This window comes from Sinocyclocheilus grahami, unplaced genomic scaffold (assembly GCF_001515645.1).
Source record: "Sinocyclocheilus grahami isolate Dianchi unplaced genomic scaffold, SAMN03320097.WGS_v1.1 scaffold257.1, whole genome shotgun sequence".
Classification (NCBI taxonomy): Eukaryota; Metazoa; Chordata; class Actinopteri; order Cypriniformes; family Cyprinidae; genus Sinocyclocheilus; species Sinocyclocheilus grahami.
The window spans coordinates 1,870,313-1,931,654 of record NW_015505436.1 but is presented as its reverse complement, the minus strand read 5'-3'; the positions used below and the strand labels follow the sequence as shown (position 1 = coordinate 1,931,654).

Here is a 61,342-nt window from a genome sequence, read left to right as displayed (position 1 = left end):
CCAACACACACACACACACCATCTGTGCTTCAGATAATACATCCACAGATAAGGTCCCTTAAATACAAGGCAAGACAGCTATCATCAGCAAGATTAAACATATGCTAACAGACCGACTCCAATCCATGGCTTGGATGAAATCGGCCTTGAATTTTTTACGCTGACTGTTCTTTTTGAAATGTAGAATCAAAGTCTAAGCTTTAAAGATGGACATGTTTTATGAATGTGCCTAGTTGCTGCACAGTGTTTTTCACTGCATAGTTTTATTCGCCTTTGATCCACCTCAGTATCTGATGAGTGCATTTTATCTGCAAGGACTGGATATCGGTACAAATTTCCAGTTTAAATAAGATTCTGATTTACAAGCTCTCGATTTTTAAATTGCTTTGATTTGATTCCAATTCATCTGAGTACATTTAATTTGTAATGTCTAGTTTGTTTGCTTATGAAAGAAGTCTACTCTCCGCTAATGCTGTAAATTATACAGCACAGTGTTTTTTAGACTGACGCAAACCAGTAACTCATCTTTTTGAACTATTCATTAAAAGAACTGCCTCAAAAAAAGAATTTGTTTTGGAACTGACCTTAGTCGGGGATGTGCCATATTTTACATTTTTGTCAGGAATGAAAATGAGGCTGTGAGAGATAGAAGTACAGTGTGTTCAGTGCTGTTTAACAATGTACTGATTGTTCAACTGATGAAACATCTTTCTGAAAAAAAAGAGAAATTTTCAGTAAACAAGAACTCCATAAAAAGTTGAAAGTTGTGAAAATACCTGTACACTTGTTGTATTTTGTTTTTGAGTCACCTAAGGGTAATTTGTTCATGAATTGGATTATACTGATCCTGCTGTTTGGATTCGATTCACTAAAAAGAACCATATCTTTAGAATTATTTCTCATTCGAAGTTATCCGGACAGTCCACACCTAACTTAAGTGTCTAATTCACTATAAAGAACTGCCTCACAAGAGTAATTTGTTCATGAATCACTTTAAATTTGTCACACTGTATGTTTATGATTCACTAAAATGAACCAGTTTGTATGAGTTATTTGTTCATGAATTGGACTATTTGTGTGTAAGGCTCTTTTTTTGTTGTTGTTTATTTATTTATTTTATTTTATTTTTTGCATGCAGCCTGTGAAGACAATGCAATAGAAAGTTTCTTGTCATTACTTGTCATTACTTGTAATTACTTTTGAAGTAAATAAAATGCAAACTCACATTTTTATCCAGTCCTTTCATTTGCAAAATTTTACTAAAAAGTACCAGTTAGTAAGATTAATTTGTTAATGAATTGGACTACACTTCTTGTGCTTTGTTTTTGATTAACTAAAAAGAATCGGATCATAATAGTCATTTGTTAATGAATTGGATTGTACTATATTCAATTCACTAAAAAGAACTGGTCCATAAGAATTATTTGTCATTCTGAGTTATTCTGACAGTCCACTTCTCACTAAAGTTTGTAATTCACTATAAAGAGCTGCCTCATAAGAGTCATTTGTTCATAAATTGCTTTACACTAGTCACACTATATGTTTATGATTCACTAAAAATGAACCAGTTCATATGAGTTTATGAATTGGACTAAATATGTGTATTATTTTAATTTTTTTCATGCAGCCCATGAGGACGATGCAATATAATGCATTGCAATCTTGTCATTATTTTGCAGTACACTGTCTTTTTATTGCATAACATTCAAAATAGGCTGCAAACGCACAATCATTAACATGAAATCTATATTTTTACCAGCTCTGTCATCTGCAAATACTACTAATATGTCAAACCAGATAAAGAGCAATATTGGCAACAGTGATATAGGATGACGGTTCAGTCCTCATCAGACTAGAGATCTTCTTCTGTGCATATTCAATTAATTTTTTTTCTTTGCATGTGCCTTGTTTCTTATCGTTTCATCTTAACTGTTGCTTGACGAGTCGATGCTGGTGCTCCAACGATAAACAACAATTGTCTTCAGTGTCTTCTCCACCCAAACGTTCTGTTAAGAACTAGATTGATAACGGAAGTTATCAGAAATATCCCTTTGGCATGATTTGAGAGATCTTGATATGCAGTTTCCAAAAGCTCTTTCACCCTGAGCTGAGAAAGAAACAACACAAAATAATGTGTTTAATCCAACCCTCTTGGATATAACATCTGGCTCTCGTGACTGCAGACGTTAGTTTGATACTAGAAGTTTACACAGCTTACTTGGAGATGAAAAGCCTGAGAGTTTTCTCCTCCCATTTCGGCAAGGCACGTCACCCTGAATTGAACCTTGGGAGTAGACTTAGTTAGCCTAAAATCTAACACCAAAGAGGCCACTGCTGAAAGAAAACAGAATGGCTTAATGCAGAGCTTCACACTGAGGAGAGAAGCCACTCCTTTTTCCATTAAATCGGACACAGTGCTGACAGGTGACAGGTCAGAGTTACTTCTAGGTTAATAGCCATTGGCACCTACACCTACATCTGACATTAGTTTTGTTTACTTAAATAGCTATTAGGGTCACAGAAGGTGCGTCCAGCTCCAAATTTAAGGGCTCCGACAACTCACTAGCCGTCAAATCTATCACAACTCCTCAATTCCAAGTTAGTGAGCAAGAGGAAGCCTCTTCAGAGGGATTTCCCCTCGCTCAGCCAAGTGTCCTGTTTGGGGCCATGACCTTTTGTCCAACTTTGTTCTCCGAGTAGAAAGGGATTGGAACATACAATTACACGGCTCACTAGGGTTCCCCTTCACCCTTTCCAAAACTCGAAGAGGGGGATTCATGGAATGAGGTAACCCACAGGGAGAATTTCTAAGAAGTGTTTACCCTAAACGTGAGCTCTGCACAGTACTGAAGGCGGAGAGAGAGCAAAAGAAAGGGAAGTAGGTTGGTCCTGCAGAGAAACATTGAGGTTGTTCCACCCATGAGGCCTCATGGCTTCAGGGGCAAATCCCCTCTTTCCCAAGACCCAGAGACAGACAGTGTGTTTGGCTGCTGTTACTCCTCCACCACCCCTCTGCTCTCGTGCCACCAGCCCCCAACCAATCTGGGGCAGGACGTGTAGATGGCTACACCTTAGGAGCAGAACAGAAAGGACACCACCTATTCCTATGTTTCTTGTCAATGCAGAACACCTGCTCGGTTTCGGTGGTTCAGCCCCCTCGGCAAGAGTTGGGAACAGAAGAGAGTCGTTAAAATACCTACATATCATCTAAAGAATATGTTTTTTTCTCCTTCTCAACTCATTAGAGGCGGTTGCTTAGGCATGAATTACTATTTCGATTGCTCATAGGGTTAAGGATTGGACAAAATTTAGCTTTTCTTGTAGCTACAAACATGAATTATACCTCAAATGTTGAGGTAAAGTGTGCTATTACTTTTCTAAGTGATTGGATTTGCGATTTCTACTTGGTAAGCTTACATTGAAGGAGGGATCAGGCCATATCTAAGAACTAGAATATCATGGAGACTTGGGGGTGGGGGTTCATCAGATATAAGGGACCAGGCCATATCTAAGGACTAGAATATCATGGAGACATGGGGGTTTTCATCAGAAAATGTAAAAATCCAGCATCTGAGAAGCTGATCAGGAAGTAAATGTTTTACTTGGCAGCATCATTGCAAGATTTTATAGGCTTTATAAAACTCTTCATCGCCAAATGATATAAATTAATAATTTGGATGGATAGCAATGGGCCATCTTTGTCATGAGTGTCTAAGCAGTGGCATCATCAAAAATCATATAGAACATCTTGAGTTTCATTGGAAAAGATACTGGAGTATGAAAATTCATCAACACGAAAGTCAAGAAAGTCTACTAATAAAAAGCAAGAAAACACCAGGATCAGCATGGAAACTGCACCATTCAAATGTTTACCCAAAACATCCTGTGTAATTACAGTAGGTCTCATGAGAGTGATATGACACCTCTCCCAGTCTGTCTCTTGTGTTCGCTCCCTCCCACTGATCCCAGCCCCCACAATTCCACACAGGAAACAAGCTGTAATCCTCATTACTGTTGTTTTTTACTGCTGTGTTAGGGCTTGCTGAGTTGTGCTCAGTCAACCCCACCACTTTTGTTGAACTTCTGACAATTAAAATGGGAGTCTTCGCATTAATAGTACATACATACAACTATGTGGAAAGACTGGTTTAATTTGAGTTAAATGAGTAATTATGAGACCCAGCAATAAAAAAGATTGCATCGGTGCTATAGAGATATCTAAACGTGTTAACACTTTTTCTTATAGGAAAAGGGGAAAAAGACATCTTGGTGGCTGTGGCCCACTTTATAAATCCCACAGTGCATCCAAAGCACTCTGGCATGTCATATATTTCACATTTTGTTGAAGTAGAAAGGCTTGTATTTCACATCTGTGTTCCAGTAGACAATGTTTTGTATCATTCAGCGCTAACCTTTGACAAAACGTTCCCATCACTCCATCCTTAAATTAATGAAATCCTCTCCGTCAGTAATGTTGTGTGTCCTGATGACATGACATGAAAACTGTGGTAAATTCTAATGTTTTCCACATGCCTTGAGAAATGTGAGCGAGTCTGAACCATAAACAACAGTATGACGCACTGCATGGCTGGTTAGCATGCAGAGCTAGCTGCTGCTCAGTGTTGCCAGATTGGATGGACGATTTCCAGCCCAAAACCTCACAAAACCCCGCCCAAAAACCGCCCAAAACTTTAACTTTATTCAACAATTTGTCTACTCCGCGTCACCCTGGCGCCATTTTAGAGAGTATCCACTAAACATAAACAACGTATGCTGTTCTTTGTCAGCCACAACACGCGGATATGTTGTTTTTGTTCAGATCAAAGCATAAACAACGTAGACAACATATCTGTGTGTTATTGCTGAATAAAGTCATTATTTTTGTTTTCTTTGCGCACAAAAAGTATTCTCATAGCTTTGTAAAATTACAGTTGAAACACTGATGTCACATGGACTATTTTAATGGTGTGTCCTGATGACATGACATGAAAACTGTGGTAAATTCTAATGTTTTCCACATGCCTTGAGAAATGTGAGCGAGTCTGAACCATAAACAACAGTATGACGCACTGCATGGCTGGTTAGCATGCAGAGCTAGCTGCTGCTCAGTGTTGCCAGATTGGATGGACGATTTCCAGCCCAAAAGCTCACAAAACCCCGCCCAAAAACCGCCCAAAACTTTAACGGTCAAAGTAATGTTATATAATATGTAAATCAAGGTTGATAAGGGCCATTTTCACTCCTTAAAACAAAATATTGACGACAAAATAGGCTAATATAAATTATAAATAAGATAAATTTAGCAAGTAAACGGATCAAATCGGGGCGAATAGCCTACATTAAAGAGAATTAGGCTACCGAACATGAATAAAACATGCAAGCAGACACTGTCAAAACGGCAATCATGAAATTAACCGATACCGATTCCCACTTTTTAACTTATATTTTGGCATTGTGATTACTTGAATATACAGTCATACTACATTCAAAATCAGATACGTTATAACTTATCACACTAATAACTTGTCACTCGTGAATCATAATGTCTGTCTGCTGAGCCCTTGTGATAAGTGCGGCTGTCTACGTTTACATCAGCACCAGCGCCTCTGCAGTGTGTGTGTGTGTGTGTGTGTGTGTGTGTAGTAACGTTATGATGACTGATTGGATGCAATATACAATATACTTGGGCTTGTTTTGTTAAACAATTAGCCTATGCAATTTATATGTTTGAAAACCGCCAAACTGACCCCAAACCAGCCCAAATTTTGTTCACCTGCCCAAGCCAATTGTTTACCCGCACAATCAAATTCAAAACAGCCCAATTGGGCGGGAACCCGACCAATCTGGCAACACTGCCGCTACTAATAGATAAGCCTTTAGCAAGCAGTCTTTCTCCATTTAAAGAGCATTCAGAATATTTTTGTATTTTCTAGCAACATATAAATGGCAAGTATTTCATTATAATACAGCAGATAGTTTACCAGTGCCTTGATTAATTTTAAAAGTCTCTTAAAACCGTTTAGAACTTGATTTCACATGCTCTGCTGAGCATCAATTGGTGAAACATTAAAAGAGTCAAATAGTAAATGCTTAGATCAAGTGTTTTTTTTTTTTTTGTATTTATTAAATTTTTTTTTTGGTGTTTGACAGCTCCTACCATTACTACACAATGCACATAAGCTTTTGTTTTTATGGGAAAATGTAGTATGGACATATTTCAAAATCTCCTTTATTGTTCCACTAAGGAAAAAGTATTTCAAAGTCATTCCAAACTGATCTCAGTAGTATTCATAGGTATTCATACGTTTACACATGCAATGTACGTTTGTACATTTTGTACGTTTTGATATGCGAAACATACACTATGGAAGTAGTGACCGTATCTAAAAGGTGAAAAAGTGTTTACATATGGACAGCTTTAGAAATGTCAATCATCTTTAGAAATTCTTTAGTATTGTAAATGTAATTTTATTTAAATATTCACTATAATATGCATATGTTTCACCCCTACCCTAAAACTAAACACTGTTCTATAATCTAAAAAACTCAATAGGTAGATAAATGTATGTGACAATAATTTAATTGATTAAATATTCCCAAAATATTCACTCATTTAAACTTTTCAAAGCATATCTTTGGTAAAATGAATCCTTTAAAGGGGTAGTTCACCCAAAAATGGTTCACCCATTAATTACTCACCCTCATGTCGTTCCAAACCTGCATACGAGGGTGAATGACAGAATTGTAATTTTTGGGTGAACTATCCCTTTAAAATGAGTTGAAAACAGTGGCAGAAATTAAAATGTTATAATGTCAAATGATGTAAATGCATTGAATATATGTGAAATATGGCGTAGAGTGTATCTAATGCCATTAATTTGCATAACACCAGCCTCTTAATTCCAAGTCTCAAGAAGGACAACTAAAGGTCACTGGCTTCAATTTCAGCAACTGTGAGTGATGTTTACCTGAAGGAGTAGGGTGATTAGGAGAGGCACGTGCCTGTGATGGTCTCACACTGAAAGCATGCAGTTATGTGGTAATCAACGGGTGCGTCCCTCACTGCATGTGATACTGTGACTTTGTTATGACTGTCAGTAAAAAGATCAATTGTATAAAAGCTCGCACAAAGAGTTTTTGGACTATGAGGAAATGAAAAGAAATAAAAAGAGTGTAATGCATTAGATTAGTGATTCTAAAGTCCACCTCTCCAGTGTCTGTTTTGACTTATCCAGTATGTTCTGCTGTACTTCATTCAAGATTGACTAGTTGAACTAGTAGAGCCACAGGTTCAAATCCTCCTGTCTCTAGAAGCTCTGCTGGGAGAAATTGACATGCCTCGGCATGCCTTGCTATCAGCTCTGTGTAAAGTTTTCCTTTCTCTCTGGTGCTTGTCCAGCCTATGTTTCCCTTTTCGCAGGATGGCATGAATTTTGAAAGACCCAAACATGAATGGTCCCACCTGTCCATCTCTTGTACCTTATTCTCTCAGAACATGAGACGTACGTGATCCAACATTCGTGCCCATCAAGTTCCCACCTTCCCCTCCTCCAAACACACGTGGGGAGAGTAAAGAGCAGAGACGCACACCTTTGTGCCTTCTGGGGCTGTTGTCTGTCACTATAGTAACCAGGTGGGGCCATCAGCTTCCAGGTAGGACTGACACCTGCTGCATTATTCATCTCTGCAATGCGTAGCTGCCTGTAATCTGACTACACGGGAACGAATATCCCTTGACGCCAGACTGTGAAGGTACTCTTCCACATTTTCTTTGAACCCACGTCCTTTATTCTCTAACTTTTGAGGAGGTTGAAATCTGCTAAACTTAACTTGTAATGCATTTCTATGAAGTGTTTTCCATAGATTAGCACATATGGGGGGAGGTTAACCAGCTGTTTACTATGTTTTCCCTCTTTTTGGAAACATGTCAGGGCAAAAATATTTGGAAATTAACAAGTAGAAAACAAAACAATGCATTCATGACAGCTGTTGGCCATCAACAACACGACACAATAAACTTGGTGTCTGCGCATGTTTGTTAAGTCGGCTTGGTGTCTGGTTGGATTGATTTTTTCCATGTGGACCAAGCAGTGATTCAGAAAGGTTAACAGACCTAAATGTGAGCTTTCTGAGTAGATCTGACGAGTCCATCAGACAGTTCCTAGAAACCTTGTATGTGACCCTCTGCAGTTGGCCTTGTCAATAGGTTATGTTGACTCATGGACGTGACCACCTGCAAGATGCTTGTAATAACTGGTTCAGGCAGTAAAGATACCTGATGTAGTTGCTTGAAAACATATGAGTCATTTTCATACTGTTGCCTAACACAAAAAGTGTCTGTTGACAAGACGTACAACAGGAGGAGACGTTCAAACAGGAAGCAAATTAGTATTGTCGGGAACCAGCACTGTTGACCTAAAACTGGTCTCTTATGCAAATCAGGCAGACAACGAGACCAGGAAGTGAAAGTTCATGCCAGCTCCTTCCAGTTAGAAAATGTAAGCTATGTGAGAAACAATGTTGTGTGAGTGCTATCTAGTGGTAAGAAATATATTACAACTCAAAAGTAATGAGTTTGGAAAATGATGACCACCTGTTAGCAGTAACAGTATCAATAGCATAAATAATATTGAAAAATGATACAAAATAAATATAATATTAAAATACCAAACCAAAATTATATGTTTAACATTTACAAAATATTTTATATTATTTAAATATTTATTGTATTTAACTATCTATCTATCTATCTATCTATCTATCTATCTATCTATCTATCTATCTGTCTATCTTTCTGTCTGTCTGTCTGTCTGTCTGTCTAATTGTCTGTCTGTCTGTCTCTATCCGTCTGTGTCTGTCTCTATCCGTCTGTCCATCCATCCATCCATCCATCCATCCATCCATCCATCCATCTATCTGTCTGTCTGTCTATCTGTAATAAACAACTAGCAAGAGAGGGACAGCAGTAACAGTAACAATAGCATAAATAATATTTTAAAAATTATAAAAAAATTTATATAATATTAAAATACCAAATCAAAATGGTTTAATATTTACAAAATATTTTATATTATTTGAATATTTTATTGTATTTAACAGTCTATCTATCTATCCAATTGTCTGTCTGTCAGTCCATCCATCCATCATCTCTCTGTTTGTCTATCTGTCTGTCAATTTATTGTTTTACCTGTCTGTCTATCTATCTGGCATGTTTTTTCCTAAAATAAGTAATCTTTTGCTAATCTTTATATAAAACAACTCATCAGTCTGCAGTCTTGAAATTGGATATGTCACTTGATATGATCCCCACCAGCGCAGATGAAATGATGTTCATGCTCATAATCCTGCATTGTCAATTAAGGTCTGCTGAGCTCTGTGGGTAATGTTAGTGTATGGAAATCCAGTTTAAGACGATGGATTGAGTTTCAGCACATTCCTGAGAGGGGAGATCATGTGCAAACCCTCGGCTGCCTCACTGATTTGTTTTCACATATCAAATATTCTCACTCAGACTCAGTCCTCTATATTTTTACATACACATCGGCAGTGTATTATACACTCAGGCTCATATGCATTCTGATATTTATTTGTTCAGGACAGCCATGACTGGTCAAAGGAAATAGACATTCATAGTGAAATAAATTCATAGTGCTTTTTATATTTGATTATGCTACAAAATAGTGCTGAAAAGCCGATACAGTTTGGTGTCAGCTGGGAGCCCTCAGGGTTTTGTGTAGCGCTCTGGTCACCACAACAGGCTCATGAGTTGTAGGGAATTAGAATGTGCGCCTGAGCCATCTGCGCCCATAAAGCTCATTTGTGTCTGCTTACGAGGAGAAATTATGCATTATCTGTTCTTAAAGCAGTGGAAACACTATTGTTTCCTGGAAGGCAAGCACTTCTATTTGAGGAGAACCTTCATTGTTTTGTTACTGTTGTGAAGTTCACAGAATTCGTCATAGGTAAGAGTGTGTTTATGTCTTGTGTTTATGCACGCTATAGACTCATCTGTAGGTACTTGAAATGTTATTGTTGTGAGTTTATTGTATGTCAGGGATTCAATTAGCAAATGTACTCATCTGTGGCATTTAATCAAAAGTGTTGGAGGAATTAGTAGATGTTTTCATTTTAGCCTGTAAACAAATCAGTGTTTGTCCTGGCTTGTTTTAAATCCCCTCGTGCATGAGGCCATTTTTTGGATTGATTTTTATGAATTATGATATTGTCATTTTAGAAAGCACAAAGCCTCATAAATAATACAAAATCGAGCGATCAGTGACAGGGTGCCAATCTGAACTCTACATGTGACAGAAGTCTATCTTTTTCTTCTTTGGATGAGCAGACACACAGTAGCTCTATTCACATCAGCTGTGGTGTTCTTGACTTGACATGGATTACTTTACTTTTCATCCTCTTATAATGAGATGAGGAGCTGTGCGTTTGTTCACCGATTTGACATGCCCTTGTTATATTGACGTCTTCAGCCAATGTATCAAATCAAATAGGAAATTAATGAATAACCACACACTGGTTTCCATTTTTTATGAGGATTTTCCATAGACATAATGGTTTTTATACTGTACAAACTGTATTTTCTATCCTGTTATCCTAAGCCTACCCATCATAGAAAGCTTTCTGCTATTTTAGATTTTTAAAAAATCATTCTGCATGATTTAAAAGCTGTTTTACTCATAGAGACCAAAAACAAAGACAAAAACACAGCAAAATTACAAAAATTTTAATTATTTTCATTTGAATTTAAAATCTAATTTAAATATAATGATAAAAAAAAGGTCAAGTTCCCCTCAAGGTCAGAATTTACTGATATAAACTTCCTTGTGTGTCCCCATAATGTAGGGAATACCATATATATGTGTGTGTGTGTGTTTGTGTGTGTGTGTGTGTGTGTGTGTGTGTGTAAACTGAAATTAAAACTAAAACCATTAAAAAAATAATTACCTGAAATAAAATAAACATTAACTGAATGAATAAATCTATAAAAAACTATATAGACATACATAATTAAAAAAAGAAATACAAAAATGCAGCAAAATTAATCAAACTTTAACTAAAATTTAAATTATTTTAATTTTAATGTAGCATATAATTTAAAATATAATCTCAATGATACTGAAATAACACAAGATGTTATAAATGTTATCATATATACACAGCATGACATATACACAGCATATATATATATATATATATATATATATATATATATATATATATATATATATATATATATATATATAAAAAAAATATTTTGTGATTGTTAGTAATTTACTAGTAATTTACTTTTTACTTAGTGCATGTTACTGTGTGATTTTAATTATATACATATACTTTATTGTATACAATAGTAATAATAATAATGTTAAAGCTATAGTAATTAATCTAGAAAATGTGTAATATGGAGATTGGTAGATATGGTATAGATATGGAGATATGGTATGAAGTGTTACTATGAACACATGCAATTACAACAATAATCACAAGAGGACAGTATTCTACTTTTCAGATGTTCACATCGCATTAATACAGAAAGGTTCCTCTCAGTGTAATTGATTTGGAAGGTGCGCATCTGTTACAGGTTTCATTTGATTGATTCTTTTATTTCTGCGTGCATTAAGAGAGAAATTCATTTAATTCATGTCCTCATTTAAAATAATCCTGTGCTAATCTCTGTGCGTTTGACTATTTAGATGGTTCACTTACCTTTAACAAAAAAGAATACCAGCATGTTTAGAATAAAATCACCATGAGGTAAATATTGTTATGGTTTGCAAAAGTCAGGCATATCATGGTTAGTGTGTAGGCCTAAACCTGTTTTCTTATTGTAACTCAAGTCTTCAAAGTCCAGGAGAAACATCCTCACAAAGTTTGCATGCTTTCAAAACCTTTTTGGCCCACAGTGTCCCAAAGTAGATTTACCTTCAATAACCATTTATTAAATCTCTGCCCCATTAAAGTCGCAAGCTTCCAAGAGCTGGCTGCATTAATCCTGATTACAGGCTGTCAAGCGGGGGAAACGGGGTCTATGTGTCAAGCGTGTCATCGAGAGATGTTTTATCCTCATCTGCGTCTTTCTATCTTCAGTTAAGGGCGGGAGAACCCAAAGAATGAACATCGGGAGATGAGTTTGAGCGCTGATAGTGCAGGGACCGCTTTAGAGACAGAGCAAAAGAGGGTCTTAGAGGGTCCGACACGGTCATGAGTCTCTGAGGTGCGGAGTGAACCGGACACATGGAGTGGGGCGGTAGAAGAGCCAGTGGCTCCATCAAACGGGCCTCCATCAAACGCTCAGCATCAATGTCTCAGAAGGTAAGAGTGTCCACCGCTTTAGGGAGGTTTAGGCTGTTACCTTGAGTTTGATTCAGTGATCTAGAGGTGATTGAAATTAGTGAAAATATGTTGTTCTTTATGAGTGAAGTCAGGTGTATGTGACATGATACTGAAACAACTAAACCCTATAACTAAAACAATAACTTAAACTAAAACCATTAAAAAACATTACCAAAAATAAAATAATTTACTGAAATAAAATAAAATGTAAACTACCGTATTTTAACTTTATTTTAAGTTTCAACTTCTTTTTGTTTAGTTTTGGTACTAAAATAACAAAAACTAAATAAACCACAGCTAAAACTTAATACAACTATATAGACATATTTAAAAAAGAAAAAAAGCACACAACAAAATTACTATTACAAATATTAAAATAAAATCTAACTCTAAATGTTAACAACGATATAATAGTGATACTAAAATGACATGGATTCACAGGTTTATGTCTCAGCTAAAGGGTTTAGTTTTCATCAGCTTTAAGAATGTGAAAGATTGGAGAAGACATGACCAATCAACTTGGGCTACGTATTCTTATAATTCTTTCCATAATGCACTTCTAATGCAAAATCAGTACTGCTTGTTATTATTTCTTTACATATTATGTGCTTTTTAACTTAAGCTTCAGCATTGTAAAATTTATATTATATTATATTATACAACTGTTAAGCATTTTCAAACAGTGTGTGTGTGTGTGTGTGTAAATATTCAGATGTAACCCCCTTTGTAATCATTAACATTTTCATAAGTAATTGTAATTTAATTACACTTTTTTTCTCAGTAACTGTAACAGATTACAGTTACATTTATTTGTAATTAAATTACGTACCACCATTACATGTAACTAGTTACTACCCAACACTAATTATATTTTAGAAATAATATAATATAATATGTGATCCTGGACCACAAAAGCAGTCTTAAGTCACTGGGGTATATTTGTAGCAATAGCCAAAAATATGTTGTATGGGTCAAAATTATCCATTTTTCTTTTATGCCAAAAATCATTAGGATATTAACCTCATGTTCCATGAAGATATTTTGTAAATTTCCTACTGTAAATATATCAAAACTTAATGTTTGATTAGTAATATGCATTGCTAACAACTTCATTTGGACAACTTTAAAAGCGATTTTAATTTTTTTGCACCCTCAGATTCCAGATTTTCAAATAGTTGTATCTCGGCCAAATATTGTTCTATCCTAACAAACCATACATCAATGAGAAGCTTATTTATTCAGATTTCATGTGATGTATAAATTTCAATTTAGAAAAAATGACACTTAGGGTTTTGTCGTCCAGGATCACATATATTTATATATATGTGATTATATATATGATCAAATATATGATTATATTTACACCTTTGTTGAAGTTTTTGGAAAGGGATAATGTAAAAAATTAATTTCTTCACTCTTTAAAACTTGCTGATTATCTTTACAGTTGTAGCTTTAACAACGGCCACTGCTACGAATTGGAAAAACAAATTTAACTTGTTATAATGTTGCAAAATATGAAGCTAGAGATGTATTATATAAAACAGATTTGCATCTTTGATTTAAATCTCTTACTAATCCAACTCCTAATCACAAGAGAAAGCAAAAGGGCAGTTCCAGCCCAATGCAACTTTCTCCGGCAGCAGCAGAATGAGCAGCACCTCTGTGGTTTGATGCTCCTCCGCTGCCTCTAATCCCCATAATGCCCAGTATGAGCACCAGCAGCTGGGCAAGATTATAAGCACTTTACCTCCCTACTTTCAAATGTATGCTTTCATGTGATTAAGACTGAAAATATAGCTTTCAATAAGGAATCAAATATATCTTTACATTGGTAGCCTCTCAACCCATGTCGAGTGACGCACTTTCTGATGTAATACATGTAGGAATTGTCAAAGTAAGCAAGTTTACTCAAAATCTTCCAGTAGTGGGTAAATAGGTCAGAATGCATAAATCCAATTCCTGTGAAGATTTACAAACCCTAGAAATTAGTGTTTAGTGAATAAATGCAATCATAAGTAATGCCTTTATTATTTTCTGTACAGTAAAAACAGGGGTTTTCTTGAAAAAGATGACAGCACATGCAAATAGACGTACAAACAAAATGTTGAGGGATGTGTGTCCAGTCTGAGTAAATGAGGAAAGAAGGATATGATTGTTACTAAAACACTTCCTTTGACATTTGCATGCATCCTCCAAAATTTACAGTCATTTCTCTTTCGGTCTCTGCCCCTTCCCCCTCTCTCAAAGACAGACAAAAACACTCTCACACAAACATAGTTGTCTAAAAAATGTGTCTTATGACTAAGAAATCTCAAGGCTAATCAGTGACATGTTGGTCTCATGTGATGATGGCTAACTGGATTTTCAAACCCACAGAGACAATGAGTCTTTTTAGAGGCAGAGTAAGAAGGGGAAAGCACTGTTTTAAAAAGGTTAAGTATGTTAAACTTAAACCCAGAAATCCACATGCCTATTGTCTCCAGACCTAGTATAACCTCTATAAAACTTAAAACTAACAATTTATTTGCAAGTATGATATTTCTCCCTCTCTTGCTAGTTGTTTATTACAGACAGACAGATAGATGGATGGATGGATAGACAGACAGACAGACAGACAATTGGATAGATAGATAGACAGACAGACAGATAGATAGATAGATAGTCAGACAATTGGATAGATAGATAGATAGATAGATAGATAGATAGATAGATAGATAGATAGATAGATAGATAGATAGATAGATAGATAGACAGAGAATTTAATAGATAGACAATTGGATAGATAGACAGACAGACAGACAGACCGGCAGACCGGACGGACAGATCGAATTTTAAATATACATTAAGTGTTTTTACAAGGTTGTGAGTTGAACTGTGAGCACAAATCAAATCCCACACTGCTCATTAGTTCTAAGGAATGGGTCACCGGACTGTTGCCCTCTCATGTGATCTTCAGTGTCTAGTTTTGGAAAGGCTCATCATACAATTTATGACGTGTGTGAACAGACAATGCCATATCTAAATTTCAGTAAGTATGTATTTACTGTAATTACTGCATCTTTGTGAGTTTTGCCTGTACAATGTGAAAATGCAGACTTGTACAAAAACTGTGGGAAAGATTTGCATAAACATTTAATCTGATTTCCCCCTTTCAGCTCTCACAAATCACAGCTGCAATCCTATTTATGAACAAATGCCTTTTTAGTTGAGCAACAACGTGCGAGATGTCTAACTATGTGGAAAGACTCAATAGTGTTGATTGTTGCCAGGTTTGCTTATAGGCCTTGTTAATTTAAGCAAGAAAATCTGATTTTTCCTTCTAGAGAGCTTTTGTGCATTTTCCGAACAAAGCTCTTTCAGCGGATTTGAGTTTTAATTGCTGTGGATAATGAGTTTAAACTAGCCGAAATAAGTGCGTCACACTGGCTGAACTACTGCAGTAGCAAGAGCCCTTTGTCTTGAGAGCTTTAATTACCAGTTGTCCACATGCATTTTGACGACAGCACTGAACTGCTGAAAGAGTGATGGTTGAGGAAAGAACCCATTGAAAAGCACTTTAAACCAATGATCTCACCATTTCTATTTGACCCATAAAGTGCAAAAATAGATATCTTAATTTAGGGTGGAATCTCCCCATGTTTTCAATGGTTGACCAAGCAGCCCTGCTGATTAATAGATTTTAAACCAGCCCAATGTGGTTATATAGGTTCCATGCCCAATTCCAAATTAGTCAGTCTGGTCTGTTTTGAGGGCATTTTAAAGCTGGTCATGCTAATAGACCCAAGCAAACACCAGCTTGGACTGATTTACTGAATATTTACTGTTTTACAACTACTGGTCACTCAAACCCTCTCAAAATAATTTGTGAATATCTTCACAAATGTAACTTCTCGAATCAACTGATGAAACACCCTCTATTGAGTAGAGTTCCTCACTTAAAGGCTTCTCTTCTTTTGTGTAAAAGACTGTTAGTCAGTAGCGTCATCAATGCTTAGACGTGATTGTTAGTCCGTCAGAACCGTTTCCCCCCCTCAACACGGTTGGTGAAATTAGAGATTAACAACAATTAGTATTGGATGACCTTGCCCCCAACTGGAGTCCTGTCATGTCTTAACTAGGCCTCTTTTCAAAAGAATGTCTGTTCCCAATTCTCTCAATTATGCAAATTGGGCTTGATATCAAAGTGGTCAGAGGAGGGTGACACTTTCGAATGAAAAGCTTTGATGAGTTCCCATTCCTGTCCATTTCTAGATACAAACCTGACTCTCTACATCAACTTCCGAGAAGTGTTTGTGGTAGAAAAGCCGTTTCTCAAGGTTTTCTGAGCTTAAGAAGTGTGTTTCACGGGGGTTGTGAAGCTATCAAAGTAGATTTGTTGTGCTTTGCTCCAGCGAGGGATGAAAATACCCTGTGGGCAAGGAGAGAGGGGTCATGGGACTCCCAAAAGGATTACCTTGAACTGGAGTCATGGGACGTGCCCCGAACAAAGAGCCTGCTCACATGCTCATCATATGAACAGCCCCTCATAAAGTGGTGAAGTTTCATGTCCTGTGGGATTCATTGGGCGCCGGCGCTCTGGGAAAGAGCACCCCTCGCCAGCGGAGCTCCAGGAGGGATCGCTGATGCCGAAAGTTTCTCTTTGGCACCTTCTTAATGTCGATTAGAGGCTCTACAGGTAGGACCCCGGCTAGCTAACTCTGGGTGACCAGAAGGAACTGTGGTCTACTGATGTGATGATGGGGTAGGAATGATCAGGATTGGGATTACGAGATTGTAGTATTGGGAATGATTTACAATAGTTTTTCTCGCTTCTCTTGACGCAACAACAAAAGTTTTTAAAAAATTAGGAGGTGACAAACTTTATAAACTATGAATTTATTGATTTATACTTAAAATTGTGCAATGGAAAGCCATGGTTTTGTGGGTTTCTAATGTGTTCTGTCTTTCTTATCTCTAATGTTCTGACTGATTTTTCGAGGGAGATTTGCCTCAAAAGCTTTTGTCTTAATTAGGGCTGAACCAACAAAAGCCCAGACAGATATTGCTTTGAACCAAAGGTTATTTTTGTCCAGTGCTGGAGCACAAAGCTGGCACGACAGAATCTTTTTCGAAAGCTAAAAATGTTGGTGGGTTTCCATGGAACTTTCTCAGAACAGAAAAAAAGAGATAAATGGTCTGGAGCAGAGTTTGCACTCTAATTTGCTATGCACCTAATAATTTCAGGCAAAACAGGCTACAGCCTGGATCTGGTCAATGACTCTGGATGTTCTTGCATTCAACTCATATCCACACATCTTGAAGCAACAGTCAGTTGTTTTGTGGTTTTAGTAGCTGACTGTAAAAGACCAGCATTATCTTTGTACTAGTAGATTCCTAAAAGCACACTTATCACTGGTAATGGTGAACAAATGCGTTTCACCAGAAGTCTCCATAGTTAATCACTTTAGACATTTGCCATCTACATATTTTCTCTTCCATGTGTTCTGTATATCTACGGCTTGTGCATACTGTACCACTCATACTTTAGTAAGGATTATCATTGCAAAGAGGATTTGCTCTATTTACTCTGGGCAAACTCAAGGGACTAAAAGCAGTTCTTGCTGTAATTGATGTTATACATATATTAATATGGTCGAATGGTACATTGAATATGTGTAATGTTGTAGGTTTGTGCTTGTATAACCAAACTACTATTTTATTTTATTTTATTTTAATCATTTGAATTTATCTTCATAATTATGTGAATTGTGAACTTTCTTCTGACTTATTTTTCCCTTTCTGCTTCTTTGGGGCGGAAACTTATTTATTTTATTTTAGTTTATTATTTGATTTACTGTCTTTTCTTGTCTGTTTCTTAGGGCCAGAAAGCTTGGATTGAAAAAACCTTTCACAAAAGAGAATGTATCCACATATTTCCAGCCAAGGACCCAACGCGGTGAGCTTTCCTATTTTGACCCATTTCAAAAGAACACGTAGCTACATATAATGACACCATTGTGCGAAACAAATTACCTCTATGACTCATTCTGTTTTGAGGCTTTTTAGACTCTTATGTAATGAGGGGTGATGTGTGACATCATAAGCCCTTTCACAGATCACTGTGTGGGCATGTTTCAAGGCTGGATGTGAGGGGGGCAGTGTAGTTCAGTCCACCACACTTCCTGTCTGTGGAGGGATGCCAGAGTGTGCACTGATGCATGTACCCATTGAACATTGACTGCAGTTTAGATACAGCCCTGATAGGTGGTCTACGTGCACAGAAAAACAGGCAATACTCTCAAACCAAATTATTTTCATGATGAAATGTCAGCTAATTGAGTTACGTAAGCAACATCCTGTTGCATGCAATAAAACAAACCTCCAGCATTACTTCTGCTGTGATTTTCCTCAGGTGCGCCTGTGGTTATCTAGTGACTCAACACACGGCCATTGCAGCAGGCGCCATCACCAACAAGCCCTCCGAAGGGAACCAGCTTGTGCAAGTGGACCCTCCTCAGGAGAAATGGTTGGTGGTCAAACATACCCAGACCATCCTCACAGATGCCTATGGTACCATTGAATTTCAAGGAGGAGGATTTATCAACAAAGCCATGGTATTTTGAACATTATGGGGTGAATTTACTAACTTGTTATATTATTATTGATCCTAGTATTTTGACCCAAAAGCTGAGTTTTATTTGATAACCACCTGTAAGCGAAGGACAATACAAATTTCTCAGTTAATTCCCTCTCGAGATTTGAAGTCTAAATAATCCAACAATTGTAAGTAAAGAACCATGTTAGCATAGTTCACGCAGTGAGGAAATAAACATATTTCATTCAAGAAAAACAGTTAAATCTGACATTAAGCGTATAATTCAATATCTCTTACAGTATATTCGGGTGTCATATGATACTAAGCCGGACAGCTTGCTGCATCTCATGGTGAAGGAATGGCAACTGGAGTTGCCCACGCTGCTTATATCAGTTCATGGTGGCCTCCAGAACTTTGACCTGCAGCCCAAACTCAAGCAAGTTTTTGGGAAAGGCCTGATCAAGGCTGCCGTGACCACCGGAGCATGGATCTTCACTGGTGGAGTCAGCACTGGTAGGTATTTTTTGAGTACAACAGGGATGGGCAACTCCGGTCCTGGAGGGCCACTGTCCTGCAAAGTTTAGCTCCATCTCCACTCAAACATACCTGGAAAAAAGGTGTGTTTAGTTGGGGATAGAGGTAAATTCTGCAAGACAGTGATCCTCCAGGACCAGAGTTGCTGATCCCTGGTCAACAGGTATGATTCCAATCCACATGGATCCCTTGGATCCAACATTTGCATCCATATTCAATTTGGTTTGGTATCAGATCTAGTTAAGAAGGTTTCCTAATCTGTTTTATATTACTTTCATAATGTAGGAGTGATCCGGCACGTTGGAGATGCTTTGAAGGATCACTCTTCTAAATCCAGAGGGAAGGTGTGTGCTATAGGCATCGCTCCATGGGGAATCCTGGAGAGCAAAGAGGATCTAATTGGAAAAGATGTAAGCACGAACTATCGGTGTATAATACAAAACATGATGGTGCTCATAAACTTATGAAAAGATTATTGAATAAGGCGTTATGCTACATCATCTAACAGTTGAAGCTTCATACTTGTCTACTGGCATCTGCATTATGTTCCTCTTCAGGTGAACAAACCATACCAGGCCATCTCCAATCCTCTGAGCAAACTTGCCGTTCTCAACAATAGCCATTCGCACTTCATACTATCTGATAACGGCACATGTGGGAAATACGGGGCGGAGGTCAAACTACGCAGGCAGTTGGAGAAACACATCTCCCTCCAGAAGATTAACACGCGTAAGTGCGGTAGCATCAGCAAATCTTATCTGATTTAGGTTTAATGTACCTCTGATCCTAAGAGGGCATATTTGAAAGCATGCTAAGGGTTTGAATGACGCGAGATATATCCTGATTATCCGTAATGGAGTTCATGGGGTCAGGGACCAGTGGAGATATGATCTAGGCATTCTAGATTTGATCAAGGCTTTGGTGTCTGTGACCTGTGGGTTTCCCTTTGTCATCCTATGCCTGGAGCTCGTGATAAGGCAGGGACAGCAAAGGGAGGCTCAGCTGTCACCACTCACATCGTCATCTGGGATCAGACCTGGGAGAGTCAAATTAAAATGATTGTACTCCCCCACTTCTCTGACTTTTAAATACCTCTCTTTTGTTAATCATAAAAGGGCTTTTTAAATTTTTAATGTGCATGCATTTTGAGTAATTGAAAATAAGATTTACAGCGCAAAACACCCAAAAGGCTCGAACATTCAGGCTAATGTTTTGTAATAGTATTATATTGATACGTGCACAATCCCTGTACCAAGAAATACAAAACATTTAGTTAAGTGAATTGCTTTTTTTTCTGTATATGCATGTTAGGACTGGGCCAGGGTGTACCGGTGGTATGTCTGATTGTGGAGGGGGGTCCCAATGTGATCTCGATTGTCCTGGAAAGCCTGCGTGAGGAACCACCTGTGCCTGTAGTGGTTTGTGATGGCAGTGGTCGAGCCTCTGACATTATTTCCTTCGCCCACAAATATTCTGAAGTTGAAGGGTGAGTATTAATAGTCATTATTACACAGATCTCTGGAATGCTTGATTCTAAATGATCTATCACAATATTCTTTGTTCAAATGTTCGATATAATTGAGAAATATTTAAATAATTAATTTGTTTAGATAGACCTTTTGCTTCGCCCTGAAGGGGTCCAGATGCCTCTGTAGGGGTTTATGTCTAGAAATGAATAGCTAGATGCACATTATCCCATGAATTTCTAGTATTGACCCATCTTTAATAGAATGACTGTGAATTAGTTGTCAAAACTATTCATTATCACAACTGAATTGTATTTTATAGACTGGTAAATGAAGACGCAAAAGAGCAACTGCTGGTCACCATCCAGAAAACCTTTAACTACAACAAAATGCAGTCAGGGCAAATTCTGCTCATGGTCATTGAATGCATGAAGAAGAGGGAGTTGGTAAGTATCTACAGTAACATCCATCAACACAAACCCACTCTCTGCTTAAACCAGCCTAAGATAGTCTTAGTGGGTCTCTCATTCTGGTCAGGTCTTCTTGTTTTAGATTGGCTTTGGATACTTTTCAGCTTGGAGACCAGCTTAAGACCAATTTGGCCAGTCTGGGAGACCAGCTAGACCAGACTAAACTAGCGAAGACCAGCAAATCAACCAAGGCTGGTTTTAGATTTTTTTTTCATTTTTTCAAATATACATTTAAAACAACAATAATAATAATATACATATAAAAACAACTAAGAATAAAATGTTTTATATTTTTTTAACTCTTTGTGCAACCTTTCATCAATAAACATTTCCATTCGTTATTCATTTTGTCATGTGTCTTTATTCATGTGTCTCTCTCATATATCCATCTGCATTTGCTCCCTTGTTGTATTAACTGGTACAAAACATCATATCGCATCACATCCTTTCATATCAGGAGCGACTAGTTCTTCTGCTTATGAGACCGTTGTGATTAACAAATGCTTTCAGACTTCATATGTTAGAACGGACTTCACAATCACTATATACAGTACTTGCCTATAGACTATATATGACCTATAGGATGATCCAGTGCACTCTGGGAGCTTGGTTAATGGTAATATTTGTGCCGGTGCAGCTTTAACTGAGGCTAAGTGATGTGTTAAGTATTTAGTAATACTGCCTCAGGACAGGAGATAATCTGTAGCTCTATACATCTGGACTAGGATCAGTGTAGTGCCACCTGTTCTTGCCGACCCGCTACGTTCATTCACCCTGTTCCTGAATATGAGCAGATGGGGGGGAAGGAGGGTGGATCCATTTCTCTCTAATCCACACTGAACATCTCCTCCGCTTATTTCAGTGACATCATATCTCGTTGTCTGGCTTTAGATAGAGTAATGGCCTTCCACAACAGTGTTTTTACATTAAATGCTAATGTATGTTAAGAGCTCAAATGTCCACATGCGTACATAAGCATTTCCATTATATGGATATTAGGTACACAAATGTACAACTTTCAAGCCTACTATTAAACATGAATTGATAGCTTAACATATGCTATTATGAAAGCAAGCATGCTATAGTGTTTCCCTAAGCCATCTGTGTCCAAATGGTTTGCTTCAACCAAGATATTAAACATGAAATGAACTAGCATTCATTCTCAAAATATTATAAAGAGTTCAATTTAAGATGTCACCCCTCCCATTGCAGCCATGAGGTACTAATCTAAAAGCCCAGACTCCACCATGAGTCTCTCATTAGCAATGCATGCTAACACTCAGGAATGTCTTGGAACAGGGCCACTAGTCCATGCCAACGTGATTACATTTAAGATTAACATACATGTGACTGCAACTGCAAAAGTAATTGCATTTGATACTAGACATCCTAAACAAGAAAAGCAGTATTACGTAATTTGAGAGGGAAATAAGCTAGTTATGCAGAGTGTGAATAAGAATGTCCCGCTAATGCTAATAAAATGTCCATTCATTTGTCGGAAGGGAAGTTGTGGCCTAATGGTTAGAGAGTCGGACTCGTAACCCAAAGGTTTGTAGGTGGGGGGAGTGAATGTAAAGCTCTCTCCCGCCTTCAATACCATAACTGAGGTGCCCTTGAGCAAGGCACCGAACCCCCAACTGCAGCAAAAAAAATGGCTGCCCACTGCTCCGGGTGTGTGTTCACGGTGTGTGTGTGTTCACTGCTGTGTGTGTGCGCGCTTTGGATGGGATAAATGCAGAGCGCTAATTCCTAGTATGGGTCACCATACTTGGCCACATGCCACTTCACTTTCATTTCCACCACAGTAATTCTTTCATCATCCTCATCCAAAAAAAATGTATGTATATCAAAAATGTTGCTGCCCCGTTTAACTTGGTATATGTAGATAACAGTGTTTCGAATGGGTGCTGAGGGACAAGATGACATTGAAATGGCTATCCTCACTGCGTTACTGAAAGGTATCGTGAATACGCAGACCTTCTGAAATACCACAGATTTGGTTCATGGTTTAGAAATTAACTATAATGTGTGTTCGTTGTACTTAAGGAACAAACGCATCAGCTCCAGATCAGCTGAGCTTGGCTCTGGCTTGGAATAGAGTGGATATAGCACGCAACCAAATCTTTGTGTATGGACACAATCTACCAGTATGTGAAATAATCTATATCCAAGAAATAAGAAAATATTTATTTCACAGAGACTTTCTTAAGTTAAAATGTTTGTTTTCATAGCCTGCAAGCGCCCTCGCTGCCATCTCCACCAGCACAGCACCATCTCATGAAAAGCAGAAAGGAGCCACTCAACGTAACAAAGGAAAGGCTAGAGGGAAAAAAGGCAAAGGAGGCAAAGCCAAACCAGAACAACCAGAGGAAACTGACCCCAGAAAGTTAGAACTACTGAACTGGGTAAGACCTTTTGCTTAGATTTTCCCTAAATGTATTATGTTTCTCATATAGTGTATCTCATTTAAATTCACCATTCATTTATATATGAAGTCTTACTGGTATTCCTAAAGTGGTTCCTAAAAACTTGCGTAAAAGATTGATCAGACGGATTTTGTCCAGCAACTCCAGAGTTCTTGAGTCTTTGATACCAATTAATTAAAAGAACCAGCTCATAAGAGTCACTTGATTGTAAATTAGACTTTAGTGTTTGTGTTGTAGGTTTTTGATTTCATGAACAGATGTGGCTCATAAGAATCATTTGTTAAGGAATCAAATTATACCATCCTTGCAGCCTGCTTTTCATTATTTTGTGGCATACAGTCTGTAGTAAAACACTGGTACACGTTAAGTGAGATATGTGAGAGACGGTTTATAGTCCACCTTTTCCAGAAAATGAATGTAGCATATATTCGACGTACTTGTGTTTAAGTTTAGTGTTTCAGCAAGCTTAGCATTCTACCTAACTTCTCGCTCGCTGTCGCCCTCTTCAGGTGAACTCCCTCGAGCAGGCCATGATTGACGCTTTGGTTCTGGACAGAGTGGATTTTGTCAAGCTCCTGCTAGAAAATGGTGTAAACATTCACCATTTTCTAACCATCCCTCGATTAGAGGAGTTATACAACACTGTAAGCACTGTAACCATTATCATTTTGGAGCTTATCACAAAGGATGTACAATAGAGCATGAGAGCAATTCATTAATCCACAGAAAAAAGACAGGCCCTGCTGTCATATTTTTTAATATTCCTCATAATTCTATTACTTAATCATATGCAATCTGTGTTATTTTGTGTTTATCAGAAACTTGGTCCTGCTAACACTCTACATATTGTCGTAAGAGATGTTAAAAAGGTAAAGCTGTCTGACTATTGAATTCTGGTTAATCCAACTTCACTGCTGAAGTTTTCTGAAGAATATATAAAAAATATAATTTTATGCATTGCTTGTATTTCGTAAAACGTAACTTGACAAACATTTCAGGAGAAATAACTTTTGTTCTTTTGATTTCAGGGGAATCTCCCACCAGATTACCAAATCACATTGATCGACATTGGACTGGTGGTGGAGTACCTGATGGGTGGAGCCTATCGCTGTAACTACACAAGAAAAAACTTCCGAGCTCTTTATAACAATCTTTATGGACTGAGGCAATTTCTTTTGATATTTCCAGGGTTCCTGGAGGGCCTTTAATTAAATTGATCTTAAATTGGAGCAGGAAGTCTTATATTTCATAAAGTCATTGCATTGAGTGTTACATGTACTGCAACAAATGAACATCTTCCTGATTACTTAAGTCTTGTTTTCCCGTACAAATATCTAGATAATTTATTGTAAGTTGTTTCTTGATTGTGATTTGCCTTTTTCTTCTGTTTCTGCTAACTTCAGGTGATACTCAGCCTCATTTTCCCACCTTTTATCCTGCTGTTGGATTTCCGTCTGGGTGATGACGTGTCTCATCAAGTCACTGCAAATAGTGAGGACAGGAAGACCAAGGATGATGATAAGTCTGGCCGGGTAAAAACTGCACCACCCCTTCTATTTAAACAAACCACTCCTTTATTAGATCAGTGTCGAGTACATAACTGAAAGCTCTTGACCTGACATTATATGAGCTTAATCCATCTGTAAACACAGGTCTTGCGTGACACATCCAGACATGATGTAGATAGAAAGTGGAAGGATTACATAATAGAAAACATATGTAGTTTGCTGATACTCTATTATTTAATCTATAAAACTCAGTATTTATAGTTAGTCCTGTGGGGAAAAACAGTACGGGAACTCTAGCACAGTGGTTAATGCTGCATCAAACGGCTTCTTAATCTTATGTTTGGTCTGGTTAAAACAAATCCAGGTTGATTTGGTGATTTAGATTTTAGAGAGGATGCTGTTTCTATGAATTCTGCCTGTTGTAAAACCACCTCATGTACATCTAGGATGCCAATGCAGATACAGCCTCTAAGAAAGGAGATGAGGAGGAAGGTAATAAGAAAATGAGACGGATTCCTATTGGAACAAAGATCTATGAGTTCTACAATGCCCCTTTCACCAAATTTTGGTTCAATACTGTGAGTAAAAAATTAATCCGTCCATCCATTTTCCAAACTGTTTGTCTTATTTAGGGCAGTCTATCCCAGCATCTTGAGCCATAGGCAGGGAAATACTCTGAAAGGATTGAGTAGAATATATTATAGAATATTTTTTTTTACTATATTATTTTTAAAACAATAACTAAAACTATATTGAAATCCAAAATCGGTTTGCATTGGACAGATTTCCTACCTTGGCTATCTCATGCTGTACAATTATATAGTACTGGTGAAGATGGAGCGTTGGCCATCCTTACAAGAATGGATCGTCATTTCATACATCATCACTTTGGGGTTGGAGAAAGTCAGACAGGTAAAGATGTCAATCTCTCCTTAAAACACCACTGCAGCCACATCTCTAGAAATAGATGCAAAAATAGTGCAATCAACCCAAACCCAGTAACAAAGAATCAGCTTGTAGCCTATATCTGATACTATTGCCTCCAGATTTTGATGTCAGAACCAGGCAAGCTCAGGCAAAAGATAAATGTGTGGTTGGAAGAGTACTGGAACATCACAGACCTGGCGGCCATCTCGACCTTCTTGCTTGGGCTACTACTTAGGCTGCAAAATGAACCTTACATGGGCTACGGCCGTGTGATCTACTGCGTGGACATTATCTTCTGGTATATCCGCGTACTGGACATATTTGGAGTCAACAAGTACCTAGGACCCTACGTCATGATGATTGGGAAAATGGTAATGCAATTTATTTTATATTTATCTGTTATACCTTTAGACCTTGTACACTTGATTATCAACTGTATGGACTTTTGACTTCAATAAGCTGCCACCTGCCTTGCAGATGATTGACATGCTGTACTTTGTGGTGATCATGTTGGTGGTCCTGATGAGTTTCGGCGTGGCACGGCAGGCTATCCTCCACCCAGACGAGGAGCCCACATGGCGCTTGGCTCGCAACATCTTCTACATGCCTTATTGGATGATCTACGGAGAGGTGTTTGCAGATTCGATAGACCGTAAGACTAGAATTTATAGTAAGATTTTGTTTCCTGCCTCCAGGGTAGATAGATGGCATTTAACAGTTTGATCCACCTTCCTAACACCTCACTAATATCTCCATCACCTATGTGATCCTGCTGTTTGTTGCTGCTTCCCCTATAACAGGGTTCCTCAAATCTTGCCCTGAAGGGGCCAATACGCTGCAGAGTTTAGCTCCAACCCTGATCAAACTGACCTACCTGTGATTTTCTAATGATCCTGAAGACATTGATTAGCTTGCTCAGGTGTGTTTGATTAGGGTTAGAGCTAAACTCTGCAGGAAAGTGGATCTCATGGGCCAGATTTGAGGATCCCTGCCCTATAACATCATGCCTAGTGCCTTTCTTGTTGTGTTAGGAACCTTTTGAGAATTCAGTCTTATAACTTTCAAATTTGGAGACAGAAAAATGTGTTGTCAAATTGTGGTTATTTCAGTATTTCAGGCTGTATGCCATTACTCTGCCATACACATTGCAGCAGTTTCTAGTTGATTATCCTGCCTGTCTGTTGATTAAGATGTTGGATTTGATTAATTCTTGCTGCATATTTTGTTCTTGTTTCTGGTTTCCACTTGCACTAACTGACTGTTTGTGACTACTTGCTCTTCTGGAATGTGCTCAAGTTTACGCAATGGAAATAAACCGTAAGCAAAACTATAAACATTTGACACAATGATAAACACTGTTTTCATGAAAAATAACCCTACTAATGGTATAGCGGCATTGGAATTGTTGTGAATGCAGAACAGATCGATTGTTGGTACTAAAATGTAACAAGAAAGCTTATTTAAACAGCCCCCTGTGGAGAAAACTTATATGATGAGGATGGGAAAAAGCTTCCACCCTGCATCCCTGGAGCCTGGCTGACTCCGGCCATCATGGCCTGTTATTTGTTAGTGGCCAACATCCTGCTTGTGAATTTGCTCATTGCTGTCTTCAAGTAAGAATGCTACCATTTCATGGTTTTGATGACTTGTTTCACTTGTAGCATGTAAAATCCAAACAATTTGTGGCTATTGGTCTTTACAAAAATGTCTTCATTGGTGAATATATTTTAACAGTTCAGTGGCGCTGCTTCACTGCTATGTGTTTTCTCTCATTAAAGCAACACATTTTTTGAGGTTAAGTCCATTTCGAACCAGGTGTGGAAGTTTCAGAGATATCAGCTCATCATGACTTTCCATGACAGGCCAGTGCTGCCTCCACCAATGATTATCTTTAGCCACCTCTACATCCTTTTTCGCAAACTCTGCTGCCGCTGTAGTAAGAAAAAGGAGGGAGAACTGGATGAAAAGGATAAAGGATTAAGTGAGTTTCATAAAATAATTAGACCAAATTATAAATGATCAAGATGCAGGTGTTCCAAGTGAATAGTAAAAGACCATGAGATAAATATTTGTTTGTATTATGTGTCTTTTCCTCATAAAGAGCTTATTCTTACCCCGGACGAGCTGAAGATGCTGTATGAGTTTGAGGAGCAATGTGTGGAGGAATATTTCAGGGAGAAAGAAGATGAGCAACAGTCCTCAAATGATGAGCGTATCAGGGTTACAAATGAAAGGTGATTTAAGTACAGGAATACGGGTAAATCTCTGAAATCCCAGTCTGCAAACTTCTTATCTATTCAATCATCACATTTACACAATCTTATTGTTCATGCTCAGGGTGGAGAACATGTCCATGCGCCTTGAGGAGGTGAATGAGAGGGAGAACACAATGAAGGCCTCCCTTCAGACAGTGGACCTTCGTTTGTCCCAGCTGGAAGACATTAATGGCCGAATGGTGAATGCCTTGGAAAGACTGGTGGGAATCGACCACTCCGAACTCACCCGGACACGCTCATCGGCCTCCTCTATTTGCGACCCCTCCTCTCTCCAACGTCACAGTAGCATCAACAGTGCTGATGGGTACAGCCTCTACCGCTATTACTTGGGTGTTGATGACCGTCCACCTGAGGAGAAAGAGGCAGATCTGAGTAAAACAATAAGCACTACAAACCTCAACACAAAGGAATATGGCCAGAATCTAGAGGTGGATATTCCAGGGGTAAAAAGACGCCTTGGCTCATGTGTGGACATCCGAATCTTCCCTTGTGATAAGGATGTTGAGGTTGAAGGGACAAAGCCAGAATCACCCAAATCTACAGTTCCTGACAACCAGACTTCTTCAGATAGAGCCACACTGAAAGAAGCCTTGATCATGGAGAGAGCAAAACTTCAGGCGACTACCTCCTACCCTCTAGAAAAGGTGAAAGCTTTTAAATACTATCCCGGAGAAATACAAAGCACATCCCCGTCCACTGTACGAAGGTGTTGGAGCACAATTTCATTTGATCAAGCAAGTGGAAGAGAACCAAATCTAGAAGGAGAAGGAATGGGTGGGTCTCCAGCTACAAGACGTTGGAGTGCTGGCTATGAGTATAAGGTACACCCTAGTCTTTTTGGTCAGACGCCAAAGGTATCAACGGTAAGACCCTTGGTAGACCAGATTGACCAATTTAGCAACAGTTTCAAGGTAGAGCAACATTCTGACCAGCCTGAGCCACAAATGCAGAGAGTTTCTTCTAGACATAGTATAGATGAGATGGGAATGCAAGACGGGGAGAAGACAATGGACAGTTCAGATGGATCAGTGAATCTTGAACGACATCAGTCAATTATTGAAGATGGGATAAGAAAGGGTGAAGAGCTACACTCAGCGGGGACGACTGGAAGACAGGCATCACTTGATGTAGATCAGGTAAATCAGGAAGAAGGGAGTGACAATGTGGACAAATGCCTGAAAGATACTGAACAGGAAGTGACAAAGGAACCAGATGATCCTGAAGGAGGTCTTGGAAAGGAGGAAAGTTCAGAGAAGCAAGACGGAGAGCAAACAGAGGAGATACCAACAGGTGTAGGTCCCTTTGATTCTGAAGTCCAAGCTGATGGTAGCCATCTGCTTCTGCCAGAAGACACAATGTTCCTCCCTGGAAGATCTAAAAGCTGGTCCACAAAACCGTGCAAGCCCTTAGAAAACAGCTTGAAAAGAGCCCACGGATCAAGCAGTGAAAGAGACCTTGCTGGAACATTTGGGGACTCTCCTGATGATCCAGGTAAACCAGCACAGAAGACAACAGACGATGCACCATCAGACGAACCGTGACCAGACACTCCAGAGGGAGTCCAATAAGAACAGCAAATTCAACAGACAAGAATGACACACACATTAAATTCTGTATATCCACCTATAACTCTATATACTTACATTAACAGTATGCACTCAGGTGTCATGATCAAGTTAACTGAGTAGCAAATCTCTGAAGCCATAGTATCAACTATCCATTATTTGTGTGCTTGCACTTAAAAGTATTTCCATCAGTATATGTATGTAATGTACAAAATACAGTATGTATCCCTGCTCACTGCTCTGGTTTTCATCGTCATTTATGTATTATGGTTTAGATGTTTTTTGACTGGTAAAATGACAGTATTATGAAATTTTATGGGCTAAAAAGTAAGGCTATGCAAACTGAACTAGTCAAAGGACAAAATGAGTCTACCTCAATGCAAAATGTTTGGAGTTAGCATGTTGTATGAGTGGTGCATTCTGTTTATGGTGGGAATAAGACTGTGAAATAGCACCATCTGTTGTTCTGGATGATGAACTGCTGAAAAAAAAGAGGAACTTTACACAGGAAAAAAATAAAATGAAGATAAGTTTATACAGTATTTACTTTGGTTATATGTAGTATAAAAGTCTACAATGAATAAAACCACACTTCAAATTCTTGTTCACATTTTCTTTGTTAAGGTTTCAACATGTTTACATAAGCATACTGTAGCTTTTCAGGAAACAGGTTGCATTATAGAGTCCAATAACATGTCATTTCTTAAAAATTCGGTCATACAATCACAAATATGAAAGAAAATACATGCATAACAATGGTCCCATCTGAATATCAGTGGTCATGATATGCTACATTTGTCAAAGTGAAATGACGATCACCAAAAATGTATTTTGAAGATTCAAACAGACCAACTCAGATTAATACAGTAGATCCAGTTCCAAGGCATTAAGGTCCCCAATATCAGCACAAGTAGTTGGAAGAAAGAATTCCCAAATGGGGATGTTTTATTGCTGTAATCTGTGCTACTTCTTCTGACACAACTATTAGTGAAGTTTGAATAGGAGGCCGAGATGTCTCACACGTTTGAAAACAAAAGTGCTGATTTAACCAGTTGCATTCACCCTGCAATCTTTGACTAAAACAACTACACAAGCAAAAAAAAAAGCATAATACCAATTTTTGGCAACTGTATGTTTCTTTTAAGAGTCTATGGTGAAAAATATGTAAACAGTAAATAAAAGTTGCTTGTACATTGAGTATATAACCTTATGCACTGGATGTTATTGAACAAAAAATTAAAAAGAGCTCAAATGAAAAATATCAAGCTGGAATAGAAAAAAAGGTTGATGAATTTTCATAAGCATGCATTAGTGGCTTTCCTGTTTAGCAAAATACAAAACATACTGTAGCATTGACACCAAGACCCTAGTCTCTATACTTGATTTCACATGGCCAAGCAGCCTGTTCTCAAATTAAAACATTTAAATGCTAATTAATTAGTGAATGATCATTTTCATATTCAAAAATTGTCACAAAATTTTCACATATCAGTGCTAGACTGAATTTGAATATAAACCCTATATTTTATCACCCTAAGGCTAAGGATCTACAGTACAACACAGGCACAATTTCTCAGGTTTAGATGTGTCAAACACACACTTTCTACGGGTGAATGTGATTTTGCCAAGTAAGACGTGTTCCCTTTGATACCTGACCTGAAGATGTTCCTTCACCCATCATGCACTGCAGCCATCATGTTCTATCTTTGCAACCTTCCTGCAGATGGATTGATGTCCGTCTGTGTTATAGATAGACGTGCCTGTGAGGAGAGCTCATTGAAAACACATATAAAGTGCTTTTAACCCACTGGCATCCCAAAAATGGCCTTTTACAGATTTTCTCTTAAATTTTTTGAACCAGTGCAAGAACACAGTGTATATACTGTATAAAAGACACCCAGGAACATGTTACAACAAGACAGACTCACTGACTAATTCATACTGTACATAATACATCTAAGCATTCAGCAGCAAATGTTTTAAGACCGCATGTGCTGTGTCCATATAGAATATTTTACAATGACATTTAAAAAAAATCAAACATTCGTATTTGATCCATTATCTTTTAACACAATCATCACGATTATCACCACACAACAAAGGAAACGTTTCCCATTGTGACTCTACCACCGAGTGAACTGACTAAATCTCTCAAAGCTGCATCATTCCTCTGTTCCATCTTGACATTAAGAGCTTGGAAAGACGAACCTTCATCTGTTCTTGAGCCTGACAGTCCAGCTCTTTGCAGGGGCTCATGTGACATGTTATACCAGCAGAGCATTTCTGGCTGCTGCAGACACACAGCGGAGTGAACGCACTGTATACTCTTGCCGTAAAAGCGTTACAGCAGAGCACACTTAAAGATGCTGTGCTTTTTAGAGCGCTTCTCTGAAATCTTCACCGGCCCTCCGCTATCTGCTTGACCACCATCATTCTAGTCAACAGAAAGATAGAAACATTTAAATTTTGCTTTGTTAAACATATTTTTAAAAAAATAATAAAAAATGTATATATATATAAACTCGCGATTGTGAGTAATAAAGTCAGAATTGTGAGATATAAACTGAAGTCAGAATTGCGAGATATAAACTAGCAATTGCGAGTTATAAAGTCAGAATTGCGGGATATAAACTAAATTCTGATTTTTTTTCTCATAATTGCGTGATATAAACTCACAATTGTGAGTTATAAAGTCAGAATTGCAAGAAATTAAGTCAGAATTATAAGATACAAACTCACAATTTTGACCTTTTTTCTCAGAATTGTGAGATATTAAGTCCAGTTCTGAGGGGGAAAAAAAGACTGATGTTTTCTCACTTCTGACTTAATAACTCACAATTTCAAGTTAAAAAGTTTGTTAAACATATTTTAAAGAAAACGTATATAAACTCGCAAAATAAAGTCAGAATTGTGAGATACAAACTGAAGTCAGAATTACGAGATATATTTGCGAGTTATAAATTCAGAATTATGAGATATAAACTCGCAATTCAGATTTTTTTCTCAGAATTGCATGATATAAACTCTCAATTGCGAGTTATAAAGTCAGAATTGCGAGAAATTGTCAGAATTGCGTGATATAAACTCGCAATTGCGAATTATAAAGTCAGAACTGTGAGACATAAACTTGCAATTCTGACTTTTTTCTTCTCCTTAATGTGACTTTTTCATGAGATATGATGTAAGAACTTTGAGATATAAACTTGCAATTCTGAGAAAAAAAGTCAGAATTGTGAGATAAAAAGTCAGAATAACCTTTTAAAATGTTTTATTCCGTGGCGGAAATGGGCTTCCATAGTAATCAAACTAAGTGCAATTATAAAACAATGTTTTTTTTTTTACCCACAGTATTGAACATTCTAAAATGTGATTTATTGTAATAATGATTCATGACATATATATATATATATATATATTAATCATTTGTACAAATAATTTTAATACAAATAATGATAAATGATATCTAGTCAAATACAGCTTTTTTTTTTTTTTTTTTGCCAGTTTTACAAAAAACTTCAAAAAACACTCACCATTTTTCTGCTAAGTCGAGCCATAATGTCTCTAGCAAGGGTGAAAAAGGCCTCTTCGACATTTACACTGGTTTTTGCACTTGTTTCCAAAAACTTGATCCCGTAATCAATTGCCAACTGGACAAAAAGTAAAAAGATGACAACACAGTTGTCAAAACAAAAACAAAAAAAACTACTAGATCAAATATTTTTATAAAAATACAAAATATATCATTAAAATTCATTCCAGTATCACTCAAAATACTGAATATCTGATTCAAAATACTATACCTATAATAAAAAGGTAGTGTTACAAGAATGACATGCATTTTATTTTTTCTTATTATTTTAAAAGATTTATGTTATATTACTCTTTTTAAATGATTTATTCCTTGTATGGAAAATTATAAGTTTGTAAGACGTGAGAGGCCTCACTTTCTCTCCTCTCTCTTTGGACACCTGTCTCCTGTCGTTCATGTCACATTTGTTTCCGAGGATCATCTTCTCTACGTCAGATGATGCATGCTGAAATGAGTAATTGAGAAGTTCAGCACTTCAAGTTAAATTCTCGAACAAATAAACTAATTATATTTGTTATAAATTTATAGAGTGGGTAACAAGCCAATTATACAATGGCCCCCTAATATGATTGGACTACAATGTATTAACCAATCAGAAACCAGGACCGTTAATGTAAATTATAACACTACACATATCAATATGTGAACAGTTTCCTCTTCAGTGTTACCTCCTCAATGTTGCGTATCCAGTTTTTAATGTTCTCAAATGACTTTTCACTGGTGATGTCATATACCAGCATAATGCCCTGAAAACAAAGCAAGCTGAAAATATGAAACATCCATCTTCAGTGATCCTCACTTTCACATATATACATGAGTAGTAGCCAGTGGTGTTTTACCATAGCGCCTCTGTAGTACGCCGTGGTGATCGTCCTAAATCTTTCCTGTCCTGCTGTGTCCCTGTAAAACAATCAGACAGTCACACGCAAATAGTATATGCATCCTTGTTCCTTCCTTCGTCACCCTGCTCGGCCTCAACACTTCACATTCGTTCACAGTGAATCCCACCCTGCTCTTTGCCAGCTTTTAATATAAACATCCTGTAGATAGAGAGAGAGGTACGGATGTACAGCCTGTCCATGACACTATCATCTGCAAGTCTCATCCTTCATTAGTCACCTAACTGGACAGGGAGCGCGAGTATTACGACTGTTATCAGGAAGGCCAGCCACAATGTGTAATGTGATATCATTCTTACTCATCAGTTTTCACAGATGAACGATCAAGGACTATTACAAGTTAGCACCCTGTTGAAAAAAAACAGCATATGCTGGTTAGGTATGTTTTGACGCTGAGATGCTGGTTTTAGCTGGTCCTTTGCTGGTTTGTGCTGGTCCTTTGCTGGTTTTAGCTGGTCCTTTGCTGGTTTGTGCTAGTCCTTTGCTGGTTTGTGCTGGACCTTTGCTGGTTTGTGCTGGTCCTTTGCTGGTTTGTGCTGGTCCTTTGCTGGTTTGTGCTGGTCCTTTGCTGGTTTGTGCTGGTCCTTTGCTGGTTTATGCTGGTCCTTTGCTGGTTTATGGTCCTTTTGCTGGTTTATGCTGGTCATGTGCTGGCAAGGGACCAGCATAAATCATTAAAAGGACCAGCATAAACCAGCAAAGGACCAGTTTAAACCAGCAAAGGACCAGCTTAAACCAGCATCCCAGCGTCAAAACTTACCTAACCAGCATAAGCTGTTTTTTTCAACAGGGCAGGTTAATGGGCTAGCCATATGCTATAATAGCAGGTTAGTCAGTGTAGTCTAGTAACTTGTGTATATATGTAGGCTATCAGACTAAGCAGTTAAAGTATGCAAACTGTATCTAGTGGCTAAATTTCCAAATTTGACTAAAAGTATGCTAAACTAGCAGAATAATGGGCTTGTGAAATGCTATGATAGCAGGTTACTGGTATGCTAAGCTAGCAGTTTGATTGATGAGGGCTACACAAAAGCTTGCCTGCTAACTGTTTAACTTGCAAGCTAAGCAGAAAACAGAATGAGAAATTACTTATTTGACCATTTATAGTTCTATATTATCATCTATTTGACACATTAAAAGATTTTGAAAATGGATGTTTTAACCAGGTACCTGTGTTTATGAGTTCTAGCTGATATATCAGCATTGTAGGAGGCCAAAAACCTCTGTTGTAGTGCTTTGAATGAAGTACAGAAATTAATTAGCATATAGCTACTTGCCTTTGCTAATCACAGGCAAGTTGTAGTTGTAATTTAGATGGGAAAGAAACTGCACTTAATTGTACTGAATGTGCACTTATATATAGTATATTTATAAAACACTTACACTTATAAAGTATATTTTTATAAAACTACTTGGAGATGATATAATATTGCTGAAATAAAAAGCCACTTAAGTGAACATTTAACGCACTTTTAAAAGGTTTACTCTGCAATAAAGTCAAATTAAAAGTTGTACTTTAATGTACGTTTAGTTACGATCATTAATTTAATTACTATCTGGTGTTCTTTAAAAAGTACACATGATTACTTAAGTACTTGATTGCACTGTACTATATTGGAATTATTTGATAGTACATTTAGCTATTACAAAGCTAATATATTTTAAATGTTCTAAGTCACAGCTTTATTAAAAAGAGTCATTACAAATATGCTAGAGGTGTCTTTTCTTCAACTTTTAGAAGTAGCCTACAATAGCTTAATAGCTCCAAAGCTACTTACAAGCACCAAACTCTGCCTATGTGCAAAAACTTGTGTTCTCTATATTCAGAAAGTCTTTTTAGGATGTGAATAATACACCAACAGTTTACACAGCTTTAAATATCTCTGAAGACGATGTGTAAATGATGATATAACGGGACACATATAAAACAGGACATATCGCTGCATATTCATGACAGACAAATGGCTCACCATATCTGCAGCTTGATTTTCTTCCCATTCAGCTCAACAGTTCTGATTTTGAAATCAATTCCTGGCAACAGAGAAAAAGAGAAACATCGTCAGATCTTCAATGACTGGCACCACGTGGAATCAATGATATAATCAATGTTGCACTGCAGTGGTGAAGATATAATGAGTTGTTTCCAGTTCCTGGGGTTAAACTGCTCCTCTTGCCATTTTTTGCCCTGCTGGTTAGTGGAAAATTGCTTGTTTTTCTGTATTCCAGGTTGCCTCACACAAATGCTGTGTGCCACGCAACAATATACTCAACATTTTAGGTTGCTCTGTATATATGACATCTAAAGCCTATTGATGGTGTTGAGAGATGATTGATTTCCAATCAATAAAACAATCAAGATGGAGGATTCAAAGCTTATTTATGATGCAAAAAGTGGCATTCAGTAGAAACTTAGAGAAATCAAAGAGATAATATGTCTTACACTCAATACAACTAGTCAAATGAGTGACTCTGTATTGTGGTTTTACTGTGGAAAAATGTCTAATGCTACAACAATATAGTGGTTGAAGATCTGGGCTGGTAAACAAAAGGTTTATACCGAAAAAGGTTCTTATCTTAAGCACAAACCTCACTGAATTTTGTTACCTCATGTCATTTTGTCGAACAAATAAATGTATCTTTTTTTTAAGGAGGTGTGGTCATATTAGCAATGTATTTCAGTAAAATTTTGTTGGGCAAATAAAGGTCCACTGATTGGCCAAACGCTTACGTTTAAACGCTTAAAGCCCTTTATCAAGCATTATATTAGTTACTTATAACCATCCACAATGCTTTTGTACAGTTTTGATTGAGCGAACACCACATTTTCTTCAGAAAATGTTGTTTCAGTCACTAGCTATGTTTCCATCCAAAGTTACGAATTAAACAAAATTGGAATATTGCATAAAATATTTGCAAATAAAGTGTTGTTTCCATCCAGTGAGTTGAAGAGAACAAAGTCATCACTTTCTGATTAACTTGCGCTAATTATCACAAAGACATTTTTAATTTGCTGCAGTAGGAGAAGGCACTGTATATAATAATGTTTGTATCCAATAAATTACGAGCTTCAGAGCACGCAGACAAAGCGCGGTCATGTTATTTTATTTTGTGAGCCTACTGTTTGGGAACAGTTCTGGGAGTTAATTGTAACAAAGCACTTTGACGAGACTTTGCTCAAGCATTTTAGAACGACAAAACTATCATTTCAGATGCTTAGCAATGAAATCCATCAATGAGATCCAGGTATGATGTCCCATCACAAAGTCACATGACTTTATTGATGTGCATTTAAAGGGCCATCGGATGTCCATTTTCCACAAGTTGATATGATTCTTTAGGGTCTTAATGAAAAGTCTATAACATACTTTGGTTAAAATTTCTCAATAGTAGTGTAAAACAACACCCTTTTTACCCGGTCAAAAACAGCTCTTTTCAGAGCATGCTGTTTTGTAGCATGCCGCTTTAAATGCAAATGAGCTCTCTTAACCCCGCCCCTCTCTTCCGAGCCACTCTCTGAGAGATGTAAACTTTAGCCGCATTCATTGTGAAACTTGCTAACTAGCACGTTATTAGGAAAGGCGATTTGCAAAGATTAATAAAAAACCTTATACTCACTTCTTCTGTAGGTGAGTATGGATCACGAATGATTCGCACGAACATAGACGCATTTATATGGATCGGGGGTGCATTCCCTTCACAAACAAACGTAATCCACTGCTTCTTCAGTGGCTCAGATGTCGGGAGTTAATGACGACTGCTATGTTCATTATTACCTCCAACAACAAAACACTTCAATCCCTTAGGAGTCATTTTTGTCTACATCTGCTTCGGCGGTGAAACAATGGAGAACTGATAAGAAATTTATCCTACTTCCCTGTTGAAAAAAAACAGCATATGCTGGTTAGGTATGTTTTGAAGCATGGTCTGGTCAAGTGCTGGGCCTAAGCTGGTCCTGAGCAGGAGCTAGTTGCTTAGGACCATCTTAGGACAAGCACAGCTAAGGACCAGCTCAAATCAGCAGCCATTCTTCAAAACATACCTAACCATGCTGTTTTTTTTCAACAGGGTTATTTGAGCGCATACGTTTTTTTATGCACTTTTTTTATTATTATTTATGTGCATCTTGGCATTTCCATCCAGCATTTTTTATGCAATATCCCAAAATGCGCATATAAATGTGTGGATGGAAACATGGCTAATGATACAAATGCTTATGACATTTACATTCAGTAATCTAACCAAAGCTTTTAGCTACAACTGCGATGAGGAACATAATTTATCAAGCAACTTAGTTAAGCAATATCACAACCCTGAGAGAAACACACACAGTTACAGGAAGCGGAGGTGGGACGCTCAGAGAAGTGTGGGGAAGTATGCAGAGTGGCCACAACTGGGGTCATGGACGTCCTGGCACAAGAAAGCAGATGCCAGTCAAATGCTCGGCTGCATTGGCGGAAGAATGCTGAGATGGGCTGAGTGAATATCACGAGAGCATGACGGGGATTCAAACAGTACAGCCCTCTGTTCACGGTCAAGTCTACTATGACCTCGCACAATGGAACCGTACTTTCCCCAGCACCCCGTCCTGATGGTGTCACCAAAATGTTGTTCATGCAGACTGACCGTGATGATTTCTAACATCCCAACATCAACATTTTCATCAAAATTGCTGCTTTTCACCAGGGAATGTTACAGATAAATAGGCTGCAAATACAACTAAAGTCTGAAAGAAAGTCAAGGCTCAGAGACCCCATTGCAAGACAGCATCGCAAACAAAGGCAGAGGGGGCGGTGACTTTTTAATCTCAACAGGGTTATTTGAGCGCATACGTTTTTTTATGCACTTTTTTTATTATTATTTATGTGCATCTTGGCGTTTCCATCCAGCATTTTTTATGCAATATCCCAAAATGCGCATATAAATGTGTGGATGGAAACATGGCTAATGATACAAATGCTTATGACATTTACATTCAGTAATCTAACCAAAGCTTTTAGCTACAACTGCGATGAGGAACATAATTTATCAAGCAACTTAGTTAAGCAATATCACAACCCTGAGAGAAACACACACAGTTACAGGAAGCGGAGGTGGGACGCTCAGAGAAGTGTGGGGAAGTATGCAGAGTGGCCACAACTGGGGTCATGGACGTCCTGGCACAAGAAAGCAGATGCCAGTCAAATGCTCGGCTGCATTGGCGGAAGAATGCTGAGATGGGCTGAGTGAATATCACGAGAGCATGACGGGGATTCAAACAGTACAGCCCTCTGTTCACGGTCAAGTCTACTATGACCTCGCACAATGGAACCGTACTTTCCCCAGCACCCCGTCCTGATGGTGTCACCAAAATGTTGTTCATGCAGACTGACCGTGATGATTTCTAACATCCCAACATCAACATTTTCATCAAAATTGCTGCTTTTCACCAGGGAATGTTACAGATAAATAGGCTGCAAATACAACTAAAGTCTGAAAGAAAGTCAAGGCTCAGAGACCCCATTGCAAGACAGCATCGCAAACAAAGGCAGAGGGGGCGGTGACTTTTTAATCAGATGGAAAAACTGACAAAGGAAATGACTAAACTCTCTGTGCAGGCAGACGAAAGACAACTGTGCAACATTCACACACACACACACACACTGCAAAATCATTTTCTCATGCAGTATTTTGTCTAAAAATCTTTAAAGCAAGATAAATGTACTTGAGATTTTAAAGATGCTTGAGATATTTAAAAAAAAAAATTAATTTGGGCATTTTTTTATTTAAAAGTAGATGTCATTTGAATCATATACACTCTAAAAAAAATAAAGGTTCTTTATCAGCATCTATGGTTCCATGAAAAACCTTCATGGTACATTAATGGATCCTTTCCATTCCATAAAAGGTTCTTTATACTGGAAAAGTATAAAGACAAGCAGATTTTAATCATCTTTCTTTAGATGATTAAAATTTTCTTTACACTAAGAAAAATGGTTCTTTTAAGAACTGTTCACTAAAGAACCCAGAATGGTTCTTTTATGGCACTGCTGTGAAACCCCCCATTTGGAAGTTTCTGTATTAAATAAAAAAGATCTCTTTTTTTTTTACATTTTTTGTTTGTTCATGCTGACAGACAAAAATACAGAAAATCTTTCTTAAAAAAAAGCAAATCAAAAAAGACTACTGCAGGTTGCTACCAAGCTTCTTCACCCTGCATACTTATCAATATAGTTTATTGCAAGTTTTCTGCACCATGACGAAGCACGTTCCTTCTTTCTCACCGACAAAAAATAATGACTCTGATGATTATATGGAAATCAGCATCTGCTTATGGTTTTAAACCTAAAACAAAACATCTATCAGCAATGTACTGAGTAGCTTGAGTCCATCAGCGTGAACACAGAATGCCTATATAACTCAATACACTGTTTATGTTTCCCTTGTGTAGACTCCTGTATGAACTTGTAAGGCCATTAGTGAGCGGGTTTCACAGGATAAAAGTAGATACAGCTCTGGTCAGCGAAATATGACTCTCACACCTTTACAGAGCTGACAACATTGTTTCCAGAGTAGCCTACCTATATCTGTATATATAGGCAGATATAGATATAATCTGTCTATATGCTAGAATAAATTGTCTATATGTTACTAGTTAATTTAAACAAATAAAATGTGTGTGTGTGTGTGTGTGTGTAGGATATCTATCTATCTATATATATATATATATATATAAACATTTAAAAAATATTTTAAATAAATATCTGTCAACATAAACAAGCTTAACAGTTGTATGTACTCAAAGGCCTATGCATTTCTAAATTAATCCAGATGTTTTAGTTTTACACAATCACATGATTGATTAAAAAAACCCACAGGTGCTTTTTAAACGTACTTTATCAACACAAATGCCACTAGAAACCTAATTATGACAGCTTTACAGTATCTGACCACTGTTGTCCTGCATATAACAGGACACCGTCCAGCACCTTCTACCCGGATCCCCGGTGAACTGACCGATTGTGGAGATGAAGGTGGTGTTAAACGCGTCCTCGCTGAATCTGAACAGCAGACATGTCTTTCCCACTCCACTGTCTCCTATTAGCAAGAGCTTGAAAAGGTAATCGTAAGTCTTCGCCATTTACCAAGCCGGTATTTCCTTCATGAATGACAGTGCACAGTTCCCCTTGTTCAAGACACTGACAGGAAAATCATAGCGTCTCGAGCGAGGGCGGGGCCTCGTGTTGTGACGTCGGCGCATGCCTCCTGGTGATTGGTCAGTGTGGTTTCTAGGAGGACAGTGATGCGGAATTCCCCATTCATTTACATTACGCCTGGTGGTTATCAAGAAAGTACTGCATATTAGAAAGGGTTGAAAAGAATGATTCTAGTATAGACTATTAAAACATATTTAAAGATTTGATACTGATATATTGATTTGATATGTAACACTAAGAATAAAGACTTTTTTGGAAAGTGTTTGGACATTAACCCCTGCTTTCACAGACAAACCAGGCTTAAACCTAATCCCAGACTAAAATGTAAATCTGAGCTGTTTCAACTGAAAGCAACTTGCACTGACTGATCTTAAAATATACCAGTCTCTTTGTTTTGTCTCAAGATGCACACCAGCAAGTGCGTTTTTAAGGCACATTTATAAAAACTATATATTATAAAGCTTTTATTTATTTGATCTTTACATGCCCTTTATTTATTTAATCATAGCATTTCTACATTTTGTGATAGATTTGTGTGTTGGCATAAAAGAGCTTTAAATGACAGACTGATAGATGATTAAAACCATTAAGACTTAGAAATTCCAATTTCCAAATACAGTTAATAACAAGGTTTCACTCAAAATAACTCATGAATCAATAGTAATAAATACAACTGTATCCAAATGGATCATTTGCTTATCTATTTGATAACTTCCTGCATTTACTAGTTAGTGTCCAGTACTGAAAACAATAGTAGTGGTGCTGCCATTGAACAACCACTAGGTGGCGCAGTCACAAGATCTGCCAGCTGAGATTAAATAGTAGGTGCAGGTTATCTCAAAGATTGCAATACCTTCAAATAAGAATACATAACAACACAAATAATTACAATTAACAACTAAATGTGTCCCGTGGGAATGGCTGCTAATAAAAAGAGTAGGAGCCCCATCTCTCGAGATGACTATCAAGGTTGCCAGTACGGGAAATATTCATCCAGAAAGTTAACTGTTTTTTATTTTTTTTATTACAAATTGTGATTGAAAAGCTTCTTCTTCTATTATTATTATTATTATTATTATTATGTCGATTTATAGTAGAGCTGATGGCAATCAGAGTTCTTTGTTGAGAGATATAAGGTGACCAGGTCCAATGTATAAAGGCGTGTTTTATTGTGGAGCATGCCTGGGCATGTCTCTTCAGATTTGCTTTATGAAGCTGCACTTGGCAACCCTGCGGTTATCGAGAGATTCGAGGAAAGCAGCAGCAGAGCCACGAATGCGAACATCAGCAGCTCCCGACGATGCCTGTAAGTGGCTTTGCTCAACTAGACAACGATTCTCGCATTTGACAGTTGTTCATATATGCTCTATCGTCTGGCGTTTCAATATTAATCCGCTTGCTGATTATTTTAACCGTGCGATAAACATGGGAAAGTTTGTGATTTCACGTGGCGCTGCGCAGCTTCAGATAGGGCCTAATGTTTCACTTCACACGAGAGAGACATGTTTGCACTGCTGCAGTGCACCGAGGAAAACGATAGGTTGGACAAGATTGATGTTTTATTTGTCTTGTTAAAAGTAAGGTATTGTAGTTTTCAGACTGACAGTGATGGGAGTGATCAATATGGCTGTTGAACAATGTTGTTTTTGTGTGCAAAGAAGCATGGTGTCAGTAGTTGTAATGTTATTGCGGTAGTGCCTCTATAAATATAGTGTTGCTTAGATTGTAGATTTTGTAATTGAGAGAGTAAAATTACTGTCATATTGTTGGAGATGGGGTGTGTGAATGAAATAAAATGTACATATTTTTTTTTGTTAATATTTGCATTACACGCAGTTAAAATTGTAATTTTGTGTAAATATTGGAAATGTCAAAAACTCACATTTAAAATGCCAATATTTTCATTATATATATATATATATAAAGCAGCAGCAGAATATATATAATATATAAAATTGTATTAATATTTAAAATTATATATATATATATATATATTTTTTTTTTTTTAATGTGATATATGTGTAATTTTATGTAAATATTTAAATTCAAATTGTAAAAGTATTAAATTTTAACATTTACATATTTTTCACACACACATATATATATATATATATATATATACACACACTCTCTCTCTCTCACACACACACACATTTTAAATATTTATATATGTGTAATTCTATATAAATCAATTTATAAAGGTAAATATTTACATAATTTCTTTTAAATAAAAAAAAATAATATTTTAACTATATTTTTGCCAGCTGGCCAAAGATCTGCTGAACCCGTCCTTTGATTTTGAGAGAAGGCAGCATAAGAAGAAAAGGCTTGTGCAGAGTCCGAACTCGTACTTCATGGATGTGAAATGCCCAGGTTTGAGATCTTTAGAAGAACCGTTTGTTTGTCTTATCATGGGTAATGTATCACTAATCTTTTCTGCTTATCTTCACGCAGGTTGTTATAAGATCACGACTGTGTTCAGTCATGCGCAGACGGTCGTGCTGTGCGTTGGGTGTTCAACGGTGCTCTGCCAGCCCACAGGAGGAAAAGCCAGGCTGACCGAGGGTGTGTATCTGCTGAATGATTGTAAAACATCCAGCCTGTCTGGGTTGTACTTTTGAATCGGACGTAACTACACATCTAAATATTTGATGCAGTATCTCAAGCTACTTATTTTCTTTTTTTAAATAGGTTGTTCTTTCAGAAGAAAGCAGCACTGAGAAGGATGATGATGGAGTGATGCTTTGAATACAAAGAATTGTGCAACTTCTTAATGCCTTACTTTTCATTGATTACAATGAATGAATTTGAATAATGTGATAATGAATGATGCATGGCAGGTTCTTTCTACCATGCTACCAGTTCAGTGGTTCTGAATAAAGTTTCTTCTGCATGATACAGCTGCATCCTGCAATTTAATTCAAACGTATTCAAAACAGTCAGTGCAACATTTTTAGTTTCATTTCTCATCTCATGCAATGATCAGCACCTTGGCATCTAGATTTTGTTGTTGAAAACTTTCTATCTGCACTACCATTCAAAAGTTTGAGGATAAGATTTTCAGTTTTTTAAAAAAAATTCTGTTATGCTCACCAAGGCTGTGTTTATTTGATGAAAAATATAGAAATATTATAATTAAAAACATTTCTCATCTCATGCAATGATCAGCACCTTGGCATCTAGATTTTGTTGTTGAAAACTTTCTATCTGCACTACCATTCAAAAGTTTGAGGATAAGATTTTCAGTTTTAAAAAAAAATTCTGTTATGCTCACCAAGGCTGTGTTTATTTGATGAAAAATATAGAAATATTATAATTAAAAATAAAAATGTTCAATTTTATATTGTTTAATAATGTAATTTATTCCTATTATACATATAAAAAACAGTTGTGCTGCTTAGTATTTTTGTGGAAACTATTTTTCAGTATTCTTTTTTTAATAGAAAATTCAAAATAACTATTTAAAGTGGATTTTTTTCCATTCTTAATGTTTACTAGCACTTTTGATCAATTTGATGTATCCTTGTTGATTAAATGTGCTGATTTCTTTTAAAAATAAATAATAATCTCACCAACCCCAGGCTATAAATTGGATGTGAGGGTTTGTATACAATATAAAATTCGCTAGAATACTATAAACTGACTTTTGCATTGAAAATATTTTTGAGATTGCTTTCATTCAGTTGCAATTATGGATATTCAAGTAAACAAAGGAGGAATTGTACTGAAATGTTTTATTTGTGAAAATAAAACACATTTTAAAGAAGGAAACAACACGTTAAACATATGGTGTGTCACATTCTTACAAATACAGATTTTCAACTGGCTCTTGACCAAAGCACATCTATAGATTAACATACAGAAGTGAACATACTCAAACATACAGAATAATTTACATGCAAATTTAAGTCACTATTAAATTTTTTTATCCAAAATAGTTGCTTTAAATGTCCGGTAATACTCATTTATGGTGGTAATTGCCAAACACTCCTGGCTCCTCCTCATCAGACCCTTCAGAAATAATTCCAGCGGTGGCAAGAAAATGGTCCGTTTCGTAAGGCTTGGTGAGGAAGTTCTTGCTGTACGTATCGCTCAGCAAGAACTAAATTTAACCGGCCTAATACCGAGTGTACATTTGCAGCCACACAAGTATTGCACCAGTGTTTCTTCTATATGACATTTACTGAGTCTGGCACTGGACGCCATGCCTGGGGCCTTCGTCTTCATCGTAGGCTTCACCACTGTGGTTTCTCTTTTGTTTTTCATAGTCTACTTCACACAGGTCAACCTCTTCCATATCATCTGACATCATGACGTGATCTCTGACTGGAAGTAGCCTCTCCAGGTCAGGCAGCATGTGCTCAGGTAGCCAGTGTTTATCTGGGAACTCAATCTGAGGGAATAGAAAGGCTTCTGTAAGATGTGATGGTCCCAACACAAATTATAATTTAATCATTGCTTGCTTTCACACAAGTGTTTTTTTCTCTATTATTTATTTATATATTTATTAAACATTTATTTTTCCAATGTGAGATTTTTATTTATTTATTTGGCTGTAAGCAATTCGTTTTTTTCATAGAAGATTCCAAGCAAAATACAATATAAATGAGAAATGAAAAAATATAATAATAAATCACACACATTATATTAAATTACTTTAGTTTATTATTTATATCGTTTTTATTAGTAATTGTTTTTTTTAGCAGTAAGCAATTAGTTTTGTTCCTATAAGATGCTAAATCAAAATTTAAAAAAAATTAAATATAATAATGATAATAATCACATCGTACTCATTTTTTGTTATTTTCAGTATAATAATTTGTCTAATTAATTTAGATCTAATTAAATTTATATTTAATTAATTTTGTTTTTGTTCTTGCAAAGCAAACTTGAATACAAATAGTAATAAAATAAAATATAATAATAGTAAGAATTTTAATGATCACAAATCTGATAAAAAATGTGTCCATTTTTTAATTTTCAATGATTTTAATTTATTATTAGTAATTACTTTTTTTGGCAGTAGGCCATCTATTTATGGTTTGTTTATCGAAGATGCAAAGCAACATCAAATCAAATAAACCATGATGAAATAAAATGAATAAAACATAATGATTGTAATAGAATCAGATTAGGTACTGACTTACCTCAAACTGTATGATGAGAAGCCCTTTCTCATCAGGGTCTCTGTACACAGGCATGCCCTCATTATGAATACATTTGAGATCATTAGGTTTTATTACTTGACCTAAAACAAAAAAGAATAAAAATTCAAATCAATCCAAATTGATTTGCTGTCCTAAATATGAATTGAAATACCACTCGAATATTAAGCACATATAAATAGTAAATAGGACATACCTGGAGGTGAGTTGATGAGCAACAATCGGTTATCTAGCATATGAATCGTTTTTTTAAACCCACAGAGTGCCTCCACCAGCTTGATCTTCATCTTCATGATCAGGTTGTCATCTCGTCTTTGGAAGACGGGGTGTTGTTTAACGTCCAGTACGATTATAACATCACCAGGCTCCAGTCCAGGCTCTTGATCTCCTTCTCCGTGGAATGTGATCTTCTGGCTGTCCTTCATACCTGTGACAAACACCATTATTAGTATGCTTCTAGAATACTTCACTAGGATACAGAAGTTCATGTTCTTCTACCTTTGTCAATATGGACTTCAAGAATCTTCTTCTTGCGTTCCACTTTGTGTCCATTGCAGTTCTTGCAACGGTCCTTGGAGTTGAACCTCTCTCCCTGTCCTTGGCAGTCGGAGCACATGCTCTGAATCTGCTGGATCATTCCCGGTCCAATCTGTTGCACCTGGACCTGAACGCCTCTTCCTTTACATGTTGAGCATTTTTCAATTGCGCCTTTTTTGCCTCCATAACCTGCCAGACAGATCATTTACATCTTAAATCTTTAAATCACCACTGGGTCTTGAATTACAATATTATTATAACAATTTTCCCATTAAAGGAACTCAACAGACTAGCAATCTTCTTACCTTCGCATTTCTCACAGATCACGTTCTTCTGAAGGCCAAGTTTTCTTGTTGAGCCGTTGTATAATTCCTCCAGTGTGACTCCAAGCTGGTGAACCACATTCTTACCTGAATAAAGGAAAACAAATTACACAGTATTAGCTACCAACCACCAGGATATGAAACAATTAAAGTGCATAAACTATATTTAAGACTATATTTGACTTCCCATGGGGGATGTTACAAAACATGACACTTGCTTACTGCCACCTAGTGCAGTAAATAAATGTCTCACCTCTCCTTTCTCTCTGCATTCTGCCACAACCACCAAAAAACATGTTGAAAATGTCCATGGGAGATTCTCCTCCTGCCATGCTTCCCTCCTTTATGGCTTGTTCACCACCTTGGTCATACAAATCCCTCTTTTTGGGATCTGACAGGACCTCGTAGGCTTGTGATATTAGTTTAAACTGGAGGATAGAAAAGATATTAATTTTAATAATGCATGCATAAACACACTTCCCATCACGAATCTGTTTCTTAACAAATTTATTACATATTTTAAATTGCTTAATTTCTTTTTTACTTTTATTCTCCTTGGCCATTTATTCTGCATTTCTTTTTCCCCATCACTTTGTATTAGGATTTTTCAATTTTTTCATGAAGTCATGAAAACACTCTTGCGGAGTATTTGTTTTGCTTTTTGAGCAAATGGGAATGAAAAAAATATAGTTATGGTACTCTCCCATTCACTGCTCTTGAAGTTATCCCAGCTATGACGACTTCCGCTGCTGAGAAACCCAGAAATGTGAAAAAGGTCCATTGGGTAGGAATAGGGATGTAGAATATGGTCACACAGAACATGTGCTTTATAAGTACTAATAAACAGCCAATATGTTAATAATAGGTATGCTAATAAGAAACTAGTTAATAGTGAGAATTGATCCCAATACTAAAGTGTTAGCAACAACATAAAATAAGATAAAATATAATAATTAATCAAAATACTTTTTTCTTCTTTCATTACTGTCAAGGGCTTCTGCACCATTTACGGCTTCATTCAAAATAATAAAAATGCAAAAAATCAAATAAAAATAATAATAAAAATACAAATCATGAACTATATGCATCCATATATGTGCATAGACCTCAAAGCCATGTTTAGAAATCAGGGGCGTTTCCTCCGAGGAGGCAAGGGAGCAATGTCTCCTCAAAAAGTTGGATGAGAAAATAATCGATATTACAAAAATAAAACAGCGCAAATATGACTAAATATGATATTAAAAGTCTAAAAGTCACTTGTTTTTATAAAGTAACACTGTCCAACAGCGACACCCGCAGCTAAAGTTACAGCGGAGGCTTGCCTCCCTTCGGTCCATTGACTTTCTACAGAGAACCCAATGCGTGCCGTGACTTTTCTGGAGGCTCATTGAGATGAATGAGGGAAAGTCACGTGAGAGGAGGCAATGCCTCCATCGCGCTATAAATTGGATATGATCGGTTAAGGTTGGATGTGATTGGTTCGTGTGATAAATCCCGCCTCTTGTTTTCGTGCGAGCTCTCGGCCTGAATGAAGAAAATGATGGCGTTATTGACTAATTATAAAGTAAGTAAACAACTTTCCCGCTTAGATATCACTACTTTGTCTCACGTCAAAATAAAACCTGAAATGGTCTGAAAACGTGATGAGTGCATCAGTTTTTAGTGAACATGCAGCGTGGTGAAATGAAAGATATATCTCCGTGTCTGTGGCAGTGTTTACAGAGCTTTTATGACGATGACCCGAAATAAGTTGAAAGAACAGCTGAACGACAGTCCACAAATAAAACATATTGGTAACATTTTACAATAAGACGTCATTTAATGAGTTAACTAACATTAACATACAATGAACATTTATTACAGTATGTATTCATCTTTGTTTACATTAGTTAATACAAATACAGTTGTTCATTGTTAGTTCACGGTGCATAAACTAATGTTAACAAACACAACTTTTGATTTTAATAATGCATTAGTAAATGCTGAAATTAATGTTAACTAAGAAATAATAAATGCTGTAGAAGTAGGCTCTTGTTTATTCTTAGTTCATGTTAACTAATGAAACCTTAGTGTAAACTGTTTCCAGAATATTGTTCAAATTGTTACTGCCTTTAGTCATTATTTTGGAATAAATATAAAAATGCATAAAAACACTATGAAATACATAATTAGTATTCAAATAAAAATAATATTAATAAAATACAACATAGAATTATATTCACTTTTGTATGTAATCTTTATATATAAATATATATAAAACTGCCTCCTCATTTTAAAACACCACCGTTAGAAATGCGTCTCGCAGCAGCTCTCAGGAGTGTTCAGGACACTTCCAGAAAGTTCCTCTCATTTCCGTCGCTGTATTTATCAGGCAACGTGAAACATGATACAGTATCCGCTCGCGGCGCACCACCTCCACTTACTTTCTCGCCTTCATTCGGGTTTTTGTCCGGGTGATATTTCAGCGCCAGTTTCCGATATGCCTTCTTGATCTCGTCCAGCGAGGCTTTGGGACTGACGCCGAGCAGATCGTAGAAACCGGTTTCTCGAACCATCTTTGACAGGAATCAGCTACAGTGTAACGTTACAGGAACACAACACAGGCTATCAACAGCCCTGCCTACTACCACGACATGCCTATGACAGTCAAAGGGCATATTAAAGCTTAATACAGTGTTTAATAATGCCACTAAACATACATATGTTACATGAAACAATATCAGAGCAGGTTAATACAAGCGGTCACTTGAATTACAACAGACTGTTATGAACTTACTTGAAAGCTAACGTGATAGCCTACTCAAACTGTCCGTTACATGAGTGAATGGCTCTAGAGAGAACCCTTCAAATTAATCTTCGTGACTGTATGTGTGTACGTTATGAGTTTGATAATACTCACAGGGATAAAGGAAGAGGAAACGCCGGCTCGTCTCTCTGCTAGTCCGCTTGTGTGACTGTTGTACTGCCGCTGAACGCAGCGCGCGCTGTCGCTCTCATATAAACCGCGGCGCTCCAGAACCTTCCACCAGTGTTGTTGCCAACTCATTTTCAGGGGAAGTTGCTAAAGGAAGGTTGATTTGTTGCTAAAAGTTGCTAAATGATGTTGTGATGGATTACAATTGAAGTTTTATACTTTAAAGCGGGTTATTAGTAGTTAGTTAGTATGCTGCACTCTCAAGAAAAGTACAAAAGAATGCACAATCTTCTGTGTTAATATGAAGGGATTTTCTGGATTAATTTTTCCACAGGTTTTTGTACCTGCATTTTTAATTACGCATTGTATTTTGTGTTTTCGGGTTACAACGGATAACGGCTAATTAATGTCCTGGAAAGTGACTAGCAACTTTTCCATTTTTCTGCATATTTTTCTTACAGTGCACTAACTCATCAACAATCACAGGTACAAGCTACTAACAAAGTGTCTCATAAATGAAAAATAACAGTATTCAGTTATTATTAGTAGTACTATTAAATTAAACAATTGCAAATAGCAGCTAACTTAATTCCTGTAACGTGTGTACTGCTAGGCATCTTTGTTTCCTCTTTTTGTGTAATTTAAATGCTAAATTGTGCCTTTTTATCGTTGGAGTCACTTATCAAGAGTTGCTAAAAGCTGCCAAATAAATAAAAAAAATAGCTAAATTTGTTTCTAGGTGCTTTTGGAAGAAAAAGTTGCTAGGGTAGTCTGAAAAGTTGCTAAATTTAGCAACAAAATTGCTAAGTTGGCAACACTGGTCTCGAGCTCCAGCGCCGGAGCCTTCCATGCGAAAACTAGACGGGATGATGGGCTGGAATAAGGGCATGCAGCTTGGTATCATGAGATGTTGGTATCCAAGCCATTATGAATGATAGGCCTACCTAACTTTATGTATGCTAGAATGGGTTTGCATGATGTTTTAAGTTAGAGTAACATGCAAAGTTGAATTTATTTTTACATTTTCTAAAGAAATGTGAGATGCATGTGCAAATATTGCAAAATTCATGCAAAAAAAGAAAGCTATAGAACGTAGCAAGTTATTACTAAAGCAAAGTAAATCTAGATCCCACATGTGTCAAGTCGAATTTATTTATATAGCGCTTTAAACAATACATTACAGATTGCTTCAAAGCAGCTTTACTGGGATTATCAGGAAAATAATGATTTAAACTAATGGAAAATAATGTCAGTGTCATTCCAAAAATATATTTGCCAATTGCTCAGCAGAGGTCGCTCTTTAACAAGGTAAACTTTTCAGCAGGCTAAATGATGATGGTGGACATGTTATGTACAATTGTGGTGTTGTTTGTTCATTTTTTTTCTTTGCTTGTTTTCGTTTAATTTAAATAAATGTTAGTACATAAAACTAAATGAAACTGTTGCCCAGGCAATTAGCTGAAACAACATAGTTTATTCATATTTTATTTTAGTTCATGTTAAGGAATATTTACCACCAATTAATATAACAGAAACCTATTTAAGTTTGTAAAAACAGAAGTTGTCAAAACAGTTTTGCCCTATAAAGTTTATATAGCTTGTCAAACATTTAAAGTGAAATATATTAGTCTTCTGTCATCTTAAAAGGTCGTGAATGCTGTTTTATTTTGATTTCAAGCAAAATGCATCATAACTGATATATTAATATTTCAAAATATAGCAATACACCAAAGCAGGGGTAGCCTATATAAACTGCAAACACACAGAGTCTTGTTTATTTAAAAGAATCCTTGTACTGTGAATTAGTTTTAAAACTCGTTGTGGTACTAATGAAACAATCTTCATTGCAAAAATCATTTTGCGTGTATAGGTCTAGTTTCGGTTGATGTTAACTTTAGGAATAAAATGTGATAATATGTGACACATTTTCTCTCAAAATATGTTCATGTCATGTATCATGTCATGCGTCCTGTATTTCTGTCGTTTATTAACGCTGCTGATTTGTGAATGAATTTTCAGGCTACACTCTTAAAAATGAAGGTGCCTCAAACGGTTCTTCAAGCGATGCCATAGAAGAACCATTTTTGGTTCCACAAAGAAGCATTCAGTCAAAGGTTCTTTAAAGAACCATCTCTTTCTTACTTTTTTATAATCTGAAGAACCTTTTTTTGCCACAAAGAACCTTTTGTGAAACAGAAAGGTTCTTCAGATGTTGAAGGTTCTTTATGGAACCATTTAGACAAAAAGGTTCTTCTGTGGCATCACGAAGCACCTTTATTTTTAAGAGTGTACTAGAGTTGGTTATTGGACTGAATCATTCAAACGGGTTTATGATTCAGTTTGAATCATTCGAACAGCTCGCCCACAACTGAATCATTTGTAGATTCTACTAGTGGAAGGTTCTCACTGACAGGAACACAGAGAACAAACTAGAGAGCTGGATGAAGTAGATGTTTACACACAGTCAAGTAAAGACTGTAAACGCATCCTATCATTTGCGAGCAGCAGTGAAGAAGGTCTTCGAGTGAACACCTGCAAATGCACCTTGCGAACCACTTACAGGTAAATATGACCAAAAGAGAATCAAACCACTAACAATAGGCCCACTATTCTTACTTTTTCTGTTTCTGGTTGCCTAATTATAAATAGCATGCACTTTGCATAACTGTTGTTAATGTAGATTTGATTCTTTAGTTAAAAATCAATGACAGATTGTTATAATGACTTCAGTGGTGTTAGGCAAAATGTGGATTTTTTTTTGTCAGGATCTTTTACTTTCTTAAAATGAAATTAAGCTTATGTTTTCTTGTTTTTTTTTCTTTCTTTTTTTTTTGGCACAAAGTAAACAAAAAATGTCAAGGTGGCTTTTTCTGTATAATGTGGAATAGCGTCATTAAGAGGGTGAATATGGCTACTTGTTGGCCATTATTGTTCCTGATAATTTCTTAAGAAAACATGTTGCAAATAAAGCAATACTTTGATCTTCAAATCAAAGGATCATACCAGCATCATTTTTCGTGATAGTTCCTGTGTTAATAACTTCAACATTTGTTGAAAATTGTATAAAAGATTTTTAAAACCATATAACACCAACATGAATACAGAATATGTCTTAGGCTTAGCACATGTGTTTAGTATAGATTTTTATAATATTTTATGTTCTTTATCTTGGACACTTACTGGGCTCCAACCTATTAAGGAATTTTTGTTCTATTGATGATATAGTTATATTATCATCCTTCATATAAAGAGTCACAAATGTCTTTTGCCGAACATCAAGAAAGCATTATGTGACAGACAGTAATAAGCAACAGTATATGATACTAAACACAGAATAGTATTACTGTAGTAAGTTTTAACGATTTGTAAGTTAAGTTGAAGTTTTGAAAGGAAGATCCAAATGAGCATCACTTTGTTCACATTAGTGTTAACCTGATTTTGTAAACTCAGCTAGGCTCCGTAGGCCTATCAAAAAACTAATCTACTAATCTACTTTACTGATCAGTCATCAGTAGTGGTCGTCATATCCTTCTTTTCCCCAATTTATTACAGAACCAATGCCTTCCAAAGTTTACTTTCTCATTTCTGGACTTCCTTTTTTATTTAAAAGGTTTTTGAAGAAATTCACAAAACTGTTTGGGCAATCAGTTTATTATAAATAAACACCAACAACAATAGCAGTGTAACAGTGTTTTATTGGTTTTATAAAAAGAATCACAGCATTAAGTTTGTTGGGTCAAAGTTTCAGTGATTTGAAGGCTGGTAGATTCTCTGTCATGTAGAAGACAGCCGTCAGTTCAACTGTGTTTCACAGACGGATGAGTAGATGCTGATTGAGTTCTCCAGCTCTTCTCTGTCAGACATCTCTGTATTGTGATGTTTAGAAGAGCATTTGTATGATGTGATCCAGCAGCGATGTACAAGCGTGTAGAAACACTTGTTCACAGATCGCTCTCATGTTCCACTGATTTGTGGCAGAAAGCTCAGCGTCTCTCCTGTCATCGGTTTGAAAATATTTGGCATAAAAAATGCTTAAAAGAAATAAAGAAAAGGCTATGAACAGGAGAAAAGTGCAAAGGGTACAAGCGAGTAGAAACACTTGCTCTAAGGTCGCTCTTATGCTCCGCTCATTTGTAGCAGGCAGCTCGGCTTCCCTCACATGATCAGCAATTTTCTTCTCAAGACCACATAGATATGCCAGCAGAATAACCACCGGTGCAGTTCATTATGGGAACAATAAACGTTACACAAAGACTGACAGCCAGAAACAGTCAAAGAGTCTTTGTCTTCATTTTGAACTGTGTATTTATTGTCATATTTAACTAACAAAGCTAACAAATTAAATTTTGTGAAATGTTTTGATTCAAAAGTGTGCTTGTACATATCTACTGTCAGTTTTTGAAATAAATGTAATCTATTTTAATATTTTGTTATATAATGAAAAAAAAGTATAATATTTATTTGTAGCAAATGAGACAGTCAAGCTACAACTGATGTGTTTGTTTCTCTGTATTATATCAGTATTGACAAGAAATTCATCTGCCTTTAATGGTCGTAGAACATCCTTGAGAAAAAATTCGGTTCTTGAGTGTGTAATAGTAGGCATCATAATATTATATTAAGTAAGAAACAGAAAAGACGTTTCAAACATACAGTAACTTTGAGAAATTAAAATTTTATTTTTATTGAATGATTCTTACAGGAGACTTGTGACAGATTCACACTGAAAACTTTATTAATCATCAAAAGTGAGTCACAAAACAGTGAATAACAACTATCTTGATGATCTGTGATGAATGTAAGTCCAGAAGGTGAAGCACAGACTCAGTCAATCTCAGCTTGTGTCGCTCGACAATGTCACTGTTTCTAGAGCTCAAAGAAACCTTGTGCCGCACCGACTATAAATCTGATCGCATGTAGGAGAGACACAATGCTGGATAACTGACAGCGACGACGAGACACAATGAGCAGCAGCTTCAGTTCATCAGCTGCTCAGATTTAACGCTCCTCCTCTTGAACATAAACCAGTGATTGTTGGGTCAAAGTTTCAGTGATTTGAAGGCTGGTAGATTCTCTGTCATGTAGAAGACAGCCGTCAGTTCAACTGTGTTTCACAGACGGATGAGTAGATGCTGATTGAGTTCTCCAGCTCTTCTCTGTCAGACATCTCTGTATTGTGATGTTTAGAAGAGCATTTGTATGATGTGATCCAGCAGCGATGTACAAGCGTGTAGAAACACTTGTTCACAGATCGCTCTCATGTTCCACTGATTTGTGGCAGAAAGCTCAGCGTCTCTCCTGTCATCAGGTGTTGAGATGAAAACAGTTGGAACAGTAGGATTTCTGAAACATTTGGCATAAAAAATGCTTAAAAGAAGTAAAGAAAAGGCTGTGAACAGGAGAAAGGTGCAATGGGGAAAAGCAGGCAGAAAGACAACCCGCAACGTACTGCGTAAGTAAACAGAATTTACAGCGTAACTTTTTTGCAATTATAGTGTAGGCCTACCTATTCAGTACCTCTGTGTAGGCATAAGGGAATAATATGCTAATTTGGGGGAATAAAGGGGTAATAATCTGTAAAATTACAAATTAGTTCTACCGTAAGTATTTTGAAAATAAGGGGTACCTATTCTAATATTATGTGGTATGTATGACCTAACAACAATCTTATATTTGCAAGCGATTTAGCAAAAACATACACTGTGTACTTTTTTATAGCCTACACATATAAAACACGCTGGTAATTGTTTCAATCCAAACGCTTGGTTGAGACTGTTGGGTTAGGAAGCCAACTTGATTTGACCCAATTTGGGTTGATATCAGTAATAAGTAACCCGACGGCGCTGGGTTAGGAATGTGGAGGACGTGAGCATGCAGCAAGTCACGTGAGTTCAAACGTGAACGGTTCTGTGTGCAACGAAATCCGTGACTGCGGTGCTTAAGACGGGAACATGTGTGGAAAATAGGAGAAAACTAATCGAAGCGCAGACGAGGGACAACTTTGAAACTGTTTGGAGTGTGTTCCTTTAAAACTGGACCAGTGAATGTGGTGAGTGCGAACTGGAAACAGAATGGCGCTCGAGACGATTGAGTCTGTATTTGCGGCGCTCGTGACAGGAATATGTGTCAAAAATACAAGAAAACGAATCGAAGCGAGGAGGAGAGAGATTTTTGAAACTGACTGGAATGTGTTCTTTTAAAACTGGAGGGTTTTGTCCTAGTATGTTCTCACAACATTGAGCAGCGACTGATGAGCGGTAAAACCGGGAACTGTTAACTAGTCAAAATGGTGCTTGAGGATGTGGATCAAAACAGTAAAATCAAAGACGGTAAAATCCTGTCAGTTCGCTATAATACACAGTTTAATCTTGACTCTCAGTGTTTATTACTGTGTGTTTATTGGCGTGATGGTTGGGCCATAATAGTTTAACTTCGTCAGTGGGTAAAAAAAATGAACAAATTGAACAAAATCTTAAATTTGTTCTTAAACAAGCTTTTCAAAAGAATTTGGTTTAACTGTATAAGCTGTATAAGTATGGATTTGCTTTGCTTTTTTCTGATCTGGTGTAATAATTTTTAATCTTTTATTAGGCTATCTGTTGCCTGTGTTGTTACTGTTGTCATATTGTGTGTGATTTTAATTTTAAAACCCATTTTAGGTTAATTTAACCCAGCAGAAGGCCTATAGTAAATAAAACACTCCACCATGTTTATTGATACATTACCTGATATATAATGCATGTATGTATGACCTACTGTATAAACAATCATTTCAGAGCAATTTGTTGTAGCCACTTACCCTGTAACTACATGGAACAAGGGGGGAACAAGCACCACTTTATTACAGCGCGCAAATGTTGTATTTACCCTGTAGCTACATGGAACAAAGGGGGAACAAGCACCAATTAATATTACAGCCCGCAAATTTTGTATTTACCCTGTAACTACATGGAACAAGGGGGGAACAAGTTGAAATTAAACACAGTGTGTATATTTGCAAAGTAATTACAGAGGAAAAATATTGCACTAGTTTTAATTTGATTGTCCGATGGCCAAATTAAACCCTCTAAATTTTTTTTTTTTTGCTATAAAAACACCACAGTATACATCCATTGAAATGCAAAAAATTGTATCATGTATTTTTTCTGCGAACAGCTGGAAAGAGGTAAGCTTGTTTTAAGCTGCATTGAACCTTGATGGTATATCATGCAAAGTTATTTGGTGATAGTGGTGTTGAGACGTTGCTGGTGTGAAGTTGCTGAGATCGACGAATAAGCTTTCATAAGGTAAGTAGACTCGTGAATTATAATTCATACACTGTAAAAAGTAATTAGTTGAACTTACTTGGAAAACCTGGGGAAACTGATTGCCTCAAATTTCTCAAGCAAATTAGTTTATCATTTTTGACTTAATAAAACTTACTGTAACTTTGTATAGGTAACTTGTGTATATGTAGAGGTTACCAGAAAACTTGAGTGTTGCTAACTCAACTTGACAAGTTCAGCAAACTTAAGAGATGTAAGTTAAGCTTAGTGCACAGAACTCAAACAAAACAGTTCTCTTAACAAGTCTGCTTTGTTCACATTACTAGATAAATGTGTGGAAACTGATTGCCTTAAATTTCTCAAGTAAGCTGTACTCAAAACTTAGTTGTTAATACAAAGACAGAAAACTGATTGTTAGCACAACAATAGGGCATGTCTTTGTTTAAAACAATGTTAGTGATGTTTTGTTTAAACCAACCTTCCGCCACCTGTTGGTGCACTTCCGCCACCTACTGGTCTAGAGTTATTAGGGCACATAGTGGGATTTAATCCAACAAACTAGATGCTCTTAAGTACTGTGTACTAAAGTTGTTTCGTTTAACTATTGCATCCACCTGAAAGTTCACATAACACAGTGTAATTAAGTAAATTCAACACATTTGTAAAAATCAGTTATGTTTACTCGCTTTTCTTAAGTAGATTTAGTGATTACTTTTTACAGTGTAGCAGAAACTCATTAACTCGTTTCACTAGATGTCCAGTTTTGTTGTTCAGTAATCTCCATCATGTATCCTTTAATAATAGAATTTGTACCCCATGGTTAAAAAAATACCTATAGGCCTATAATAAAATAACTATATAAAATTATAAAAAGTATATTGTCTTTCTCAATCATTCCCAAACATAAGATTGTTGTTTAGGCCATACATACCACGTAATATTAGAATAGGTACCTCTTAGTTTCAAAATACTTACAGTATAAATGATTTGTAATTTTACAGGTTGATTCCCCTTTATTCCGCAAATGTCGCATATTATTTCCCTACACGGAGTTACTGAATAGGTACACTATAATTACAAACAAGTTACGCTGTAACTTCAGTTTACTTAAGCAGTTCTTTGCAGGTTGCATATCTGGTTGTTACCCCCTTATTACCCAAACGTAACATATTGTTCCCTTACACCTACACATACGTTCTTTATAGGTACACTATACTTACAGAAACGTACACCGTAAATTCAGTATACTTACGTAGTTCTTTGCGGGTTGTAATCTAAAGCGTTACCAATACTTCTACAATACAAATGTTTCTTTTGTGTTGTTGTTTTATATCTGTATATTTAGCTTTAAGATCATATAGACAGATATATCTCCAGTATAGAAATGCCTGAAGTCCGCAATTGAAGACTTGATATGGTATGATTAAAGAAAACTTGTAGTTGAACACCTTACAAGAGATAAAGGTCTTTTAAGAGGCGGCCCGTTCTCAAATAATGTCAGTGATCCCGAAAAATGGAAACTTCGGAACTAAATTTCTCGAGTCTAACGTTTGAACATGTCAAGTATAAAGAGCCCTGCAGCAGCATGTCAACTCAGTCGTTTGACTCGAAGAACATACAAAAATCTGTTTATCTGGAGTGGAAATGGACACTAAAACTACACCAGCGATCGTGTACTCAACTATTACTGTTTATCAAGACTGTGTCATCAACATGCCTGCCACAAAAGAGTGGAGCCTAAGTGTGATCTTTGGGGATTTGCTTCAGTGTGTTTACCAGTGGCTACGGAATCGCATTTAATAAAAGATTTCTGAGAGAGAAGAGCTTGAGAACTCAATCACCAGCAGCTCATCCATCTGTGGCTGATGGCTGTTATCTCATGACGACATGACACTGCACTGCATGAAAAGGCAGCTTTCTAGGCTGGTCATCACCGCACGCGGTTCTGAAAATGTTCGGGTTTTGACTTTTTACTCTATAGTGTCCCACATCTTCGGGCTGACACACTTACCGTACATGATATGCAACAACTAGATGAAACCGGACTTTGAAACCAACAAACTGCTTGAGCTCATGCATGACTTTCTACATTCATCACATTAACATAAGGATCCACGGGACGTCTCATTGCATGCCCTTGACTTTCACAACCTCTTCCTGGACACTTTACTTTTGTTACTTTTATTTTTGATTCTCCTGAAACTGTCAAATGTGCTAGATATGTGCTTTAATAAAAGATTTTTAAATTTGAGAATTTTGATCCTGTCTGTTGCCAAACAATTAAGCAAATTATCATCAGATATCAGAATATTAAGTAATCATTTATTTAATTACTACTATATAAAGCAGAATACACCTTTAATGGTTTATGGAATAGGAGATCTCCCAATGTTATTTAGGAAATGAGGCCTGTTCTGACAATCGCTCAGCAGAGGTAACACGGGAAGATTTTCAGCCAGCTAATAAATAATGGATCTTGTATAACCATGTGTGTACTTAACAGTTGTTATAATATGAGCGTTCATTCAATCATTCATTCATTTAGTATAACATACATAAGACCTATATAAGTATAGGGCAGAAGCTTTGTGATACACTGCATTAAAAATAATAATAATAATTCATGTTTTAAATATTTTTTATTAAAGAATAGTAAATCTTCATCAATAAATCATCTCAATCGTCATCAGCGCTGCACAGTTACAAAATAGTGGAATTAACAAATGAATTGTTTTCCAGAATAGCAGTGTCCAAAAAGAAGTTTTGTATGTTGTTGTTTTATATCTGTATATTTAGCTTTAAGATCATATAGACAGATATATCTCCAGTATAGAAATGCCTGAAGTCCGCAAATGAAGACTTGATATGGTATGATTAAAGAAAACTTGTAGTTGAACACCTTACAAGAGATAAAGTACTTTTAAGAGGCGGCCCGTTCTCAAATAATGTCAGTGATCCCGAAAAATGGAAACTTCGGAACTAAATTTCTCGAGTCTAACGTTTGAATATGTCAAGTATAAAGAGCCCTGCAGCAGCATGTCAACTCAGTCGTTTGACTCGAAGAACATACAAAAATCTGTTTATCTGGAGTGGAAATGGACACTAAAACTACACCAGCGATCGTGTACTCAACTATTACTGTTTATCAAGACTGTGTCATCAACATGCCTGCCACAAAAGAGTGGAGCCTAAGTGTGATCTTTGGGGATTTGCTTCAGTGTGTTTACCAGTGGCTACGGAATCGCATTTAATAAAAGATTTCTGAGAGAGAAGAGCTTGAGAACTCAATCACCAGCAGCTCATCCATCTGTGGCTGATGGCTGTTATCTCATGACGACATGACACTGCACTGCATGAAAAGGC

General features: G+C 36.8%; 4 protein-coding genes and 1 long non-coding RNA gene across 5 annotated transcripts; 3 read left to right on the top strand and 2 right to left on the bottom strand.

Moving 5' to 3' along the window:
* The first annotated feature begins 9,770 nt into the window (after nucleotides 1–9,770).
* On the top strand, nucleotides 9,771–30,692 carry LOC107598896 (transient receptor potential cation channel subfamily M member 1-like). The gene is made up of 26 exons (XM_016290336.1): nucleotides 9,771–9,962; nucleotides 12,103–12,327; nucleotides 18,207–18,283; nucleotides 18,740–18,941; nucleotides 19,222–19,435; nucleotides 19,742–19,866; nucleotides 20,014–20,185; nucleotides 20,768–20,942; nucleotides 21,245–21,368; nucleotides 23,278–23,350; nucleotides 23,439–23,539; nucleotides 23,624–23,797; nucleotides 24,328–24,462; nucleotides 24,637–24,687; nucleotides 24,847–24,983; nucleotides 25,131–25,134; nucleotides 25,222–25,350; nucleotides 25,773–25,904; nucleotides 26,110–26,238; nucleotides 26,373–26,624; nucleotides 26,731–26,905; nucleotides 27,550–27,570; nucleotides 27,722–27,866; nucleotides 28,032–28,234; nucleotides 28,355–28,487; nucleotides 28,591–30,692. The coding sequence occupies exons 2-26, from the start codon at nucleotides 12,250–12,252 to the stop codon at nucleotides 30,068–30,070; spliced, it is 4,641 nt and encodes a 1,546-aa protein (XP_016145822.1). The 5' UTR covers nucleotides 9,771–9,962; nucleotides 12,103–12,249; the 3' UTR covers nucleotides 30,071–30,692.
* A 327-nt stretch (nucleotides 30,693–31,019) lies between these two features.
* LOC107598845 (ras-related protein Rab-8B-like) lies at nucleotides 31,020–41,756 on the bottom strand. The gene is made up of 7 exons (XM_016290288.1): nucleotides 41,576–41,756; nucleotides 36,553–36,613; nucleotides 34,523–34,583; nucleotides 34,352–34,429; nucleotides 34,039–34,128; nucleotides 33,625–33,741; nucleotides 31,020–32,528 (listed from the first exon to the last, which is right to left on the bottom strand). The coding sequence occupies exons 1-7, from the start codon at nucleotides 41,697–41,699 to the stop codon at nucleotides 32,436–32,438; spliced, it is 624 nt and encodes a 207-aa protein (XP_016145774.1). The 5' UTR covers nucleotides 41,700–41,756; the 3' UTR covers nucleotides 31,020–32,435.
* Nucleotides 41,757–42,981: 1,225 nt separating this feature from the next.
* Nucleotides 42,982–44,673, top strand: LOC107598918 (40S ribosomal protein S27-like). The gene is made up of 4 exons (XM_016290358.1): nucleotides 42,982–43,081; nucleotides 44,040–44,148; nucleotides 44,230–44,340; nucleotides 44,467–44,673. Exons 1-4 carry the CDS (start codon nucleotides 43,076–43,078, stop codon nucleotides 44,493–44,495), a joined length of 255 nt encoding a protein of 84 aa, XP_016145844.1. The 5' UTR covers nucleotides 42,982–43,075; the 3' UTR covers nucleotides 44,496–44,673.
* Nucleotides 44,674–45,336: 663 nt separating this feature from the next.
* Nucleotides 45,337–50,793, bottom strand: LOC107598844 (dnaJ homolog subfamily A member 4-like). The gene is made up of 8 exons (XM_016290287.1): nucleotides 50,700–50,793; nucleotides 50,224–50,371; nucleotides 48,054–48,228; nucleotides 47,783–47,887; nucleotides 47,439–47,666; nucleotides 47,137–47,367; nucleotides 46,923–47,023; nucleotides 45,337–46,168 (listed from the first exon to the last, which is right to left on the bottom strand). The coding sequence occupies exons 2-8, from the start codon at nucleotides 50,353–50,355 to the stop codon at nucleotides 45,956–45,958; spliced, it is 1,185 nt and encodes a 394-aa protein (XP_016145773.1). The 5' UTR covers nucleotides 50,356–50,371; nucleotides 50,700–50,793; the 3' UTR covers nucleotides 45,337–45,955.
* A 3,880-nt stretch (nucleotides 50,794–54,673) lies between these two features.
* LOC107598917 (uncharacterized) lies at nucleotides 54,674–60,750 on the top strand. Its single transcript, XR_001610610.1, has 3 exons — nucleotides 54,674–54,685; nucleotides 58,152–58,158; nucleotides 60,691–60,750. It is a non-coding gene; the product is annotated as an uncharacterized lncRNA (long non-coding RNA).
* The last annotated feature ends 592 nt before the right edge of the window (nucleotides 60,751–61,342 follow it).

What these genes read in the sequence shown, in the direction of transcription:
- LOC107598896 (XM_016290336.1), top strand. Translation starts at nt 12,250, where the DNA reads ATGGAGTGGGGCGGTAGAAGAGCCAGTGGCTCCATCAAACGGGCCTCC. An exon ending in TAGAGGAGTTATACAACACT is followed by an intron (nt 24,463 to 24,636) that starts GTAAGCACTGTA and finishes TGTGTTTATCAG; the next exon opens with AAACTTGGTCCTGCTAACAC. An exon ending in GGTTGGAGAAAGTCAGACAG is followed by an intron (nt 26,239 to 26,372) that starts GTAAAGATGTCA and finishes TATTGCCTCCAG; the next exon opens with ATTTTGATGTCAGAACCAGG.
- LOC107598845 (XM_016290288.1), bottom strand. Translation starts at nt 41,699, where the DNA reads ATGGCGAAGACTTACGATTACCTTTTCAAGCTCTTGCTAATAGGAGAC. An exon ending in AAAATCAAGCTGCAGATATG is followed by an intron (nt 34,584 to 36,552) that starts GTGAGCCATTTG and finishes ATTGTTTTACAG; the next exon opens with GGACACAGCAGGACAGGAAA. An exon ending in GGATACGCAACATTGAGGAG is followed by an intron (nt 34,129 to 34,351) that starts GTAACACTGAAG and finishes TACTCATTTCAG; the next exon opens with CATGCATCATCTGACGTAGA.
- LOC107598918 (XM_016290358.1), top strand. An exon ending in CATGGATGTGAAATGCCCAG is followed by an intron (nt 44,149 to 44,229) that starts GTTTGAGATCTT and finishes ATCTTCACGCAG; the next exon opens with GTTGTTATAAGATCACGACT. An exon ending in AAAAGCCAGGCTGACCGAGG is followed by an intron (nt 44,341 to 44,466) that starts GTGTGTATCTGC and finishes TTTTTTAAATAG; the next exon opens with GTTGTTCTTTCAGAAGAAAG.
- LOC107598844 (XM_016290287.1), bottom strand. Translation starts at nt 50,355, where the DNA reads ATGGTTCGAGAAACCGGTTTCTACGATCTGCTCGGCGTCAGTCCCAAA. An exon ending in ACCCGAATGAAGGCGAGAAA is followed by an intron (nt 48,229 to 50,223) that starts GTAAGTGGAGGT and finishes TCTATCCTCCAG; the next exon opens with TTTAAACTAATATCACAAGC. An exon ending in GATCTGTGAGAAATGCGAAG is followed by an intron (nt 47,667 to 47,782) that starts GTAAGAAGATTG and finishes TCTGTCTGGCAG; the next exon opens with GTTATGGAGGCAAAAAAGGC.